The sequence below is a fragment of the Tachypleus tridentatus genome, chromosome 2, assembly GCF_004210375.1.
Source record: "Tachypleus tridentatus isolate NWPU-2018 chromosome 2, ASM421037v1, whole genome shotgun sequence".
Taxonomy (NCBI): domain Eukaryota; kingdom Metazoa; phylum Arthropoda; class Merostomata; order Xiphosura; family Limulidae; genus Tachypleus; species Tachypleus tridentatus.
Window position 1 is genome coordinate 83,119,908 of NC_134826.1, and position 72,089 is coordinate 83,191,996.

At 34.7% G+C, this 72,089-nt stretch overlaps 1 protein-coding gene across 5 annotated transcripts; it reads left to right on the forward strand.

The window, feature by feature from the left end:
• The first annotated feature begins 3,061 nt into the window (after positions 1-3,061).
• On the forward strand, positions 3,062-36,752 carry LOC143244388 (RING finger protein 150-like). 5 transcript variants are annotated; one of them, XM_076488959.1, is made up of 8 exons: positions 3,062-3,530; positions 3,885-4,334; positions 15,192-15,263; positions 26,703-26,956; positions 30,915-30,986; positions 31,531-31,613; positions 32,477-32,573; positions 33,318-36,752. In XM_076488959.1, the coding sequence occupies exons 1-8, from the start codon at positions 3,512-3,514 to the stop codon at positions 33,624-33,626; spliced, it is 1,356 nt and encodes a 451-aa protein (XP_076345074.1). In that variant the 5' UTR covers positions 3,062-3,511; the 3' UTR covers positions 33,627-36,752. The 5 variants fall into 5 exon arrangements, with proteins under 5 accessions (XP_076345074.1, XP_076345076.1, XP_076345075.1 ...); XM_076488961.1 differs by having other exon boundaries at positions 3,063-3,509; XM_076488960.1 differs by having other exon boundaries at positions 3,075-3,543.
• Positions 36,753-72,089: the final 35,337 nt, after the last annotated feature.

The window sequence follows — 72,089 nt, forward strand, 5'->3', positions numbered from 1 at the left end:
GGCTTCACACAGAAATATTTTTGTACAGTTTCCACTCGCTAATTTATGCCTACACACACACGCATATTGCTGCTGTTGAAAATATATTAATATTGATACTGAAATATCACACTTTTCTTAAACCGTCCTTTATTTAAGTTTTTTTTAGCAACATTTTTGTGCTTTTACGTTCTACATTATTATGTATTATCGTATTTATACAGAAAGAAGAAAATTTCTCAGAGAAATGGCATCATGACATCAACTATATCACATAAATTTTCTGCTACTATAATAATATACTTTACAAGTTAGTTTACAATGCGGGCCTGGCATGACCAAGCGCGTAAGGCGTGCGACTCCTAATCCGAGGGTCGCGGGTTCGCGCCTGCGTCGCGCTGAAACATGCTCGCCTTTTCAGCCATGGGGTCGTTATAACGTTTCGGTCAATCCCACTATTCGTTGATAAAAGAATAGCCCAAGAGTTGGCGGTGAGTGGTGATGACTAGCTGCCTTCCCTCTAGTCTTATACTACTAAATTAGGGACGGCTAACGCAGATAACCCTCGAGTAGCTTTGCGCGAAATTCAAAAACAAACAAATACTTTATCATCTCTTCCCTGGGATTTGACCTGGCACGTCCCAACCTTTGCTCTGGCACTGACATACACAAGCTATGTCCTAGATCAATTTATATCTGTACAATATTAACGATATTCTGACATAAATGTACACAAATCTGAGAGGAAATGGTGTTAAGCTTGAAAATAAAGTAGAAATTTGAAGTAAACACTGTCAAATTATTCGTTGTGCGTTTTCCAAAACAGCTATAGCACACTCGTATTTACGTATGAAAGTCTTTCTGTTACTAAAAGTTATGTGAAAATATAATGTAATCTTGTTGACAACACTTTCCTATTATTTTTTTATTTGTTGACCAGATGATTGTAGAGACGAAACATTAACATTTTTAATAAAATATCAAAGAATCATAGCGGTGAAAACTGAATACAACAGTTACTTGTTTCTTTGTTTTGAATTTCGCGCAAAGCTACTTGAAGGCTATCTGCGCTAGTCGTCCCTAATTTGGCAGTATAAGAGTAGCGGAAAGGCAGCTAGTCATCGCCACCCACCGCCATATCTTGGGCTACTCTTTTATCAACGAATAGTGAGGTTGACCGTCACATTATAACGCTCCTAAAGCTGAAAGGGCGAAAATGTTTGGTGTGACAGGGTTTCGAACCCGCGACCTCCAGATTACGAGTCAAACGCCTTAACTCATCTGGCCATGCTGGGCCAAGGAAAATAAAGTAATCACAATCGCAAATGGAGCTTAATTAATTTTTACACCGAAATGGATAAAATATTATAAATTGATAAAATAATTTATTTTTTTGTTTTTATTAAGCGCAAAAGTACAAAATAGGTTATACTTACTTCAGAAACTACAGATACCGAAACTGGGGTTTTCAATGCTGTAAGTTTCCACACTGGTCTATTAGAATAAATAAACTGGTCACACCAATCTAAGCGTTCACATATAGAGCAGATATCACACTACCACTGACTTAAGTGGTTATATATGGGATAGGTAACTCTATGCCATCAATTTTATTGCTCATATATAGGGTAGGCAACAAAGTGTTTGGAATTTATGATTACACTTGAAAGATTTAATGAGGCCCCATTCGCCTATGGTGTTACATATTGGATTTATAATGGTATACTGCTTATGCACATAATGATATACAGCAGAAGTACCAATTCCACTAGTCTAAATGGTCATACAAAGAGGATAAGATTCATAGTTTCATCGTCTTAAATGCCACATATGAGGTAGATAATTATATGCTACTCATTTAAATGGTCATATAAATTTTATGCATATATATATCTAAATATGGAATAGCTATCCCATGCAACCAGGTCAAATGGTGTTTATTTAAAACTGATATATCCACGCCATCCACCAGTATATCCCCCACTCCATTAAACTTTTACATGCGGCCTTCTCACCCACATTAATCCTTACCTACAACCTATCTTCTCCTCTGACATTCCAATCCACACACAAAAACACTAGTAATTTTAGTTAATTAATTAAAAAATAAAATTGTTGTTGTTTTTGTAATTAAGCACAAAGCTACACAATAGGCTATCTGTGCTCTGCCCACTACGGGTATCGAAAACCGGTTTTTAGTGTTGTAAGTCCGCAGACATGCCTCTAAGCCACTGGAGGGCACAAAATAAAATAGGTAATTGTTATAGTTATTTGATTAATGGAAATGGAATGATAACCAGGTTCCACAACAACTCAAACTAGATAATAGGATTATGCCACTGCATTCCATTGAAGAAGGACACTTGTGACATTTTCACGTATGTAATAAATTTGCTTAATAGAAATGGGATCGAACAGCAAATTTGAGGAATAACTGTGATTGAAAACTTGATTGAGTTTTTAGCTTATGTAGTAAAGTGAGGAGACTGTATACATGTGATAGAAAAATGAACAGTCTTTATGCACAAACAAAAACAAAACCTGTGCATAATTACATAGACACTGGTACACGATCGCTTTTATTAAGTTAGGTTATAAATCTACTACTTTATCTTTCTTAGGATTAACATCTGTAAAATCTATACTCAAACAGCTATCAGTTAGAACTGAGCAAGAGTAGATATTTATACCAAGCAAAAATGCTCGTACCCTCTCTTTTGCGATGATAATGGCCAACCGTGTTAAGGCGTTCGATTCGTAATCCGAGGGTCGCTGGTTCGAATCCAGATCGCACCAAACATGTCGCCCTTTCAGCCGTGGGAGCATTATAATGTGACGGTCAGTCTCACTATTCGTTGGTAAAAGAGAACACCGAGAGTTGGGGTGGGTGGTGATGACTAGCTGCCTTCCCTCTAGTCTTTCCTCTACACTGCTGAATTAGGGACGGCTAGCGCAGATAACCCACTACATTTCAAGTTTTGTTTTTACAATAATTTAATACGTACTGGTGAATATAAATATAAGCTAAATCTTTCATCATGATTAAAATATGTTATTAAATGCAATGATCCCACTCTGGCGCTAGTGTCGTTATTTCTTGCTACGATTGGATCGATAATATTTTTGTACGGAAGTAAAGGATTTATCTTCCTGAATGTTTATAAATTACAACAGTTGCACAGATAGTTTTAGAAGTACGAAGCAGGGAATATCATAGTACCTGAAAATAGTATCAAGCTTAATTGTTCAATATTATATAGATATGTGATACCTTAGTTTTGCTATTAAGTTAAACAGCCTCCATTTTAAAACGATCGATGAAGATAACAGAACGTTCGTGTCATCGTAACTGTTTTCGAGTGTTTCGATGTCATAATATGCTACTGTATTAGCATTACAAGTACTATAAATATTAGTACGCTAAACAGTGTTTTGTAGAGTAAATAGTAGTGTGTTTCAGGATTACGGTGACGTTGCAACTTTCAACAAGTGATGAATTGTTATTTGTAGTAATAACTAGTAGTTGTATGGTATGAAAATTACATGTTATCGTAAGTTGTCAAGGTAATTTAGTGTAAATGATTAAATCTGTATAAACGTGTTACTTTTTATAGAGACAAAATATAATAGCCTTATAGTTGTACTTCTTGTGATAGTGTTATTGTTATTAGTGTTTAGCAGTACTAATAACATTATAGTCTTAAGAGAATCTGATATGTGTTTGAGGTATCACAGTATATGGCTAATTTAAGTTAGAATTTTCAGTAGAGTGTAGTATAGACTATAGGTGTAGAAGAGCTTTAAGTCTCTTGTCATCTTTTAGCTTCCTTTTGTTTACCAAACTCTTATATTATTGTTTGTTAATTTTGGAGTTCAGTTTATTTCAGGCTTTTATTATTTTACAGATTTCAAGATGTATGGGTGTTACACTTGTTGGTTTTATTTCATTCCTTTACTAGTATTTGTCGATTACTTTGGATTCTTTGGTAATTGTGAGTTCACTTATGGATATGGACCTCAAGAGTATGCATTTGCTTTGATTAACATTACATACACGCATCCTCTAACTGGAAAAATTTATTATGATAAGAGTAAAATAGGAAAGTTTAATATAGGTAAGATAGAACCAGCAAGTGGGGTTGTGATACATGTGTCGAGTAATAACCACACTACTCATGATGGTTGTGAGCGTTTTGATTCTGATATTATTCCTCGTGAACCATGGATTGCTCTTATTGCTCATGGACATTGTAAAGACACCATTAAGTTGCAACATGCTATGGTGAGCAATGCAACAGCTGTAGTTATTTACAGTAGTGAGTACAACTCGTTTGGACTCAAGTTACAGCACCAAGGTGAGCATTTGTGTGTTTTGTCTCAGTTTAAACTCTTTCCCTTTGTTTTTTTTATTATTATATGTAATACCTAATTTGATGTTTAAATATTTCAATTTAACTTGTGAATGGTAACTGGTATTTATATTAACAATGTTTTATATTTTGTACAGGTTTTGAGATGATTTTTAAAAGAAGACATTTCTCTCAAAGCTAACTTAAGATATTTTTATCTTGCAGTGATTTGTGATATTGATTTAATAATGCACAATGCCTGATATAACCTTGGCAGTAAAGTTTGTTTGTATTTTATTGGTGTGACAATTTGGAAATAAATCATCTTGTGAGGAAAAAGAAAGAGCAGTGTTTTTAAGGTCAAATAGAAAGATATATGGGTGATAAGAGAGAAAGTTTGAGATTGATACTGGAGAGTTTAGGTGTGGTGACAAAATTTAGAATATGTTTGAAATTAATCACCAGCATGCTTATATAAAACTTGTGGGACTTTACATTGGATGTGGATGTATGAGTCTATTAGAGAAATGGATATTGTTGTTGTATTGAAAGGAAAGACTATAATATTTAGTTTTAAAGTTTTTTAGTTTTTTTTAATGTTTAAGTTATGATTTAAATTTGTTGTCATTGGAGTTAGAATAAATTACAGAGACCTTTATTTCAGGCTAGTGATATTACAATTTTTTAAAATTGAATTTTATGTTGATATTGGCAGTAATTTGTACTTATTTTACTCGTAACATTCTGTGACTTCAGGAAGATCACATTAAAAGTGAACTTCAGAGACAGAGAAATAATTAATAATGTCTGCAAAATAATTGTGCTAATTTTTTGCTTAATTTTTACTAAAATTATGAACTTCTTAATTCAAGGTAGAAGCTTGAGATGTTTTATTTATTCAAAGTATAAATGGGTTAAAAACTTGCTGAATATTATCCAACAACTTTTTTTAATTACCAATAATCACAATTTTCTTTACTTTTAAGCAAAATTAAACACATTTGATGTTTTGGTATGGTTTCCTAAGCTGTCTTGGAGAATGTAAGTTTAAATTTGTGATTTATGGTTTGGTTCTTCTTCATGTACTGCATTCTCATCTGTCTCCTTAAACTTGTCTTCAATGTTTTTATGATTAAGACTTACTCATCAAGAGTTTCAGAATCACTTTGGGTGTGAATAACTGCAGAGGAAAAACAAGGGACCTTTTAGTCAATTTGGGCTGTCCCATCCACTTAACTATAGTTTAAAAACACAAACTCAAAAGCCAATTCTTTTCATCCAAATATATCTTAAGCCTTCTCTTTGTTTCTTAAAATTTAATGCAGCAAGCACATCTGAAGTGAACATTTTAAAAGGCCAACCTTCCCATAGGAAAGTAAAGCTATCATAGCTGAAGAAGGCTCCTACCGTACTAACATTTATTTTTGTGTCCCCTTGTGTTATCTTTTGCAGCATTAAGTATAGAAAAAAATAAATGATTAAGATTGTCATTTTCTCAGTAATCCTGAATACTTAAATCATGTACTTTTATACTCTTCTTTCAAGAGATATACAAATTTCAGATATCTTAATTTGTTTTTCTCTGACAACTTGTCTATCCCAGATGTTGCTGTCATAGCTGTCTTCTGAACCCTTCCCAATTTTGTGTCCTTTCTGAAGTAGAGATTAATACTAAACACAGTATTGCAAATGAGGCCTAATCATTGACCTGTACAATGACATTATAACCCATTTAGGTTTTTATTCAATATTTTTGTAGACACAACCTAAAATCCTATTTGCCCTGGCACTAACAACAGCACATTGTTTAGATGGTTTAAGAGACTGATCAACCAAAACACCAAGCTTCTTTCTTTTCATTAAAACCATGACATTGTTAAAGTTATATAATCAAAGCTCCACTTGTAAATTATAACAACACATATGAATTACCTTGCAGTTATTGTAATTAAAAGCCCTCTGACACTTATTTGACCAAGTTGCTAAGTATTCCAAATCCTTTTGTGAAGCATCCTCTTCTTCACAGCCAATGGTGCACATGACAGTCGTATTGCTAATTTCATTAAAGCCCCTTTAGGAAAACAATCTAAGAAAAGCCAGTTGACCTTGAGATTAGATGTCTGTAAATATACTGAAGGTGTGTAATAAAAGACTTTGTTCCAAATGTCTGACCTTCAAGCAGTTAACCTATCTAGCATTTAGAATAATGTTTATAAAAATTCAGTTCATAAATAAAACATTGTATGGAATGCAGAAGTTTTGAACTAAAATTTTGTTTTTCTAACTCTTTTTTTTTTTACCTGTGGTTTATTAAAGCAAAGTGAACAAAACCAGCATCAAAAACCTTAATATCACCAGTGAATTTATTTAGCATTCCTTCATTTGTCATTGATGTAAACAAAAAGGAACAAAGGTCATAACCTCGAGTCCTGAGGTATTCCACATGTGATATTAACCAGTACGATAGAATTTGGAAACTTTAATTTCCTCTTCACAGAACTGAGAACTGTTACCTTGTACCAAGAAAGATTTTTTACTTTTGTACCATTCCTTGAATAAATCTGCCATCTTCACACATTAATTTACACTTTGCCAATAGAAGTGGGGGCATATCCCCTTTGAGCACATTATGTATACCAAAGACTTATTCTTGACAAGGCAAAAGACACTCCAGGAAGGGTGAAGAGGTGAGTCTATCTGAAATAAAACACCTTTTCAGGTAAGGAAAGTCTTAACTTCATTAACATTATTCACTTCTCTGAAGAACTGAGATGTAGAATTCACACACAAATAATGGATTTTAGGCTTGTGTAATTATCAACCTGTAACATTCTGTAGCAGCAGAATGTAGAAGTTAGACCTTCTGTTAACTGGAGATTCTTAGACCTCAGACTTCAGTGTATGCTTTCCCTCAAGTAACAACAGCGAGATCACAGAGAAAGATTTAAGACATACTTTTTGCAAATCATGGATATTTAAGAGTGGCCTCACTAGTTACAAACATACTTGATACACTGAAGTTCAAGGGCAAGTTATTAGTGTGTGTATTTCTGAAATAGATGAGGGTTAATTGAACACTTTGTTGAATGAACTCTTATTGTGTTCTTTTGTAACATAAACTAGACTGTTGGTTAAAAATAAAAGCAAAGCATCCAGGGAAGGCAGTTGGCTGGTGGCACCCACTGTCAGCTCTGGCTACTGAAGTGTAAAAGTAAGTATAAGCTTGCTATTTGTATTACATTTTACATTTCTAACATACAATGAGACCCTACTCTCTAATGTTGTGTGAATAGATTAATATATATATATATATATATATATAATATATTTTTTTTCACATGTTGTTAAAGAAACAGCCAGATACAGTTAAACTATGATACATTGTCAAAACCAAACATTTGTTGTCAATATTTCTATTTTATTTGGCTGTTAATTCCTGTAATAACTTGTTTGTTTTTTAAGCTAATACAGTGTTATGAATGTAAATTAAGTAAAGGTTTTTTCTAGACGCTCACATTATGTCTAATACGAGATTTGTTTACATCAAAATTTGTAACAGTTAGTAAACCTCTAGGTGTTATAACATGGTCTTGTTATGGAATTGATTTTTTGTAGTTTCAAAGCTACAACTTTGTTGTTGTTTGCTAACTTAATGGTATAGTATTAACTGACTACACTTTCCAGTGTTAATGTAATGATATAGTATTAACTGACTACACTTTCCAGTGTTAACGTAATGATATAGTACTAACTGACTACACTTTCCAGTGTTAACGTAATGATATAGTACTAACTGACTAGACTTTCCAGTGTTAACGTAATGATATAGTACTAACTGACTAGACTTTCCAGTGTTAACGTGACTGATATAGTATTAACTGACTACACTTTCCAGTGTTAGCGCATGATATAGATATAGTATTAACTGACTACACTTTCCAGTGTTAACGTACTGATATAGTATTAACTGACTACACTTTCCAGTGTTAACGTGATGATATAGTATTAACTGACTACACTTTCCAGTGTTAACGCGTGATGATATAGTATTAACTTACACTGACTACACTTTCCAGTGTTAGCGTGATGATATAGTATTAACTGACTACACTTTCCAGTGTTAGCGTGATGATATAGTATTAACTGACTACACTTTCCAGTGTTAACGTGATGATATAGTATTAACTGACTACACTTTCCAGTGTTAACGTGATGATATAGTATTAACTGACTACACTTTCCAGTGTTAACGTGATGATATAGTATTAACTGACTACACTTTCCAGTGTTAACGTGATGATATAGTATTAACTGACTACACTTTCCAGTGTTAACGTGATGATATAGTATTAACTGACTACACTTTCCAGTGTTAACGTGATGATATAGTACTAACTGACTAGACTTTCCAGTGTTAACGTAATGATATAGTACTAACTGACTACACTTTCCAGTGTTAACGTACTGATATAGTACTAACTGACTAGACTTTCCAGTGTTAGCGTGATGATATAGTACTAACTGACTACACTTTCCAGTGTTAACGTGATGATATAGTATTAACTGACTACACTTTCCAGTGTTAACGTGATGATATAGTATTAACTGACTACACTTTCCAGTGTTAACGTGATGATATAGTATTAACTGACTACACTTTCCAGTGTTAACGTGATGATATAGTATTAACTGACTACACTTTCCAGTGTTAGCGGATGATATAGTATTAACTGACTACACTTTCCAGTGTTAACGTGATGATATAGTATTAACTGACTACACTTTCCAGTGTTAACGTGATGATATAGTATTAACTGACTACACTTTCCAGTGTTAACGTGATGATATAGTACTAACTGACTACACTTTCCAGTGTTAGCGTGATGATATAGTACTAACTGACTACACTTTCCAGTGTTAGCGTGATGATATAGTACTAACTGACTACACTTTCCAGTGTTAGCGTGATGATATAGTACTAACTGACTACACTTTCCAGTGTTAACGTGATGATATAGTACTAACTGACTACACTTTCCAGTGTTAACGTGATGATATAGTACTAACTGACTACACTTTCCAGTGTTAACGTGATGATATAGTACTAACTGACTACACTTTCCAGTGTTAACGTGGTGATATAGTACTAACTGACTACACTTTCCAGTGTTAACGTGGTGATATAGTACTAACTGACTACACTTTCCAGTGTTAACGTGGTGATATAGTACTAACTGACTACACTTTCCAGTGTTAACGTGGTGATATAGTACTAACTGACTACACTTTCCAGTGTTAACGTGGTGATATAGTACTAACTGACTACACTTTCCAGTGTTAACGTAGTGATATAGTACTAACTGACTACACTTTCCAGTGTTAACGTGATGATATAGTACTAACTGACTACACTTTCCAGTGTTAGCGTGATGATATAGTACTAACTGACTACACTTTCCAGTGTTAACGTGGTGATATAGTACTAACTGACTACACTTTCCAGTGTTAGCGTGATGATATAGTACTAACTGACTACACTTTCCAGTGTTAGCGTGATGATATAGTACTAACTGACTACACTTTCCAGTGTTAACGTGATGATATAGTACTAACTGACTACACTTTCCAGTGTTAACGTGATGATATAGTACTAACTGACTACACTTTCCAGTGTTAACGTGATGATATAGTACTAACTGACTACACTTTCCAGTGTTAACGTGATGATATAGTACTAACTGACTACACTTTCCAGTGTTAACGTGATGATATAGTACTAACTGACTACACTTTCCAGTGTTAGCGTGATGATATAGTACTAACTGACTACACTTTCCAGTGTTAACGTGATGATATAGTACTAACTGACTACACTTTCCAGTGTTAGCGTGATGATATAGTACTAACTGACTACACTTTCCAGTGTTAGCGTGATGATATAGTACTAACTGACTACACTTTCCAGTGTTAGCGATGATATAGTACTGATGATATATAGTACTAACTGACTACACTTTCCAGTGTTAGCGTGATGATATAGTACTAACTGACTACACTTTCCAGTGTTAACGTGATGAAATACTACTACCTGACTACACTTTCCAGTGTTAACGTGATGATATAGTACTAACAGACTAGACTTTCCAGTGTTAACGTAATGATATAGTACTAACTGACTACACTTTCCAGTGTTAACGTAGTGATATAGTACTAACTGACTACACTTTCCAGTGTTAACGTAGTGATATAGTACTAACTGACTACACTTTCCAGTGTTAGCGTGATGATATAGTACTAACTGACTAGACTTTCCAGTGTTAACGTGTGATATAGTATTAACTGACTACACTTTCCAGTGTTAACGTCATGATATAGTATTAACTGACTACACTTTCCAGTGTTAACGTAGTGATATAGTACTAACTGACTACACTTTCCAGTGTTAACGTAGTGATATAGTACTAACTGACTAGACTTTCCAGTGTTAACGTAATGATATAGTATTAACTGACTACACTTTCCAGTGTTAACGTCATGATATAGTATTAACTGACTACACTTTCCAGTGTTAACGTGATGATATACTATTAACTGACTACACTTTCCAGTGTTAACGTGATGATATAGTATTAACTGACTACACTTTCCAGTGTTAATGTGATGATATAGTATTAACTGACTACACTTTCCAGTGTTAACGTGATGATATAGTATTAACTGACTACACTTTCCAGTGTTAACGTGATGATATAGTATTAACTGACTACACTTTCCAGTGTTAACGTGATGATATAGTACTAACTGACTACACTTTCCAGTGTTAACGTAGTGATATAGTACTAACTGACTAGACTTTCCAGTGTTAACGTAGTGATATAGTACTAACTGACTAGACTTTCCAGTGTTAACGTAATGATATAGTACTAACTGACTACACTTTCCAGTGTTAACGTAATGATATAGTATTAACTGACTAGACTTTCCAGTGTTATTCTCATTCCACAATGGTTTTCAAATTTTCTAAGATAAATGTTTTAACTATCAAAAGTTTTATTTTACAGATTAAACTGATGTTATTTTAATTTTAAGCTACTTCAACACTATAAACAATTTTAAGATTTTACATTGCCTATGTATTTCTTTACTTTATAAATGCATGGGTTCAATTCCCCTCGGTGGACTCAGCAGATAACTCAAAGTGGCTTTGCTATAAGAAACGCGCACACACACACACACACACACACACACACACACACACACACACACACACACACACTTAATAAATGAAACTTATTATGATTATTCAATTCCCTTGTTTGGTTATAACACATTTGAGTAACTGTTGCAGCATATAGGGCTTGAACATCAATAGATAGATAAATCTGTTATTGATTCAAAATGCCAAGCAATGCATTTGTGTTGCTTAAGTAATCAATTTCCATGTACAAAGTTTAGAATTAAAAAAATAACTTCATTCTAAATTACTTTGCTTGAAGTCTGAAATCAGGCATCTTGTCACATTTTTTGTTTTTACCACTTGATGACATTTTTAAAACAATTTTTAAAGCCAGTTTTATATATTAATTCTGACAATTTCAACCATAATAAAAAAAAAAGAAAGAATTAATACTATATTTTCTGACATTTATTAAATGCAATTGATGAAGAAACAAAATGTCTGTATGTGAATGTTTGCACAGCTGGGTAGAGTTTGCCTCCAAACAGAACACCTTTTTTTTTTTTTTTTGAGATTTCTTCCATCCCTCCCAAAAAATAACTTGATTCTTTTAAGAAATTATTACCCCTTGAAATCAATATTTATTTTGATTTTCAAATATTCCCTTTAGTTTTTTTGCAGTTTTTGGTTGAAACATTGTTATGGTGCCTACTCGATCACTTTCTAATGAAACACAACCTTAAAAACAACTATAAATAAAGGTTAAATATGAGTGGGTGGAGCAAGGATTTGATTATCACATAAAAGTAGAATAAATGTATAGGTTTAAATGTTGTTGTTTTTTCTATGGTGTGTGTAAATATTTCTTTTGGTTCCACTTGTTTGTGAACTTTGAAAGTAAGTATATGTTAACTGATATCTGTTTTGAAAGCTACTGAGATTTTCTTTGGTGATAAGACACAAGATAACTTGAGATAAGGTAAGTAGAGGGTTAAATGAATGATGGATAAACCTATACATTTAATACAGCAACATATATAATGTTTGGATAAGTAGATTACCTAGAAGTAGGAATATATAAAATATGTTGATATTTGGTTCTTTGTTCAAAATTTTGATGTATCTATTTAATAAATATCTATAATTTGACTGAGCTGCAATGTTTGTAAACATGTGTTTGTGCTCAAAATGATGAGCCTTATTTAATTTGGTGAACAAGCTTACTGTTTAGGAAGTATGGCAGAAAGGTGCAAAATGTTCTGTTAACTCGGGTATTTATTGAATATTATTTTTATGTTCATCCTGTTCAGACAACATACATAAATATGTTGGCTAGTTGGCTACTTAATTATTTTTAATTGCAATCATGATGCAGTTTAAATAAAACTGTTATACTTGCATGTGATAGTAAAGCATGTTTCTGAAGTGATTGTACCTCTACTCACTCATAGATTTCTTGACCTTCATTTGCCCTCTAGGCATTAATAAGTCTCATGAACAGTGCACTAGTCTTTTATACCCATATATTTTTGTCATTGCAGCAACATGTGCTGATCATGTGACCAACTTTCACCAATCCAACTGCATCTTCTATACTAGCACAGGTAACTCCCTCTAGCATCAACATTAGCATCTAGGTACTTAGAAATGTGTTTTCAGTTGTTTTTAAATTGCATATTGCTAATTTTTTGTATTTTCCTGCTAGTTTTCTAGTTTGCACTTCTAGTTGGAATTACTTGTTGGTTTAGTAGTTCCTTTTATTATTTTTTAAACATCCATGTGTAATTAGGAATTTAAATTTTCATATGGCAGAAGTGGTAGTTTTTGGTAATATTGATGAAACATCTTCCCTGTAGCCTTTGACCAAATTCGATGTGACAGATGCCTGCTTTCATGTCCCCATTTTCCAGGAATTGTATTATTTTTGGTTCATCTGTGGGGAGGATGTGTTCCAGTGTTATGTTCAAGTGTTTGGTTTTGCTTTGGCTCCTTTTGTGTTCTGTCTGGGTGTCCATGCTTTTGTATGTAATTTTTGTTCATTGGGTCTTTGAACTTATCACTACATGGACAACTGGCTTCTGCTCACCTGGCACAGATTGCCTAGTTATTTTGTGCCAATAAATGCCAAACAACCAACCAATCCTACTCGCCTCTTCCTAAGCCCAATCTGCCAATCACACTCGCTTCATTGGGAATCTGCTGGAGTTTAGTTTTTCTAAAGGGGGAGAAGTATTTTCTTATTCCCACTCAGTACCTCTTTCCTTTGGGGGTCTTCTTCAGTTCCCATTTTGATGGGACCCAGCCTTTTCCATGTTGGCTCATGGATACAAACAAGCTGCCACTCAGGCTCTGTCTTCACCTTCTCTTCCTGCTCAAGAGGTTCTCTTTCTCTTGGGGACATTGGCCTCCCTGGAAGCTCTCATTCCTTTGGGTATAACACACTTGCATTACCTTCAGAGGTTGGTTCTTGATCAGTGGAACTTCTTCCACAATCCATTGCATCATTGTATTATCTTTTTCATAGGGGGTTAAGGCCATCCATATTTGCTGGTGTGAAAAATCCCTCACCATTGTGGGAGTTTTTCTTCCTTGTTCTGAATTGCATCTGTTCACAGATGCTTTTTTAGTGGGTTAGGAGGGCTTCCATAAACTCTCAGAAGATCTTGGAATCTTTTTTTTTTTTCATAGCAGTCTCTCTTTATTTGCTTGAATTTTTGTTTTTGCACTTCCACTGGCTCCATCACCTTTGCAATGTGGGATTCTAGTTATGGAGGAGCAGTGGTAGTACAATTTTGGACATTAACATTTTCTAACACTGAAAATATATTTCTGGTAGGTACTTGCATCCTCTTACCTACTTTCCACCCTTCCTCCTCATTGATTTGCAGGTGTTTTTGGCTTTGTATGTGCCAATTCTCGAAAGTAAAGATTGTGGTCCATTGCTAGAGGGATCTACCTGTGCTAGTATAGAGGATGCAATGGGATTGATGGAAAGTGGTCACATGATAAGCACATGTTGCTGCAATGATGCAAAAAATAGAGATATAAAAGAATGAAGCACCTATCATGAGTAAAACACTGTGGCAAAAGGTTTTAGACAAAAAACATATACTCAAATGATGACCTGCAGAAGAGGTCTTTGATATGATCATGGCTCTGCATGGGTGCAATTCTGCTAATACTCATTGGTACTGGGACTTGTATAAATGTCTTTCAGTTGACAACATGAGGAATACTATGCTTAGGATTTGTGTTTATTGTATATTAGTAGTAAAAATTGCATATTGTATTTATTTTGTTCCTTGGCTTTAATCCACGTAATTCAATGTTCATGTTCTGTTCTTTATGTTTTTTCTGTTGAATGAAGTAGCAATGCCCTTTTACTTAATTGTAGAATCTTCTAGTGATTGTTCCAATATATATATTTCACATTGTATCTTTTGGCTGATATTTACATGGTTAGTGTTTGTAAATTGAAGTGACCTTATTGGAAAGAGGTAATTTTTGTCACCATGCTTGCTTTTATTTTAAGAATTAATGCACTTGACTGAAGAAGTTACATATCCAATAGTAAAAGAATATTATACATGGCTCGGTGGATAAGCAAATAAGCAAAACTGTGTAAGTATTTAAGTGTACTAATCAAGGTGGTTCAGGAATAATGGACTTCAACAATTTCTTTGTAGATGGACCCTCTATGAAACCAAGTGAAATGGGGTATATTAGACATCTTCTTCATGAAATGCTGTATATACCTGGTATGTAACAACAATAATAGAGACCACCTGGTTTTGAGAATATGGATGATTGAACTGTTATTAATTATTCTTCCTGACATCCTGTTTATTAATTAAATGAGTGTAGTTGTGGTGTTATGTGAAATTGTTAAAATCCATGCACAATATAGTTTAGAAAAATGATTTTTATTGCATTTAAATTGGTTAGTTTAGTATTATGTTTTTATTACACATTATATGGTTTTCTTATCCATTTCATACTTTTTTCTCTTTCCGAATATTGTTTTTCTTTTGCTATCTAGTTACTATTTGTACTCTTATTGTAGTAGTTAATTTTCCCAGTTTACAGTGGCTTTAAAGTTACACTATCAGAACTGTTTAATAGGATTTCTTTGGTCACTAGACATTGTTAGAGTGGATTACATGAAATTTTGTTTAGATTTGTCATACTTGTGGTTGCTATAGGAATTATATAACCAGTTGCATTTTGTAAGCTCTATTCTTTCTTTAGTGTTAGTGTCATTAAAGGCATTGATTAAGTTGTTTAATATTATTTTTATTATTTGATGTTTTTATTATGTGAATTAATTTGTATTGCAAGCTTAATATATTAACTTAGAATTAACCTAGACTTTTAAGCTGGCTAAACCTTGTGACATGTCATTGTGGTTGTGTCCAGAAATATTGCTTCCAGCAAGGGTTCCTAAGTAATAATTCAGTGCATTTTAATCATTATATGTAAGAACTATAAATTAGCTGCATTCATTAATGGAGGCATATTATAGTTCTAATTTATGTTGGCAGGTTGCTTTGATTAGATATTACCAGTAATTAAAATATTTGCTTATAATAACTGTTGTGAATCATAAAACAAAACAAAAAGCTTTGTAAAAGGTTATAGAAGAATATGTCAAAGGTCTATGGTTTGTCTTGAGATTTTCAAATATGACACCTTTTTCTACCACTGCTTTACTTTTCAATGTACGTTTTACAGCTAAGAAGTATAAACTTGTATTCCCATTCTGACCCTTTTTACTCCTTCCTTCACATTCTTTAAAAATAATTTTCCAGTTATATATACAGCAATGTTATTCTGAAAGGTCTCTTATTTCTCCTGATTTCGTATCTCTTCCAAGTTATGTACATCTTATCCTGAGATTTATCGTGTGATGGTTTTTCTTCTTTAACCCATTTGTATAAATCTTTCCTTAATGTTATTTATTACATGTTACTTATTCCCCTCTTTTCCCAGTTATGTTTATGTACATTTTATCAATGGAGTTATTACTTGGTATTTCTGTCCTGCCACATTCTTATCATTTCAGTTATTTTTATATTATATGAATGTTATCATGGGAGTTATTATGTTTTATTTCAAGAATAATGCTTTCTCTTATTAACAACTATAGACCAGTCATAGAGAATGACTTGCCATACTTATCTAATATCCATATATTAATTACATCTACAGCTTTGTGTGATCACACATGTTCTTTTGCTGCTTGTAGGATTAAAAAATGGTCCTTGGTTAAAGTCTCTATGAGAGCAGATTTTACATTAGTTTAACTTTAGAACATTTTTCTCTGTGCAGGGATGAACTTTGAACCCTCAACCCAGACATTACTCTTTTTAACCGAACGCTTTACAAGATCTATTCCGTGTCACATAGAATCATCTTATTACTATTTACAGAAAATTTTAACTGGTTTTATCCAAGTCCAGCATATGCTACCTGAATACTTTGTTATCAGATGTGTGTGGTTATCCTTGTTGTTATTAATGTTTCCAAAGTTTGCTTAGTTACTTGGTTTAATGTTGAAGATGCTTCCATCACACCATGTTTGTATTACCTGGTGAATTGCCATAGGGTGTGTAGAGTCTGGCAGTAAATGTAAATCTGATTTATTTGGTTTGTCTTTAATTACTCCTTGAGGGTTATAGTATCAGATTTGAGAGTAATATTCTAGTAGTAAAATGTAGTTCAAAGAGTTTTTTTTTTTTTTTACACCTTATACCCCTTTCACCATCTCTGTCTTATGAATTGTGAAAGGGATACGACTAAAGATTTTAGAAGTGGCACATGGATGTTAAGTGAACTTAACACTAAAGTTTAATAATTGGCTTTGATTGAAATTGAAAGGAGTTCCTTTGTATGCCTGTATTAAATCCTAATAAAAGATATTTATTAATAGAAAGCTCCATTTATGATATCAGATTAAGCTACTATTTGTTTTTGTTGTGTCAAGAATTTGAAACCTTTTACTTTTCTTCTGTTTTGATTTAACCTCCAATTTGTCCAATGGAAATTATGGCATCAGTGGTAGTGGCTAAGATTGGTCGTCAGGTTGTTGGTGATATATGTCATTATAAGATTAACAGTGTGATTGAAATACAATTAATGGCGATCAATGAAGAATTAATTTATTTGTTTAAATAATTTTTATAAATTTATCAAAAATGTGCTGTAAGCATATAACTGTACTCACTTTTAAATATCGGTATATAGTTTAAACTAGGAGGAAATGCGTATGACTAATAAGAAAATGTGACACTTGGCATGTGAGAATGCTCATTAAAGTTTACTTTGCATTATTTGTTTGTAAGAATTCAGTAAGTTGTGTATCATTATAATTTGGGGAAGCTCCATAATTCAGTACATTTGTTACAGGAGAAGTGGATATTTGTTATTCTTTCTATATCAGGTGAAAATCTTTACAAAATACTAAGTGGTGCTTTGAGCAAGACTTGGCATGTGGACCATGTAGCCTCTGGTGAACTGCAGAAGCAACATAAGTTGAAGTATGTGTTTGTTCAAGAAAGTAAAGTGATTTTGTATTCTTTTCTAAAATAAAAACATAACATTCACATTGTTTGTCAAGCTTGAGTAGTAGGAATTGTCTTCAAACTTTACAGGTAAGATTATTAATAATGAGAGTTTGTTCTGGAAAGACAGTAACACAACTAGATGAAATAAGTCGTCATTAATCCTCGCTTGAGGATGTATTTTGATTTGTCTCACAGACGTCAGTACGTAGAATGAATCTGTATTATCTTGTGCAGAGCTATTTTCCGTGGTGTTTGACTCTGTCAGCTCTGATTATAAACCAGTGAATTGACTTGCTATTTAAAACCTACTGTTTTCAGTTAGAACTTGTCCCCGGCTGTTACAGCGGTAAGTCTACGGATTTACAACGCTACAATCAGGGGTTCTGTTCCCCTCGGTGGACTCAGCAGATAGCCCGATGCGGCTTTGCTATAAGAAAACACACACACACACACACACACACACACACACACACGCAGTTAGAATTCCAACTGTTATAAAGATATTCGTAGGTGGAGTACTGAAACATTTATTCTAGTTCTGATCAATAGATTTTTTTTCTCATTAACTTTGTGTTCTTTCACGTGCAATGTGTATTTATAGGTAGTAATTTCAGTCTTAGTTCCTCAATTTAAAAACCTACGCCTTTGTCTTCACTCACTGTTGCATTTTGTAAAATAGCAACAGTTTGGCGTTAATTACTTTTTCTCCGTGCTGATTGGTTGGCGATAAATTAGCAGCTAGTCTCCTTTGTCATTAAGCTTGTTTCTCTTGAGCGTGTGATTAATAAACATGCGCAGTACGTTTACGTTAATATAGGAGTTGTTTTTATCCTCGTAGGAGGGCTCAGAACTATAAAAGGTGATTAACAATAGTATTTCGAGTTTGTATTGTTCGTTGAAACTAGCTACTCTTATAACAATGATTTATTCTGGAGATTTGTCAATGGTTATCGGGAAGCTGAGAACAAGTAAGTATTCTGGTAGTTCATTACTTGCAGTTACATATTAAATGTAAGAAAAAACAAAATTTCCGTTAACTAAAAAACAACAACTACATAGGGCTGGCGACTGAACTTGAAGAAAAAGATCCAAGCTACAGAGGGATAAAAGTGGACATATCATTTGATTGGCCAATAATCTCTTAATAGGCTTAACCGTCTCGGCTTTACGTTGAGAATAAAATTTCTACATTACTGGCTTCCCCAGTTTGTCTATCGAAAACTTGATGTTTGAACAGAATTTCAGCCTTCATCGTTAAAAATTCCTTTAGTTAACTTTAGAATAATACTTTTCTGACGTGTTTTTTTTATAATAGAGTAACCTTAACGATTGGAAATTCTGGTTCTACATGTTTCATCGGTAAGGAAGTCAATCATGTCGATATAATTCTCCATGTAAAGCGAGACAGCTAAGCTTACTGTGTGATCATTAGCTGGATTAAGTGATATGTCAATTTCCATCCCTATCTTGATTGGTTTCTTTTTTTCAAGTTCCGTAGCCAACCCTACGTAGCTTTATGTAACGATAATTTGTCCTTTTATTTGTTTTCTCTTTTTATGTAAGATGGAGTATGTGGATCACTAGGTTATAGATTTTATTTTAAAGCTTTATAAATTTTGCATAGAATAATGATGGAATATGTAGTCAAAGATCGCCAATACATTTTGTATATCAAATGATGATAAAATTATAATTATTGCTAGAACTGTGCATGCGCTAGGTCTACTGAAAAAAAAAAAATGTTGATAAACGAAAATAAGAAGCAAACTCTGTTTTGGCTATCCGTTGGTTTTCGAATTTGAGACGTTCTGCATAGCTGAAAAGCGACATATCCACTAGAGATAGAGCGACTATTGCGCCAGCTAGTTTCTTACCTAGTTTCTAATGGCCTGTAAAGAAGAAAATACTGATGCTTTTTGTATTGATTTAATAAATAAAAAAGCCCGATGTTTTTCAGGTGTAGTTAACAAATAAGCATTTATGAGATTTTTTAAAATTGCTTTTATTATATGTACGAGACGCATAGCATTTTTTCAACACTAAATACAACAAACTTGGTGCCCCTGTGAAAAGCTGTCATAATATTTATAACTGACACCTTTAAAGTAATTGGGGTGAGTTTTTCTTCATTGTACGTTATAGATGAGGTTCTAGATCCTGTCGGATTTTTAAATACAGTTTTTTTATTCATCACTATCTTACGCATGCGTTTCTTTGTTAACAAATTCTCTATAAATTATCCACAGAATGTTTGAAAGAAGCAATTTTCAGTTATTTTTCTTCATCAACGATACATTTTACCCACGGGGCCCGGCATGACCAGGTGGTTAAGGCACTCGACTCGTAATCTCAGGATTGTGGGTTCGAATCTCCGTCACACTAAACATGCCCGCCATTTCAGTGTTGGAGTCGTTATAAAGTGATGGTCAAATTCGTTAGTAAAAGAGTAAGTAGCCCAAGATTTGGCAGTGGGTGGTGATGACTAGCTGCCTTCCCTCTAGTCTCACACTGCTAAAGTAGAGACGGTTAACGCAGATAGCCCCCGTGTAGCTTTGCGCGAAATTCAAACCAAACCCTCTAGTGAATCTAGTCTTGCACTGCAAAATTAGAACGGCTAACGCAGATAGCCCTCATGTAGCTTTGCGTGTAGCAAACCAAACTCACTTTGATTTGCTTTACGTATTTGCTGTCACGTGCAATGTTTTTTTTTGTTTTTTTTTGTATGTTCTTAGTGAAATTATCGTGGAATCGCTAAGAACTTGTCGCTACACACGGTATGGAAATCTCTGTTGTAATGAACAAGTACTAATTATTACCATGGTCTAATTATTTTCCATAGGAATTTATTCAATTGTTTCACTTAGTGTTGTAATAAATATAAAATTATTAAAGATGGTATTAGTAGACTCGGTGGTAGTAAACAGTTTAAAAACGAAGCAAGTAATTTGTCGGTTAACTCTATCATTTCTTGTGCGTGTTTTCATCATCTTTAGCTGAACATGATGATGGATATTAAAGTTCTAGTACGTTGGTGAGAATTTTCCGTAATCGCGTGTTTCCCAGGAGCAAATTTAAATTCTACATTTATGGGAACCTAACTTTTATTGTTAGATTCTTTTCTATGACACTGACATTTTCAGCTGCACATGTCGTTTGTAGATTGAAACATAACGAGGAATAAAAAATGAACTTGACTTAAAGCGATCAATATTACGTCCTTATGGTGAGCTACTTTTATTACAGTCAGGCTTGGGACGGTAAAAACAACGGTGGTAGCAAGCAAGGTTATCTCTCAAATTTTACTTTAATATGATATACATATTTATAAGTATGGAAGTATATAATATTATCTTGGTGCACGTGACAGTCATATTGCTAACTTCATTGAAGACACTTTGAGGCAAACAGTCTAAGAAAAGCCAGATTTATAAGAAAAAACTTGTATGGCAAATATCTGACCTTCAAACAGTTAATCTATTTAGTGTATAAAGAGTTTTTATAAAGATTCGATTAACTAATAAAACATTGTATGGAATGTAGAAGTTTATTCTTTTTACCAATTTTTTTTTGCCTATGGTTTATTAAAGCAAACTGGACAAAAACTGGCTTTTCTTACCTTACTTTCACTGTCGCTCTGCCGGTGGCTAAGTGGTAAGTGGTAAGCGATGAGATGACGAATCACATCCTGTGGAATGGCTGTCTACTCAGCCTGCAAAGCTGCTGCAATCTGAGGTAGAGTCTGCGGTTGAGGTTGTCGCCGTTGCAGACGTCGGTCCAACTCGTCCCAAAGATGATCGATGGGGTTTAAATCTGATCTGGAGGGCCAGGGAAGAAGGTTGATGTTGTGGTGTCTCAAGAAGACAGTGGTGAGTCGGGCTGTGTGAGGACGGGCGTTGTCATGTTGAAAAACGTCGTTGACGTTCACCATGATGGGTTGCACATGGGGCCTAAGAATCTCGTCGACGATTGCGTACGGTCTGATCGGAAATCCTACGCAGCCCTGGTATGGTTGAGGCAGTAGACGTCGAAGGTCCTATCCCGAAGGTGACGTAACCGGATGTAGCGATCTTGTGCGGTCGTGGTCACACGAGGTCTGCCAGATCGTGGACGTTCACAAGTTGATCCATGTTGTTGGTGACGATTCCATAGCCTTGTGATGATGCTTGGGTGGACATTCACAGCTCTGGCAACATCTGATCGAGATTCGCCTGCTTCCAAGCGACCAATGGCGTTCTTGCGTTGTGCTTCAGTCAGTCTTGGCGTAACTGTATTGCGTGTTGGTGGCTTAACACTGAGCTACGGAAACCGAGAACCCGTCACTTTTATAGGGATTTTGCACTTGCAGAACATACAGATCTCTCAAACAAATTTATTGGACACGAATGCGTTTTGGCGAAATATCCGATGTTTTCCTCCGTTTTCAAAGTGCACAACTTTTATTGTCATTTTGGTCTGACAATCAGTGCCTTAACACGTGTAACATCACATACTCTGAGCTTGTAACGTTATTACATATATTTCTCTTTAAAATAACAAAAATATTCTTTTTGCGTTTCTTTTTTTGAAGAGTATATTTATGGCTTGTTTAAAAAAGGAAAAACATTAGGCTTGGCTTTCAAACAAACAAACCATCCTCTAACGTAACCACTTTTCAGCATCCCTACTCAAGATCTCAATATTTCGCAGGTTCAAATAGAAATGTTACGATAAAATAAAACTCCAGTAATCCAAGCGCTTTTAGAAAGTGGTTAATTAACCCGAATGAGGAAAGTCCACTTTCCGAAAGCATTCGGGTTATAAGATTTTATTTCGGATCCTTTTGAACACGTGTGCAAGTTTGACCCGCCTTTAACTCCATAAAATTTGTCAGTAAAATCTCCAAGTATATTGTTTATTCAGTAAGTAAGAATTAGAAAAATATGATATTCTTCTATAGACCTCCAGGAAGCAGAATTATGAGGCTTAATAGCAAAAACATCAGCCTAACGTTTTGAGCGAAATCTTAAAAAGGAATACCCTTAATACCCAAAATTCCTTTAGTATGCATAAAAGGTTTCAGTTTTTTCTGGATGGTGATAGCTAGTTTTTTTCTTCTCGCCTTTCACTACTAAATTAGGGACGGCTAGCTCAGATAGTCCTCATGTAGCGTTGCGCGAAATTCGTTACAAATCAAACAGAAGCTAAAGTTGTGAACCAACTTACCAACTTCTTGAAACATGACTAGCCATTGAAAATAGAAGGGAGAGGTTGAAATATAGCCAGTCGTAATAAATATATGAAAATATTTTTATTTCAAACATTTTTTTTACTTCATAATTATCAAATCATCATCAAAACTATTTTTGTTTGAATGATTATGTAATTTACTTACAAAAAACAAATAACAAAGCAAATTATGATTATTTTTCCTGAAAATCGGGGTAAACCATTTAAGCAATGTTGCTTGTGTTATATACTTAAGTTATTTTAATGCCATTCTCCATATCCCGGTAGAAATGACATTGATATCTGATTTATTCAATGATTAGGTGATTTCGGACTTGATAGTTCTAGTCGTGCTTATAGTAACTAAAGGAATGAAACCAGAAATAATTTATACAGTTTAAATTAAATAACATTTTCAGTGTAACTTATTTCCTACTAGGTGGTACATTTCACTGGTGCTCTTTTCTTTTTCTGTTGTTGCTTTATTCAAGTTTTGTCAGAAGCGATAGATGAACAGCAGTTGTTCGTGACTAAAGTTTTCTTTTATATATTTTATGAAGTGTGATCCACTTATGATATTCACGTAGCCACCCATAGATTAGCTTACCTTTTTCTTTTTTTAGAAACAACAAATCTGATAGAAAATATTTACTTGGTTGTCTTTGTTTTTAAAAAGGACTACATCGGAATGGCCTTGTCTTCCGCGTTGAACTAAGTATAACATATATAGTACTGACGTCAATCGACTAGGCTGTTGTTATTACATTTTTGGCGCGGATAAATTAGTTCCTTTTCTGTGTAAAAGAAAAAAGGTGTCTACAGTTTCTGATCACACCAGTCTTACCTTGTTATTTAGTGTAGGATAGTGGTAAGAACCACAAAGGTTGCAAACTCGCTTGTTTTTAAAGTTTGGATCAAATAGGCATTCATCATTTGTTTACAAAACTGTCTTTTAGAAGAAGAAAAGTTTTTCCTTTTGGCAAAATAAAATATGTAATCATTTGTACAGATGTTTATTATTGTTATAATGTGTTCTATTGTTGTGTGGATATTTTTTGGATTACTTGGTAAAAAATGTCAAATGCGACCCATATAACGCTAACAAATTACCTTATTTTCAATAATTTCTGCTTCCGGTTACGTTCATTCTTAGGCCTAATTTCACAAATTATGTTTCAACAGAATGCCCAACACCTTTTTGTATTCCTAATTCATAAATGAACATATTTCAGGATGTCCTCTCTAACTGATGGAAAATGTATACATTTTGACTAAGTAACTGAATGACTTTGCAGAATGGACGGCAACTGCCTGTTGTGGAGATACTGACCTGAAGACGGAAGACTTTCGAAACGTTGTCATCTACACTTGTGTCTCCACGACAGGCAGTTGCTACCCGTTCTACAAATTTTCTTCATGAATACTCTGCCTAAACAGTCTATCAAAGAACAACTGAATAATTTTCAATGTCCAATTTACTAAGTTACACTGATTTAAATCTTTCAGAGATTACATGGTATCTGAGTAGTTCTCTGGTAGTTACGTTGTAGTCTTATTTCTGTGCTCTACCTAGAGTTTACAAAATGTGTAGAGTGTGAAATAATGTATTTATGCCATTTTAATTTTTCATTCTTAGAGAAAAACCAGACTTCTGGTTCATAATTTAAAACATTAAAAAAAGGTAACTTTCATGATGGTAACATGGTCATTAGTGAAATGGGATATTATAAAAGAAAATTGATTTTTGTATTTCTTGATAGGTTATTTCAGACACATATGTTTTTCAGACATTTTGTGGTTATTGATTCTTGGACCATTTCTAGTTATAAATAAAATCTTAGTGTTTATGTGGAAATTAACAAATGTCTTGCAGATGGACTATTAGAAATTGCTTTAATGTTCATCGGATTTGAAAGCATTTTTACTGAAAATTTAAAGGATATTCACTGTATTTGTCACAGATAATGAATGTCAGTAAGAATGCAATATATATTACCTCCAGTTGGTACAGACGATGAGTGTAAGTAAGAATGCTATGGGTCACCTCCAGTTGGTACAGACGATGAGTGTAAGTAAGAATGCTATGGGTCACCTCCAGTTGGTACAGACGATGAGTGTAAGTAAGAATGCTATGGGTCACCTCCAGTTGGTACAGACGATGAGTGTAAGTAAGAATGCTATGGGTCACCTCCAGTTGGTACAGGCGATGAGTGTAAGTAAGAATGCTATGGGTCACCTCCAGTTGGTACAGGCGATGAGTGTAAGTAAGAATGCTATGGGTCACCTCCAGTTGGTACAGGCGATGAGTGTAAGTAAGAATGCTATGGGTCACCTCCAGTTGGTACAGGCGATGAGTGTAAGTAAGAATGCTATGGGTCACCTCCAGTTGGTACAGACGATGAGTGTAAGTAAGAATGCTATGTGTCACCCAGTTGGTACAGACGATGAGTGTAAGTAAGAATGCTATGTGTCACCCCCACTTGGCACAGACGATGAGTGTAAGTAAGAATGCTATGGGTCACCTCAGTTGGTACAGACGATGAGTGTAAGTAAGAATGCTATGGGTCACCTCCAGTTGGTACAGACGATGAGTGTAAGTAAGAATGCTATGGGTCACCTCCAGTTGGTACAGACGATGAGTGTAAGTAAGAATGCTATGGGTCACCTCCAGTTGGTACAGACGATGAGTGTAAGTAAGAATGCTATGTGTCACCCCCACTTGGCACAGACGATGAGTGTAAGTAAGAATGCTATGTGTCACCCCCACTTGGCACAGACGATGAGTGTAAGTAAGAATGCTATGTGTCACCCCCACTTGGCACAGACGATGAGTGTAAGTAAGAATATTGCACATAACCTCCAGTTGATACAGGTAATTGAGTGTAAGCAAGAATGTGTAGAAAGTTTCAATAATTTCTGTGTAAATATGAGAACCAGTTTTTCTGGAATATATTTATATTCTTTATTTCTTTTACTTTTATGCTACTTAATTCATTTGTCCTTGTCTTATCTCTAGGAAGCATTAGTTGTAGTTAGTACTGATGTTAAGAAATGTAACACCTATATGTAATTACTTATTCTTGCAGATATAGAAGTAAACCATTGTTTGTTTGTTTTTTCATTTGTATCTTTTATACACTAACTCTTCAAAAATTTCAAAGTTATTAATAACTGGTTCATTTATTCCATAAAATGTGTATTTATTGTGAGTGTTTAATGAAATGATTGAATATTTGACCTGGATGGTACGTCATGTTGCTTACATACAGTAGCATACAGAATTTTCTAAACTGGAAAGTAGAACTTGTTTGGAATTTTCTTGATACAGTTTATTTGTGAGACTTTTTGTTTTGATACAGTTTGTTCACATTATAGATGTCTAAGAAAAGGTGTACTATTTTTAGATTTATGTGTTTTCTGAATTTACAGTGTTTGACATGGTGTCAGTTTTGATCAATAAGGAAGATGGCGAGAAAATTGCTCGCATAGCTGACAACGGTACACGTGTTGAGATGCACATCACGGTGGGAACTCCTTACACGTACCATTATGCCAACATTAACCGCACGTCTGTCCTCTTTGTATCAATATCGTTTATCATTTTGATGATCATATCATTGGCGTGGCTGGTATTCTACTACATTCAGCGATTCCGTTACATGCATGCCAAAGAGATTTTAGCTGTAAGTGTCATATGTTCTTCTGTTGATGTTTTGGCATGTTTGTTGTAGGTTCAGACTTGCGTTTGATACTAATTAACTTTCTGTTATGGCTTAGGCTGAGAAAAGTGTATATCGGAAAGTTAATGTAAAAAAAACTAAGGATACACACACAGACGTGTTGGATATGATATGCACGAGTGTATTTTTCATTGGAAAGGTGAGCTGTACTATTGTTATTTATACATGTTGGCTTTACAAGCTGAAAGTTTGAAGTTGAGATTTTTTCATATAAAGATCCCATTAAACTTCTCCTAAAATAAATAATTTTCTATATTATAGTTACTTTTGTGTAAATATGTTTGTTTCTTACAGTTTTAATTATAATTATTTCATAGGGTTTCTAATTGCTTTTATATTGCAAAATCATACAAGATTACTTAACACAGGGGTGTGCAACATTTTTCGTCGGTGGGCCATATAACCAACTTCATCAATCAAGCGGGGCCACTTAAAAAACAAGCTTATTCGTGTACATGCACAATAAATTAAAAAAATTCTCAAAATGCAAGCAATAATATTTTATATTTTTGCATGAGTGATCATTTTAGTGCGACACTTGAAATTTAGAGTCCTTGCAGAGCTTGTCAATATCAGCTTTGACAGAAGTGGTTGCCACTCTTAACTGACTGGTCAAATGTTCATCAGTCAGCTGACTTCTACATTTGGTTTTGATGAGCTTCATTTTGGAGAAAAATTGCTCACAGCAGTAGGTGCTACCAAAAGGGAGGCAATTCTTTGTGCATGACGGGACAAATTGGGAAACTTTTCACGTACACAGAGTTTGTAAAAGTCTAGCAAACTGTTTTCAGAGAATTTCCTTTTAGTGTCCATGTCAGCCTGCAGTTCAATGAGTTCCATTTGGCAATAATCAGGACTGTCTTCCACTGCCAAATCAAAAGGTTGAGCGAACAATTTCAATCTAATTTCAGTTTGTCTGAAATCTGGAAATCTGTTTGCAAACTCATCACGCAGCTTTTGTACACTGGTTCCATATTTGGTGCAATCCAGATTAGGAAATTCCAGTTTCCTGGTTTCAAGACATGTAAAATGGGTCAATATGGCTTCTCAAATGAACCTGGAAAAGTTCCAATTTCTTCTCAAAAGCACAAATATGCTCAAACAACTTATTCACAAGTTGACTTTTCCCTTGTAGTTTTAAGTTTAAATCAGACAGATGCTGTGTAATGTCTGTGAGGAATGCTAAGTCATTCAGCCAGTTCTCATTGCTCAAGAAGTCCACATTCTGACGTTTGCTCTCCATGAAGAACTTAATCTCCTCTCGCAGATTCCAGAATCTCTTCAAAGTAGCAGCTCTACTAAGCCAGCGTTACAGCAGAGAAGTACAAAACATCTGAATACTCACTGTCCAGCTCATCTAAAAAAGTTTTAAATTGTCGATGATTTAATCCTCGTGTTCGAATATAATTTACGCATTGGACGACATTTTTCATGACTTCTGCAAAATCCAGAACTTTGGTGCACAAGCTCTCTTGGTGAATAATGCAATGGCTTACAACTTCGTCTTGTGCTCCAATTGCAGTTAGAAATTTCTTGGTGAATCCATTTGTCCTACCTGTCATGGAAGGAGCACCATCTGTTGTAACACCACATAATTTATAAGGATTCAGTTCAAACTTTTCTACAACCTTAAGCACTTGTTCACAAATATCCTGTCCTGTGGTTGTGAAGGAAAGGCTTGCCATATCTAAAACTCTTGAAAACATCAAAGCCTGCAGTAACAGCTCTGATGAAAATGACAAGTTGGGATGTGTCATTGATATCAGTGCTTTCATCAAAAGCCAGACTGAAAGCTTCACACGAATTCAATCTCTCTTTCAAAGTTTCTTTGATGTCCTCTGAAAGATCTTTTGTCCTGCGTGAGACAGTAAAGCGGGAAAGGCTAGTTTGCTCCACCAAATATTTTTTCTCTGGACATGCATATTCTGTGAATATTGTTAAACAATTTTAATAAATTCTCCATCACTGAAAGGCTTTCCTTTTCTGCCATACATTCACAAAGCTTGAAACTCAGTTTTGTCACCAGTTCGAATTTTTCTTGAAAGTGGTAAAACACCTTGTTGCTTTTCAATGGATGTTTTTAAATGTTCAATTTTGTCCTTTCGTGCCTGACCAACAATTTCATCAAACTGGGAGGAGTGCTTGGTTGCGTAATGTCGCTTAATATTGTACTCTTTCATGACTGCAATTGTAGTTTGACAGACGAGGCAGACAACACCTTGATTATGTGGGACAACAAGATATTTTGTGCACCATTCACTGTTGAATAACCTTCCTCATCATCAATTTTTCGTTTCTTAACTGCTGACATTTTACTAGCCCTGAAATCAAAACAAAATTATTCTCACGAAAATAGCAAAGTAGAAAAAAACATAGAATTTATTTACACATGGAACCTCTTATGGACAGAAACACATGTTTCTAAATTGGCATCCCGATCATAGCCTTCTGGTACTTAAATTAATTGAGAATAGCAAAATACAGTGTGACCTCGCCTATTCGCAGTTCGCCATTCGCGGCCCCGCATATTCGCGGGTTATGCGCGAACTGCGTTTTGTAGGTCACAGAGACTGAAAGGGCTTTTCGAGGAGATTTCTGTTGTATTTACTCAATCAAGCCGTTTTATCAATTGTCGTCTTCACCAAACAAGATTGGACTGCTATTGGCTGACTGCCTCAGCTTCCCCAACAACGCAAACGGCAAAGCACAGCCCGGTAACGCACGGTACAATTTAGTGAAATACATAACAGTATGCAATATTGCTACATTATTACTGCATCAATGAGTATAAGTATCATTAGTGTTTGGGAAGCATTTCATATAGTATATAATCGCATACATATACGTTTTAAAACTGCATCCAATATTCGCGGTTTTCGCTATTCGCGGGAGGGTAAAGAACGTAACCCCGCGAATAACGAGGTCACACTGTACATAGAATCAGATGCATCTGAAAGCAAAAATTTTAATAAATTCAGTAAAGTCACAACAATATGCTAAATAATAATCAATTTACCTTCAATCTCTTGTAGTAACTGTAAAAGGTAATAAAATTTTCACCAATAATGAATGACGGACAGCAGAGGTTAGGAAAAATTGTCGCCAGCGGGCGAAGGCGAGGTTCAGGACATGACGTTGAGTCGTAGACAATAGTGCTAGTGCACGTCACCTATTCATGCCCTAAGGAGGCCGACCAATCGAATTCGGCCTGCTCCTCTCTAGCAAAGATAATTTTAGAAGTTTGTCGAGTCGAAGCCTGGGAATCCCGTAGGATCGATGCTTTTAAAAATATTCCATTTGCGTTGGATTACAAATCAGGCCACATGGTTAGATTACAACAACTAGGGCCACACTAAATGGCTTGGCGGGCCGGGTTGTGGCCCGCGGGCCGCCTGTTGCACACCCCTGACTTAACAGCTATGATCACAGAAGAAATTGTGTCAAAAATTCAAATATGGTACAAGAGTTTTGTTGGTATGTTGCTTTGAAAGATATATTTTAAGAATACATAGTACAGTTCTTGTAGAGTTAAAACATGCAATTCTTTTTTAAAATTTACCAAGAAATTTCCTTACATTGATTTCATTGGATAATGTATAATGCATACTTTACAGAAACTTCCTTGCTTTGATTTTATTGGACTATATATATATATATATATAATGCATATTTAACAGAAACTACCCTATTTTGATCTTATTGGACCACATATATAATACATACCATACTGAAATTTCCTTACTTTTGTCAGAGTAGACTATTTAATATGTACATTCATAATTTTTAGCTACTGATTTTTTTTTTTGTGATATCTTGACTTTGTTTTGAATCTTTACTAATAAACCTGTTTTTATGACAGATTCCAATTGTCTGTAGAAAAGATATTTTTGTTGTTTTACAGAAACGTCTCTGTAATGCAGCAAAGAAAGCTTTGGACAAGATTCCTGTGAAAACCTTGAAATCAGGAGATCTGGTGAGTTTAGAGGGAAAATTTTTGTTTTATGTGTGATAAAAAAATATCTTGATAAATTTGTTTAGCTAAAATCAAATGGTTTTAGGAAACTTTTATTGCCAACAGTTATTAAACAGATTTGATATGAACACAGATATGTCAAAATTATTCTAGCTTGTTTTTTGCTTTATAAGAAAAGTTTCTTGATTCAACATTTGGGTAAACAATTTACAAATTTTTAAAGAAATGAAACTTAGTTTCTACAAATAATGTGTCTTACCTTTGCTCTTGGGTTACCACATCATAGTTGATGTCAGAAAGTATGCATGTATTTCATGTTATACAAATCTCTCTCTTTCTTGCTGTACTTAATTTTGTTTATTTTGAAATAAAATGTGATTTGTTTGTTTTTAATTTATATTTCCATTGATTTATTACTTTAAATTACTATTTATTTATTATTTTTCTTCAGATTGGTTTCTCTGAAATAATGGGAAATTGTTTAAAAAATGAACTTGTTGTGCTACTAATAGTAATTGCTAAATATTTTTAAATGTCTTTCCAGGAAGCAGGTGGGGAACTGGAATGCTGTGCTGTTTGTATTGAGATGTTCAAAGTTGGAGAAGTTGTTAGAACTCTACCCTGCAAGTAAGTACTTAAAGCCTCGGACTCGGGAAGAAGGAAATACGAGAACGTTGACTTCCATTTTAGATTACAAATTGAGAACCCTAAATGTTTAACTTTATTAAATCCAGTTTTACTTTGCTAGTTTATTACCAAGAATTAACACAGAAAATTCTGCAGCATATTTGAGAAACTTTTTCTCTTAATACAAACAATTTTGAGCAACCAAAAAAGTGACTCAGTAAAAAAGATAGTGACTTTAGTGGACATTAAGAGTATAAAAACAACAACTCGGGAATCAACAAGTTTGAATGCTGTAAGCTAATGTATCTTTCTTTATCAGAGACAAAAGCTACTCCTGATTTAAAAGACACAAATGTTTTCAGTTGATGTAGGTTTCATTACCAAGAGCAATAGATACACAATTGATCCAAACTGTGAAATGCTTTCATTGGATGTCTCTTTTATTATCCAATTAGGAGAAACTACTATTATTGAGTGAAGAGGCTTGGGTTCTTTCAGATACTAGCTCTCTCTTTATACAAAACTAAATGTAGTCCCTGAACCCCAGATGTTGAGTACTTAGAGTGCTCTTTTCCCCTTTGCTTTGAACTTCAGGAACTGAAAAGAAACAGCTTGAGACTGCTAGAAACTGTGTTGAGTTTTCTTTGATTTTTCCATTTGTTACATATAAGAAGTTATATTATTAAAGAAATAAAACTTTTCTGGTTTACAGCGTACCTTCATTAACTTAGGGGTGAATCATATTAGTTACTAAAAATTAAAAATGTTTGTCACAACCTGTTTGTTTGTATGAAACATTTTAAGAAAAAAATAGAAGTTTATGATATTAATTGTTTTCTTCTATTTTGTTTTATAATACTTAGGCATACATTTCATAAATCATGTGTGGATCCTTGGCTTATAGATCAAAGATCTTGTCCCATGTGTAAGATGGATATTCTTGAACACTATGGACTTACGGTTAGTGGATAATAACAAGTACCATGATAATGTTGTACTGTATATCTTAACTTTAAAAACACTTATAAAATTAGATTATAAAATGAGTGTTTCACCATCCTTTCACACTCAACTGAATGTTTTTAATGAAGTTTGTGTTAGAATTTTGTAAATAAAATAAAGTTTTGGAGAAAGTGTGAACAGGTGTGTGTAAACAAAAGCATGATAAGTACTGATTGCCTTTTGTTTTTTCCTGTGATTAATGTTTTTTGAAATTGGTTTTCATTTAACAGGAGTATTATATTACAGAGAATAAGTCTTAATTCAGTATTTGCTTGTGAAACAATCTGTTATTTCTCAAATCAGTCTAATCAACATTTATATAATGTTTATATATAATGTTTATTGCCCTTTTGTGAACTCAAGGTTCTTAATTTTAATATCTGTGCTTTGGTATTGTTTAAACTGTTATGTTTCTTATTTTGTACAGCTTTAGTAAGAAGTGTTTAGGAGATTTATCATTGTTTGTCTCTCCTTATGTTTTTAATTCTTGTTTAGTGTGAAATTTGCTTCCAGTTGTATAACTAAGTTTGAAGGATTACAACACCAAAAGCTAAGAAAAAACAAAATTATTCAACATTAATGGTATATTAAGTGTTTGTGGTATATCATTTTATTTTTATTTTTTGTGTTGTTATTAACTGCTGTTTACTTAATTTCACTGAGGTAATCCTGAGAAATAAAACATATAACATTTTGAAATAGTTTAAAGGAAGCTGTGACAATGTGCTCAACATGGATGAGGTAGACTTGACTAGTTTGCAACACGTAGAAGATTTAGAAGTTGTCCATCTTCCAATACATCATCAGCCAGTTGCTTGCCAAGGGCAAGGGGAGGTAGGGTCACCAATTCACTCTACAAACCTGGACGTTGAACTTGCACTTGACAATTGTTCGCACTTCAGTCCTTTACAGAGCCCTACATTGACTGTGACAAGTGACCATAGTCCTTCACTTTTTCATAACAATCAGGTTGTAAAAAGTGATAATGGATTATCATCGTCCCCTAAGTAAGAGGTTGTATCTATTGTACAATTTGAAAACATTTACTTCAGTTAATATCATTTAGAAGTGTACCAGAGTAAAACTAAAATTGGGAACTCGGAAGTAATGTGATTTTTGTTATTTAATTGAATATTTCTGAGAAATTTTGAGTTTTTAAAATATGAAAATATACTTCTTGTCTAGACACTTTATGGTGCAAACAAGAAGAGTTTTCACCAGGATACAGGGGGTGTTATTAATTGGTACAATGCTGAATAGTGAAGTACATGGATAAATGAAATGTAATGTATAGATTGTAATATTGTTAGTTCTTGAATGACTGTTTTATATGTTACCTTTAAGGAAGCATGTTAATCTTATTGTTGCAAGTGGTTAAATCTATGTTACAGAATTTTATAAGCAACACATAGCTCTTTGAATAGTATTTGCTTACTTTAATATTAGTTAAGAATAGTTTAAGTAATGGAATGATTTTAACATGATAGTGACTATCAAATATTACTGCATGTTTTAAACTTTATTATTAGTGTACCTAACCCTGAATTAAAGGGTGACATTGATGCTTGTAAGCCATTACTAAATACATACACATTGCTATTTATGAAGTACCGTTTCATATGATTTCTGTTTTTCCTACTAAAGTAAGATAACTTTATCTTTCATTCTAATCAATATGTTTATATTAAAAACTATTGGAACTCATGGAAACCTCGATCAGGTTAAGTTTTTTGTAAGTTTTTATTGTAGAAAGTTGTGTGATATTATATTATTGATATGTCATGGAAAATAATACTTACTAATGATTACAGTTTATGATAATTAGGCATTTTAATGGGTTAGTTTCAATTAATTTTACTTTCAAATATGTCTGTGTTTTGAGTTTATTATCATACCATGTCGATCGAAAGACAGTTAGTGATCTTGATGTGTGTGTGTGTGTGTGTGAGTTTTGGGCTGGCTAGATTTAGCCTTGAAATATGGAGTTGTTATTGATTATTTGAAGATAAATTGTAGTTTTTTTTTTTAATTAATTAACTTTGTCTAATATGGGGAAAATTGTATTTCTAATATTTTCAAGAATACTGTTGAATAAATGGCTGTTTATTCAGGTAGTTATGTAATATCTACTTTCTATCGACACTTAAGATATTAAAACCTTGTAATGGGTAAATCTAGAAAGAACTCTTAACAACTCTGGAATCTATGAATATAAATGTATTGCTATGAAGAATGTCTTTGTAATATATTGCTAGAAAGAAAGGCAGATGCAGTGTTTCAGCGTTAAGACACGAAATGTATAAAATATTGTAAGACGTTAGAATACTGTTTAGAACATAAACACTAAATTTTTGGGTCTTTGTAAAAACTAAACATAGTGTACCAAAGGAGAAACATAAGCAAGAAATTATACTGATAGTTTTAGCTGTATTAGTTAAGTTTTTCTTATAAAAATTGGAGGCTGTACAGTTAGCTATTTTGATGTAAGTATTTAGATGGTGGGTAAAATTTTATTTTAGAAAACTAAAGGTATTTGTATCAAGTTATTTTACCTGTTTGTCAAGAGAGAAAATTTAAAGTTTTATTTTTGAAAAGGTTAATGTGTGTAAGTAAATAGTAAAATCAACTGTTGGTTTTTTTAAACATTTATTCACAGCAATATTATAATACATTGGTCTGAGTATAGGGTGATTTTGAATTTAAGACAACACCCATTTTCAAAAAACATGGAAAAATGAACAAACAGTTCATATTCTCCTATCTTAGGCATGTAAAACCTATCATATAACTGAATGGTCTGCATGTAGATTGATTACAAGAATTAACCATGACCTTGAGTGAACATCTGGTGCACATGTATAGACAGGTGATATCTGGACGTCCAGGAATGTGACAAGCCAGAGAGGGAAGAAAGGACTTATGGTTGGCCAGGAGCTGTAAGGAAACTACAAATTTTATAGCCTAATTATGAATTAAAAAACATCACCTTATAATCTGACCAATACAGTGTAACATTTATACTTCTGAGCTGCTGACATATCTAAAGGGTTGATTTACATTTTAAAAATATGTGTCATAAATATGTCTTCCAAAACTGGATCCTTTGTAATAGTAAGTTGTAGGGCTTTAGGGTTGGGTAAAATATTAAACTGTAATTTTCTCCTAGTCAGTAATGATTGCTTATTTATATTAAGATTGTACTAACAAAAGTTTGACAAGTTTATTAAAAAACTCGTAGACGATTTTCTTGAAAATACAAAAGTAGCAACCATGTGGGTGAAACAGGTGGTTTGAAGAGGTTTTAGATTTCTATTTTGGTGTAAGTATTTGGATATTGTATTTTGTAAAGAAACCTGACAAGAATCTAAATCAAGTCGGGTATAGTTATGAGACATTTCACCATTAAAACCTTATTTCAAACATCTGAGCTAATTCCATGACAATAAACAAATTTATAACACTTATAAAACTTCACAATATCAGTGTTATTGTTAATGTGTAGTGTAATGTTTAGGTACAACTTGATTTACCCATTCAATACTTGAATATTGTACTGAAAATCAACCATACAGTTTACATTTGAAACTCTGGGGCACAGTAACTATAATGGGTTTAATTATGTCACCATCATAGAGACTTTTTTATTAAATATCTAATATTTGAATTATTTTTATTTTAAAATTTGTACAGAATATTTTTGTTTTTGCTTGTTAAAATGTGGTGTTTTTGATAAATGTTTTAGTGAAAGTGTATTAAGAATTAATATTGTATGATATTGATAGACATCCACATTTGACGTTTTCCTAGGCATTTCTTTTTCTGGAGTTATAATTTCATTTTAAATATTAAAGCTGCTTAGATGCTAGAAATAGTCAGTATTTTTTTTTTTTAATAACTTTCATCAGAAAGCATAAAAACTAATTCACTGTACAATATTGACTAAGCTTTCCTTTCATATTATTTGTTGTCAGTATAATTGCATTTCTATCGTCATTTATAATGAGGTTTATATTACTATGTGATTTTGTTGCTGAATGAGTTTTGTTATCAAATCTTTTGTAAATTAGTGTATTTATTATCAACCTGCTTAATTGTTTTACAGAGATTTAAAATAAAGTGAAATATTTTTATGTACTACATGCTCAGTGTCTAGAACTAACGAAGCATCATCCTTACACTGACATAAGGCACGTTTTTGTGTCAGTCTTGGCGTTATATGTTTTGTAATATAAATGTATTTCATGTAAACATAACTACACGACATTGGCAAATTGATAAATTGATGATTTTGTACATAGAAATGAAGAATTCACTTTGCCAGAACAATTATTTTTATTGTATATTCATTTAACAGTCACTTTGTTGTAACACTTTATTGACATATAAGTTATTAGGACATTTTGCTAGAATAATATTTAATAGCATATTAATTAGTAACATGTTTTTTCAGGATATGTTAGATACATAAGTTAATAATCTATTTAACCAGAATTGCTCATAAACACAAATTAATAAATTGTAAGCCAAGCATGGCCCAGTGGTAAATGTGCTAGACTGTAGAATTGATGTTCAGTGTTTCGTGTCCTGTTACTCCCAAAACCTAAGTTATGCTTCACGCTTTGGGTCTGTGTATGCATTCAAAAAATAATAGTAAAATTCCACTTTTCAGTCTGACAGAGTTGTTGCCTTCCTTTTTAGTCTGTCACTTCAGGACTAGAGATTGCTAGTGTAAGTTAGCCCTCAAGTCGGCTTGTGTAAAATCTAACAAAAAAGTAGCTTGTTTTGCCAAAATATCTTATAGCCACAGTTAATGTCATATTTTGCTATAATAATTTACAGGCATGTAGATTAATAACTCACTTTGTTAAAATACTCGGGTTTTGAGACAAGTGACAGTTCAAACTGCAATGAATCAATAGTGGGTAAACAGTGAGACTAAAATAACATGTTTTTTGTGCTTAAAATCTTGGGAGCAGAAAAACAAGTAGGTCTGATATATTTGTAAATCATAAAGCTATATAAGGGCTGTATGCACCAACTGTTTAATTGAACAACAGAATAAAAGGAAAGACAGGCTGTTGTTAGCACTCAGTGCTACTTTTGAGCTACTCTAATGAAATGATATTTTACAGTCACTCTTGTAGCGATTAGATTTTGAGACAGTGGGACTCAAACCATGGCTCCTCAGATAGTCTAAATTTATAACCATTAGGCCTAACTCGGCCTATAGAGTTCTTATGTTTTTTTTTTTTTTAATGTGACACAGTAAAATAAAGTGGCAAAGCTTCCATCAAAATGCATCTGGAAACAACTGATGAAATAGTGAAAAGACATATGCTACAAAGTTCTAGATTGAGCGGTGTGTCTGTGGACTTGTAACGCTAAAAATCGGACAGAGCACAGATAGTTCATTGTGTAGCTTTGTGCTTAATTCCAAAACAACAGAAAACGTCTTGACTGAGCAAAGTTCACTGGTTAGCGTGCTGGATTGTGTAAGTAAGGTTACTTAGATTGGGATCTTGGTAGCGTCATAAGGAGGATGGCCAAATCTCATTAGACCATTCAATATTGGTTCAAGTTTATTCATCATTAGACTCTCCCATATACGTATATCCTATTCTCTGTTTGACTTTACTCTGGGGTGTGAATTAGTAAATGCAGTTCAATACATTTATTCTCCACATGCTTTTTAGTACTTGAAAATGACGTGGATCTTGGCTTTGCATGTTCTTGTCTGCGAACTGTTTACCACCTAGTGGTGAATGTAATGAAACTGGAACTGTATGATAAAGGAAAGTTTAAATCAGTAGAGTTAAAGGTTTGTTTATTGTTCAATCTATTGGTATTAGCACTGTGTTAACAAACTCCATTATACAGCTTCACAAGATTTGGGAGCATGTCAGTCGACCAGTTGCGTTCCATTTACTGCTTCAAAATTAGGACTGGTTGGCACAGATAGATAGTTCCTGTGTAGCTTTGTGTTAATTCTAAAAAAACGAAGGAACACTATTCTGTTGAGGTGTATCGGCAAAATAATAAAAGAAAGCTTTCGAAGACTATTCTAAACAAGAAATGTGGACAACGAAAATGGCTGTGTATTTGACTCGGGTGATCCAATTAAATGGTTAAAAACTGATTCAAAAGTGTAACAGTCGGTTAAAATGATTCGCATATAACGAAAGGAAATTCCCACGCTTTGACCCACACCAATTTCACTGTTCATTATTTTACTTCTTATTTTTGTAACATTTTTTTGACACACTTAACTCTTCACTTGTTAAAGGCAACAAAATACTTTCAACATGAAGAGTTATCTTAGATAAGGAAAATAGAACTTAGAATGAACACTCCAGATCAAACGAGAAACTAAGCATTGCTAAGTTGCTCAGATGATCCCCTGCCCTGATAAATGTTTATGGAACTCAAAATATTACTCTTCGTGGGACTGAATAACTTTCTTGGTGCCCAAAATATTTAGGTACGGGCTATGGCTTATACAAGGTGCCCAAAAAGTATGGAACCAGAGATGATATGCAACTTTTTAAACGTTAAAGCTTGGTTGAATAACATCTTCCCAAGATATTGAATTGGGAAATGTTCTCAAAAATGGGCCTTAAGATCTCCGGACTTGACACTCATGGATTATTTTTTCTGGAATATGCTTCACCGTGTTTAAAGACAATGGAAATACCATATCCAAAATTATATCTCGTACCCGTTCAAACGTTCGTTTATAAGAAAGGTCAGTTATAAATTCTTTGTTAACCTGAAGATGACTTAAGAAGGTTGAAACGCTGTTTTGTGGTGTATTTTAATTAGTTTTAGTATCCATACCAGCCATCTTTAAAATACGTGGAACACATGCTGTAATTTTCGTTGAAGTGCCTATGGCTTCAGTTTCTTTGGACACCATATATATATATATATATATATATATATATATATATATATATATAAAGAGATTTGGACCACTACGAATTAACCTGCCCCTGCGGCTGTTCTAGCTTCAACAGTGTTGAAGGAATTTGTGGAAAGAAAAATTCATAAACACAATGTGGATTAATATAAATTTCATTTTGTAAATGATACTAGTTTTCGGTGGTTAGGACACTCAACTCGTGATCTGAGAGTCGTGGGTTCGAATCTCCGTTACACCAAACATGGTCGCCCTTTTCAGACATGGGGGCATTATAAGGTGACAACCAATTCTGCTATTTGGTGGTAAAAGAGTAACTCAAGAATTGGCGAGTGGTCGTGATGACCAGGTTATCTTGTGTAAGCTTTGCTCGAAATAAAATAAAAATATCGTTATGTGGAATGTGATAAAAGGAGACTGGTAAATTCTTGTTTCACTGCATGTTTAATGAAATTAAGATTTCAAGCTGTTATTTTACAAAAATGTTTGTGTGGCCACTGTTAGTTGGGAAGACATGTCAATGGCAAAAACTGTATAATGTGTGGTGTGTTCTAGCATATGGAGTTCACGCAGAGCAGTAATGTGGGGCCAAGTAACTGGAGGTTCCGAGGATGCCAATTAATAGAGAGTGTTTATGTTTTTATACGAATTCTGTGAGATATACATTGAGAAGTAGAACAATAATCTTTATCAATAATTGATAATCAAATTACAAGTTAAAAGAAAGGTGTGTTGACCTAATAAAGTTACAAATATAAGAAAAAAGAAGGGTGTTTATAGAAGGCGTGTTGACTTAATATTCAAAGTTACCCGAAGGCGGATGCCTCTCAAGCACGAGAACTTGACCCCACACTTTTTATCGTGTATGTCAGCGAGATGCATCTTAAAGATCCAAATCAGAGTTTTTTTGTTCACAATTTGCAGATGATGTAAACTGGAGGAGTGCCACAAATGCAACAACAGCAATATAAAACCACTACTTATATAAATGGACTGTAATAAGTGGAAAATTAAAACAACTCTTTATCTAGTGCACAGCAGTATGTCTGCAGACAACGCTATAAACCGGGTTTCGATACACGTGGTGAGTAGAGTAGAGATAGCCTCATGTGTAGCTTTGTGCTTCATTACAAACAAACATAAATTAGAAAGCACAAAACACAATCCATATTATTTATGAAATCGTATAAAAACAAATTTATACCACAGTTATATCTATACAGGACTCTCTTACAGGTAACAACATCAGTAAATTTCTTAGGTATTACATTTAATTTAAAATTAAACTGGGTACCACACAATAATAATATGAAAAACACTTTTGAAAAAAGCGAGTTACCATAAAAATCTAACTGGTAACAACCAAGTAGCTTCATCAGAAAACATGTTGGCAGTTTACAAAAAAACATACATAAGACCGGTCGTAGACTATGTCTGTGTAGCGTGAATAAATAAATGTATCAACAAACTATAGCAAATACAAAACTATATTTTAACAAAAATGTACAGAGCCCCACGGTCAACAAACTCAGTATTTCTACACAACTATTAAACCTACCAACTCTATTAGAGAGACTCCAGGATAACTAGCTTTAATATTATAAGAAAAATATTAATAAAAATAACTGATGAACGAACTAAAGAGTTTCACAATACATGATAAATCAAGTCCTAAGTAGCTTTTCTGTCTGTACATTAACAAATAAGAAACTTACAGGCCAAACAATGATGGGGTAACTGAATCCTTGACACAAACGTAGCTCTATATTTAAAGGGATTTGTATGCAAAAATAGGGTTATGTATGTCGTTGTATACAACTGCTAACCGGAACTGTATTGTGAACACGGACTAATAGAGAACTCATACATAAGTGAAGCTAGTGTAAATACCCGAGTTAATATTATCCCCAAAATAGGACGTAACACAAAGAGGGTATGTTAATTAAAACCGCGGACAATGGACAAAATTCAACATAGCGTGAGAAATACTACAACAACGTAACAAAGGTTGTTTTTTAGGGTTCAGTAACAGTGTAACAAAATAACGATTCCAGACAGAGAGGAAGAGTTCAACGGTGAACCTGACCTTTTACTGGTCCAAAACAGGAACCGAATTCCAGTGAAGAAAATCAAGAATATTATTTATAAATGATGAAAATATTCTCACCGGATGGCGCTACATATCAAAAGTACCATAAACAAACTAGTTCCGACAATCGGATGGCACCACAGACTAAATACCTTTGAATGGTCTGATTCCATTTAAAAAAAAAAAAGGACAGACTTACTTTTGGAGACGTAAAACTGTTGAAAATATATTAAAGTTCTTTCTTTTTATTGCTTATAACTGGTTGAGCTAAATCATGCTGAGTATTCCACAATTAGTGTCTTTATAACAGAATAAAAAGCAAAAAAAAAAAAAATCAAAGTATACTGTTTTCACCACATTTGTCTAATATGGCAAAATGAGCTACTTAAATTAATCATAAAATTCGTATAAAGACGACGGTGCCTCTTTACGAGTTACTGTTATTGTATTGGATAATAATAAATACATTTATTTACTATTGATCCTCTTGGATATATTTTCATTGTGCGATGGATTGCACGTTCATAAGAACAAATAAATATTTCAAGGGGGATGGAAGTAAATAAACTCATTGTTACGATTATTTACTAGTCCGCGGATATGTTACTGTGTTGTCAGCTGTGAAACTAACATTTGTTATAGATATGAAGACTGTGTAATAATGAAATTATTTCTAAGTGGCACAACAAGAAATTGGATACCAGTTGTGGGCAGAGCACAAATAGTCCATTGTGTAGCTTTGTGCTTAACTTCATAAAGAAACAATAACGAAGTCATAGGTCATTTGTAAAACCGGCTTCATGAATCATACTATAATGGAACTCTTGCTTATATGATACCGGAAAATCATTTTTATTACGCGATGTGCAACTCCTACCTTCGCGAAATGTTTATCCTGTGTGCACGTAGATTTGGAATAGGGGTCATGATTTTCCCTTTGGCCTCCGTTTCCTGTCATGGAGAACTTTATTTGTTTTTCTCCATTCTCAGGGTACAGATGTGACGTTATGAATACGTCACACGCGGGTCTAATGCACTGGTGCCATGTGAAACTGCCTAGTTCAACTAATTCTTGTTTTTTTGTTTGTTGTTAAGCACATAACCACATAATAGGCTTATCTGCATCCACTATGAGTAGCGAGCCCGATTTTAGGTGTTTTATGCCTCCAGATGTAACGGGTCCAGTGAGAAGCTGAAATAAAGGCTGGTCGTTTCAATTTGTAATCTCAGTCGTACTCATAACTAGTTGGGGTACCACGTCCCCTGAACGAAAGTTATATTGGTTCATTGTTTTTGAAAGGTTATCTTAGGGTAGAAAAAGTTGCTTCCCTTATATGTAATTGTAAAAAAAAAAACGATGATACAAACTATAAAACACAAAATGATGAAACTGCAAAATTTAATGTATTTCTGCATATATGTAACAAACTTCATAATAAGTTCAGTGAAGATCCATTAACATGGTGCAAAGTACTGACGAAAAACGTAAGAAAAAACTTCCATAAGACACCTGCAAAACTGACACTTTGCACGTGTCTTTTCATGAGCCAAATGAACTTCCATACAAAAACTGCAAAACTGTAAAGTGTATGTATTCCAGCCTCCAATACACACACATGTACATAACTAACTTCCATACTAATTTTAATGAAGGTCCATCCACACCATGTGAAGTAGTTACATGGACAACATTTGCTTATTTTAAAATATTTGCGAAAAGCTACGCAAGGGCAATTTCGAACTCAAAAATTAGATGAAAGGCAACTAGTCCACAGAACCCACCGCCAAATCTTGACTACTATCGTCTAAACAAACAGGGAAATTTGACTGACACTTTTACAAAGCACTGATATATAATCCCGATAATTTGTGTGAGATACGAAATTTGATCCTCTTAACATCTACAATCCAGACATTCTTGTTTCTCGACCTCACGTGGCGCACAAGAAATAGAATGATGTGGTATAAAAAGCTGTAGAATATGATAATTAATGAGAGCTTTTGGAAATTAAAACTTTGTACACCCTTGTGCAAATTAATTGAAACAAATGGTCATTTTACAATATTTTCAGCATGGCGGCCGGTGTAGGCTCGCTGGACCCGCTGATTTCCTTTAATAGTCATTTTTTCATACAGACGGCGTCATTAGCTGTGTTTTGGAGTACGGTCGATCTATTTTGAGGATGTATGACGAAATTTTGAGGAATATTACGTCATTTAAAATTGCGTTAGAAGGACAAGGAGACCAGTCAAAAAATTTCTTACCAACTCAATGAAGAAAAAACGGTATCAATGGGGTCTGAAATACAAGAACTGGATGCAAGAACAATGGAGGAAGGTGTTATTCAGTAACGAGACTCATTTCTTCGTACAGGGTCAAAGAAATCTCCATGTTCGCAGATCTCCAGGTGAGAAACTTCGAGAATCTCACATCAATCAGTTCGTAAAACATCCCTTGAAGAAGATGTTTTGGAGCTTTTTCAGCTACTATGGTGTTGGAGATTTACATGTAGAAGGTATGACGCGAGGACCACAGTACATCGAAGTTTTGCAGAGAAGAGTCGTTCCAGAATTGAAAAAGAGATTTCCAGATGGATCTGGCATTTTTCATCAAAATCTGGCTCCGTTCCACACATCGAAACTTGTAAAGAATTTTATGACTAGCGAATAAAGGTGCTGGACTGGCCTGGAAAATCTCCGGACTTAAATCCTATTGAAAATCTTTGGCCGATTTGTAAAGAAAGACTTCGGGGAAAAGACTGTACTACTAAAGATAAGCTAATTGAGGTCATAATTGAGGTTTGGTACCGCGATACAAAAATGAGTAAAGATTGCAGTCAACTCGGAGACTCGATGCCAAAGCGGATTAATGATCTTCTGAAAAATAAAGGCGGTCATATCATGTATTAATTTGTGAGTAATTTTTGGATTCTCAGAAATCAAACGCAAAAAATTGAAAAAATCGTAATCTTCCGTCTTGTTTCAATTAATTTGCACAAGGATGTAGGATGTGATCAGGTTTTATTGAGTGTCACTGTATGCGTTTTTGGCCCCCATTCCCCAATTACAGAAACATAAGGATTATAAGCTCCAGAGTTACACAATGAAAAATCCTAAATGTTCTGTCACTGTGCTACTAGCTATGAAGCAAAAATCCTAAATGTTTTGTCACTGTGCTACTAGTTATGAAGCAAAAATTCTAAGTGTTCTGTCACTGTGACACTAGCTATGAAGCAAAAATTTTAAGTGTTCTGTCACTGTGGTACTAGCTATGAAGCAAAAATCCTAAATGTTTTGTCACTGTGCTACTAGCTATGAAGCAAAAATCCTAAATGTTTTGTCACTGTGCTACTAGTTATGAAGCAAAAATTCTAAGTGTTCTGTCACTGTGACACTAGCTATGAAGCAAAAATTCTAAGTGTTCTGTCACTGTGGTACTAGTTATGAAGCAAAAATTCTAAATGTTTTGTTACTGTGGTACTAGCTATGAAGCAAAAATTCTAAATTTTCTGTCACTGTGCTACTGGCCCGGCATGGCCAAGCGTGTTAAGGCGTGCGACTCGTAATCTGAGGGTCGCGGGTTCGAATCCCCGTCCCGCCAAACATGCTCGCCCTTTCAGCCGTGGGGGCGTTATAATGTGACGGTCAATCCCACTATTCGTTGATAAAAGAGTAGCCTAACATTGGCGGTGGGTGGTGATGACTAGCTGCCTTCCCTCTAGTCTTACACTGCTAAATTAGGGACGGCTAGCACAGATAGCCCTCGAGTATCTTTGTGCGAAATTCAAAAAAACAAACAAAGCAAAACAAACACTGTGCTATTAGCTATGAAGCTAATTGAAAGATTCTCTGTTGCCACTGTGGTGCTTAGTTACCAACTTACTTGAAATGTTACGTTGAACCACTGTGACACTGAGTTACCAAGTTACTTGAAAGATTCTCTCTTGTCACTGTGGTCGTTAGTTACCAAGTTATTTGCTGTCGAATTCCGCTTAACAAAATGATTGGTGTAAAATATTAAATATTTCTTTCGACAGTAACGACTTTGTTATTTCCACACGAATCCTGAAAATGATACCCAATCTTAATATTTCATAATCTGTTCCTTATCTTCAGTAAGGGTCCAAATACAAGTAAAGTCAAAGTGTATGGTTTTATCCTGGTGACCTGGATTTTGGTTTGATACTGAGTAGCTTAGACACACAAAACGGGCAAATAACAGATTTGTAAACAATCACCTAAAATTTATATTTTGCATATTTAGGCTGAAAAGATGTTGTAAAAACACACATCTTTATGTGTTAGAGAAATCTACAGTTCATTGATTCAGGAGCAATTTTGTACAGTACTGGTACGGAATGTATCATTTCATACTTGTCTCTGAAGCTGTTCATCAAACATACACGAACCTGACAAAATTTTTATCCCCCTCCTTGTGCAGAAAGAAGTCAGCTGAAATCATTCGTCCGGCAGTACTAGTTTTATTTGTGCATTTTGTTCCATAATAACCTACTAGATGGCAGCAGTTTATTTAGGTTTTGTTTGTTGTGATGTGCAAATTGCAAATTAATACAAAGGGTTGTCTGTTTGTGCTGTGTCTACCACAGGTATCGAAATCAGATTTTTAGCGTTATAAATCCAAGGACGTACCGCTGAGTCAATGAGGGAGCTTAATAAGTTTTTCCAAATACTTTAATGTATATTAAATCATTTGATGTAAAGAGTGTGGCAGTAAACAAAGTATGCACTTTTTCAAATATCGAATGTGTTTAAGAATAAAAAAAGCCCCTATCCACCCCACCACCCAGTGGCACAGTGGTAAGTCTGAGAAATTAAAAAGAGCCCCTATCCATCCCACCACCCAATGGTACAGTGGTAAGTCTGAGAAATTATGACGCTATATATTGAGTTTTGGTTCCTATTTTGGACACACCATTGCTTTATGCTTAACGATAAACAAAATAATTTATAAAGATAGTTTCCAGAAATAGCATATTCATGTCGAAATTTATTATCGTGTCCAGATGTTTGTGCGTTTACTTAATATCGATTTATTTTTCTAAGTGATAAAACCAGGACTTGAACAATGATGGATTTGGTTAATATTGATTTAAGTGTAATTAAGAAAACCTTATATTATCGTACAGAGAAAAACATAAATGGATACTTTCGTTAGAGAGTGATATTTGTTTTGCAATAATAATAAAAACAATATATTTAAGTGCTACGGTAAATTACAATGTGTCTAAAAAAAACAACAAAAAACTCATAATATACTACTAAATGGAATACAGATTTTTGCATAATTGTGCATATACTTTTGCAACACATACATTATGTATATTTTGAACATATAAGTTCCAGAAACAATTATAATTACCTTAAATATATCTAAAGCATGAATTTCTTTTTCTCTCTAGGTATTTTCAAGGCTTCATATGCAAATAACTCATACCATGGTAGTTTGTAGACTTCTGTTCCTAGTATTTTTTGATAAACAGTTATACAAAACTATGAGAAGATAGAAGTTAACCCTTGATTCACGTCTGTTATTTTTTTTACAAGGGTGAGTGTGGAGAACAGAAATCGAAGTTATCGAGGTGTGCCACTGGCCTCTTTTTAGAGTTCCTGGTGATATATTGATGAGCAGAATAAATCGAATCGACAGTGGATGAAGTGGAAATGGAGATAAATGAAACGAGGAAATGATATATAGAGAAAAGTTTACTAAAGTGTAATTACTGGAAAAGCCTTCTGTAACCCATGAATGACCCCTCATTTATTATTAATTGCAATATTAATAAAAAATGTGACACTCATAATATCTACGAGGATGATAAATAAAAACAAACAAACCTTATAATCCCCACACTCAATGGCACAGCATACTTATGTGGACTTAAAATGTTAAAAATCGGACTCCGATATCCGTGGTGGGCACAACACAGAGAGCCTATTGTGTAGCTTTGTACTTAGGTTGGTTAAGGGTCACAAGTTCGAATCCCTGCCGCACTAAACATACTTACCCTTTCACCGTGGGGGCGTTATAATGTGACGGTCAATCCCACTATTCGTTGGTAAAAGAGTAGCCCAAGAGTTGGCGGTGGGTGGTGATGACTAGCTGTCTTCCCTCTAGTCTTACACTGTTAAATTAGGGACGGCTAGCGCAGATAGCCCTCGAGTAGTTTTGCGTGAAATCAAAAAACATCAAAATAAACAATCGAAGAACTGGTATAAGAACAAAGTCGCCTTCTAGTGGCTCAGTGGCAAATCTACGGACTTATAACGCTAAAAACCTATGGTGGGCACAACATTTGCGTTTATTTTTAAACAAAGAACGAATGAAAAAATATATTTACAAATGATTATTTGTAAATCCACCTTTCTTTGAACCTCTTTATAAAATGTAAAATTGTTCAATGCCATCTGTAGAGACTCAGTAGCCATCATATTATTGGCATTCACAAAAGCTAGGAATAGATCAGAGTCAATTTTAAAAATTCGATATCGACCGTACTGACTTTAATTAACTTGATTGGACAGTTCGTTAGGCATAAAACATCTAAGAAAAATCTTTCCTTGTATACTTTAATATTACGTGTTTCCACTGCAGGATTGTAGTTCATGGCAAAATATGTCAATAGATGATTCTGAAATAAGGTGTTTAAAATTTGTAATAAATAACGTTGAATGTATTCAAATAGAAATACATATTGTAATTTCGCACAACGTTCTCCATAGCTATAACCACCAAGTATTTCACTAAGTAAAGATGCAGTGAACCTCTTACAATCATTTGCTGAATATTCTAAAAATCACTACAACACAGTTATTTCGTGGAGATTCCTGACAAAGCTGGTGTCAGGAATAGACGAATGTCCAGAAGGCAGTTTTAGGCACAGCTATCATAAAGTTATTTTTCTCTTCGCCAATTACTGTGAGATTCCATCAACAATTTTTTGTGCCCTATTACAAACATCAAACAATCTAACCTAGTAGCTAGGGTCAGGAAGATAAAGGAATCTGATAAAACTGTTAGAAAAAGTCCATGTAGTCAATTCCCAGTAAATAAGAAGTATTTCTACTGTTCACGGAATGTTTGATATCCATCGAAAAACATGACGATCAAATAATTAACTAATTCGTTTCTTAAACGTTCTGAAAAATATAATTCCAAAGTAAGGGTTAGTAAACTTTTATGACATTTGTTTTTAATATTTTTTTAATAGACCAAAGCCATAAAGAAACGATTCGGAGTCTTTACTATTGTAAAAATATATTGCCCCTTTCTTTAACTTCTGGCCTAGGGTGACTAGGTGGTTAACGCATTCGACTCGTAATTTCAGGGTTGCGGGTTCGAATCCCTGTCACACCAAACCTGTGACGGTCAATCTCACTATTCGTTGATAAAAATAGTAGCCCAAGAGTTGGCAGTAGATGGTAATGACTAGCTACCTTCTCTCTAGTCTTACACTGCTAAATTAGGGACGGCTAGTGCAGATAGCCCTCGTGTAGCTTTGCGCGAAATTCAAAACAAACCAATCTTTAAGTTCTATGATTCAATATATTTTACCTCTTTTTTAAAGGGTTACTGTTCTAATTATCACTACAACACTTTTTCTTTTACGGAAAAATAAAGATTTGAATTGTTCTGTTTGTGTTAATAACTGCTTTACAAATAAGCAGATTAAGAATATTCTATGTAAATGATAAAGTGAGTATGGACAGAAAAAGACAGACTGTTGACACGGCTTTTAAAAGAAGAGAATAAAGTATAATGTACATAAATAGAGGTGATAATTTCTTTAAAGCACTAGAGTGCTGACAGGTCTTTTGCTACTGGTTGTTGAAGTGGAGAGGAATTGTAATTTGTTCACAAAACGAAGACATAACGGGATGTAATGGTACTGCACATGTAATTCAGACCAAACCAAGCTCCTAGTATGGTATTTCACATCCATCTAACATACCAAAGATCACTTCAAGCTATATATAAAGAACAAAAATCGGTGTTTGTCCGTTTGTCTGTAATCTAACTGCTTGTAGGTCGCTGGGTCAATCTCAACCGAACTTCGTGAAATGATAGTTCAGAAAAAGTGGCATATTATTGGGGATTCAAAAATCCCACCACCCCAAATTTTTGCTGTTATTGAGCATTTATTATATTAGACGTAAGGTACTTCTAACCACTTTCATAAATGGCGCCACGTCCTTGCTTTAGAAACTTGATTATATTTTTTTCAACACAGCATTTCACACAGTGTGGAGAAGGCCATACAAAAGTATTTTATATCTCAGGGAGTGCGTCAGCATTCTTTATGGAGGAATGCATTGAAAAAAAGTCCCTCATTGGTACAGTAGTATGTTTGCTTCATGACAGAAAAACAACAGTAAGGAAAAAGAAATGGCCGTCATTCTTGAAATCATACATGAAATCAGATTAATTTGATATTAATATGCCTTAACCTTGGATGGAAGATTTGTAGCATTCTTTTACAAATGTTCGGAGAGAGAGATAATGAGAAATTTGGCTTGCCCGCGAAAAATATTCAGTATCGTAAGATGAGAAAACTTTTGGATTGAAAACCACTGGTTTTTGTGACAAATATTCTAATTACCAGCTATCAGACGGAAATGGTCACTCAACGAAGCACCTTAATCCAATAGATTAGTCCTAACGTAGTTAAAATTGAGTCTTATCAGCACTTTTTATTATTACTATTTTTACGTAGTCACGTTTAAACTACAAAATGTATTTTCGAGCAGCTAAATATCCAGTTAAACACTTTTTATAATAAATAAGTTTTGAACAGAATCTAGTGTAACTTCTTAATTCGTTAAGGCTTTATCAAATGAAAAAGGCTTTTATTGGATTGCTGTTTCCGAAAGTATCATAAAGAATTGGGGGAGCACGCGCACATCTTGCATCCATCTGGTTAATGGAGGTCTTGATGTAAACAACACAGTTTCACCATCTGATACAGTGAAACACAGGAAGAGGAATTTCGCTCTTCTCAACTCATGCGGTCACAGAAGTAAGGTTTACCAGCAGTTGTTTATTGTTTTTAGAATGGCACACGTACAGCAGTATATTTAAAAGCCACTCAGTAAACACATAAATCGTTGAACAAGTTCACGTAGTGGTACCAGAGGAACGCTTGAAGACGCACACTGCCAGAATATCGAAGTATTCGTTGAAATACTCGTAAGTCGCGACTTTAAGAAATTTATGGGGTTGTCAGTTTATCGTTTGCAATAGTTTATCCGAGTCAGTCAAGTTGTTAACCCAAGTAAACGATTGTCAAGAATATAGGGAACACTGTGTTGCAGGCTGAGATTATAGCTAATTTCCTGGTCGAAAATAAAACAAACATTTATGACCTCAAATGACCGCGAGGAAAGCAAACCTCTTACAGCTGTAACGGAGCTAAACTTGAAAGGCAAATAGAACAAAGAGCACGAAACTTTGTAAATTTCCCCAAATTATGTTTCTTAAATTTTGTATAATCGTTTTTCTTTTTTTTTTACATGATAGAGTTTGTTTTTTCGCTTGTTTTTGAATCACACGAAGACTATTTGTGCTAGCCGTCACTAATTTAGCAGTATAAGACTAGAGGGAAAGGAGCTAGTCATCACCACCCTCCCCTGACTCTTAGGCTACTCTTTTACCCACCAATGGTGGGATTGACCGTCACATTATAATGCCCCCACCATTGAAAGGGCAAGCATGTTTGGTGTGACAGGGATTCGAACCCGCGACCCTCAGATTATGAGTCTGGTGCCTTAACCACCTGGCCTTACACTGTTTATTTTAATGTAAACACACACGTCATACTTGTTAATTGTTTTAATAAACAACGTAGAGAACTAGTGAACTTACTGTTGGTAAGACAGCTCAACGAGGCAACGACAGACACATGCGTCATCCTAACTCGTATATTAGACGCTTATATTTGTTCAAAATAAAACAAATATTTTCTGTAGTTTTAAATCAATATTTCCTCTGTTGATATGAAATATAAGCTGATGCCACGTTTTAGTATAAGAAGGTTTAGCTTACTGGTTCTCCAGTTCTTGTGGGTGATAGTAAAGTTAATTTAAATATAAGAAAAACAAATAAAGAGCGTAAAAACAAAATATATATAATAATAATAATAATAATAATATAGCATCTAAACTACTACTGTGTCGGTCGTATCCTAATCGGTCTGGTGAGTTTTAATAATAAGGAAAAACTTTGTTGTCACTGGATATAGCAGATGGTTGACATATTATAATATACTCTCCTTTGAGAGTATAACACCAATACGTGTTTCAAAGCTATTTGGGTCACAGCTTCTTAACAAAGGATTGCAATATGAGAGAAATAGGTTAAGTTTAAAAAATTATAGAGAAAGGACTGAAACAAAAATAATACCGAAAACACAAATAGTTGTAAAAGTTTGGGTATTAAAGGATACAGGTGGCGCCAGTAATGTTTTTATTAGATTAACTTTATTAATTATCATCCAGAAAATCGCCAAGAGAAATGGGGTAACAAAAACATAAATGACTGAGCTAGAAATCGAACTCTTTTCCCCGAAATGGCCTGGTGGTTAGGGCGCTTGACTCGAAATATGAGGGTCGCGGCTTCGAATTCCCGTCACACTAAACATGCTCGCCCTTTCAGTCGTGGGGGCGTTATAACGTTTCAGTCAATCCCACTGTTCGTTGGTAAAAGATTAGCAAAAGAGTAGGCAGTGGGTGGTGATGACTAGCTGCCTTCCCTCTAGTCTTACACTGCTAAATTAGGGAGAGATAGCACAGATAGGCCTCGTGTAGCTTTGCGCGAAATTCAAAACAAACCGAACAAAACAAGAAATCAAAGAAAATGTCAATCATTTATTATTCCTTTCTTGTTGTGATCAAACATTAGAAACCACATGTAAACCACATATAAACCCGACTTTTGGTCAGTTTTATTTTTATAAGGTATTGATTTAAGTTACGAGTGTCACATGATTGTTCTAATAAAACGTCCAGTTTATACTTTCCCTATAAAACTAGACTATGCGTGCTCCAAGAAAGGAAAAAAGGAAGAAATCAAAAAGAGTGAAGATCTCCAGAAGAAAAATGTGCTGCTAAACTCTGGTTACATTTGTGAGGATATGTTTAAAAAACCAAAATCAAAACATCCAAAGGTACGTGATTTTTATCACAAATGTTAAGCCTATTGGTTTCCAATCTTTTCAAGTTTTTCTGCATCTAAACCGCAACTTGTATTGTCTTACAAAGAAAACCTTCTTTTTCACATCATCTAGTCCAACTGAACAGTTCTAGTATTGAAGGAAAGATGTTGTTTTTTGTATTGATTTTTGGAAGAAGAAATATAGATTTAAAAATCGTTTTTTTCCCACATTACTGAATTTGAATCCGAGATGGACAAATTGAGAGGAATGTGAAAAAGTCTTCATTCTAGTTGAATTACATCACATATGTTAGGCCTATTTACCTTGGAATGCTTAACAATTGGAATTTTAGATAACACATTTAAATGATTTTCATTTTTAACCATTGGAAGTGGAATATATCAAAATTCGTAGGACGAGTTGTTAATGAAGGAGTATCTTAGGATTAGTAAAACGAGATGTCAAGTCCAATGCCCTGAATACGAAACAACTTTTAGAATCATACGAGGAGATATCAAGTCATAATTATTATTGGTTTGCTAACGGTTTGTTGGTTAGAAGTACATGATCAAATCGATCTTAGATAACCAATTTAAGGAATACTGACTTTTAAATTATTTTACTACGTGTTGAAAGTCAAACTGAAAAGTATTTGAAAATTGTAAAGATTCGTGAAACGTCCGAAATTACTAATGACAAAATCTTGCATGAAATCATTATGCAAAGATTTTATTAGCAGTAGAACATTGTGGTAGCAGATATAAAAGTTGTTAAACAGATTTTAAACTCGTTATTGTTCATAATGTCAACAGAGAAATAATAATAACACAAATATCAAAACAAAAACTTGATTTCTCACTTCATCTTGGGATAGTTATTATTTCTGCTACAGCTGGTGCATCACAAAAAAGAGAAAAATAAAGAGAAATATTGTTACGTATAACAATTAAATCAATGTTTAGTTTCTTGTTTTAAAATTGACTATTAATGACGGCTCGCAATTTGTGGGTTGGAATCCCCATCACCAAACATGTTCCCTCTTTCAGCCATGGGGGTATTAAAAATGCAACAGTCATTCCAATTATACGTTGGTAGAATAATAGCCAGGCCGAGAATGGCCAAGTGGCTAGAGCAGTCTACTCGTTATATAAAGGTCGCGGGTTCGAATCCCGTCACACCAACATGCTCGTCTATTTAGCCATGGGGGCGTTATAACGTCACGGTCAATCCCACTATTCGATGGTAAAAGGGCAGCCCAAAAGTTGATGGTTGGTGGTGATGACTAGTTGCCTTCCCTCTAGCCTTACAATGCTAAATTGGGGTCGACTAGCGCACATAACACTTGTGTAGCTTTGCGCGAAATTAAAAAATAAGCTATACTAAATTAGCGACCATTAGCGAGAATGGCTTTGGGCGAAATTCAATTTATTCGTTTCTAAATTCGGAAATAGAAAAAACAAAATGGTCCAAGTTTTGCATTATTACTGTGCTTTACCAAGGCTTTGAGAAAAACTTATTTTGCGGTTTACAGCTTAATGCAGCATGGAAGAAATAACGAGTTAAAAATACAGCAACAAAAACAAGCGATAACAACAGTAACAAAAAAACTCGACTTCTGATAAAAATTGTTGTCTCTATTCATTATTTTGACAAAGAGACGTTACGATGTTTACCCGGATGACGAATTGGAATACAACATATATATATATATTTCATCTGGCTGGTTTCGTGACAAAGTCTGGATAGTTGAAATAATGGTATTTTCTTTCTAGGTTTCGTATTTTTTTTCTTATTTAGCTGCATTTTCAAATATCTTTAGGCATGAATTTTTAAATTCAATAAATCAAGACTCTTAGATCATCATCTTTTGTATATTTTTTTATACAAAATTATTATTACAACATATACTGTGTATTTATATTTGATAAGTTACATACTAAAAATATAAATATTTTAATGGATTTTCTCAGATACTTTCTCGTAATTTTCATTTAATTTGCATAGTAAATATCATTTGGATGATACAATAAGTTTTATTCGCTTTTCTCTGATAGGGGTATTGTATTACTAGTTGAGGAAGTTTATTTAATAGTGTTGCTAATGCAGAACAGACCGTACTTATTTATTCTTACTTCTTATCTGCATCATTTATTTGTTGTTTGTTTTTGTAACCTACAATTTTATATTGTAACACGCGACATTAGGTTTTTTATTTGAGCGTAGAGTACTACTGATGTGATATTATTTGTGCTTAGGTATCCGGCTTATAAAGTGAACGCAGGTATATCACCAGTGTAATTATAAAATAATTGTAGGGGTAAGTAATCAAGTCATTTTTGATCAGTGGAGTGTGTGGGTTTCTTATAGCAAACTCACATCAGGCTATCTGCTGAGCCTACCAAGGGGAATCGAACCCCTGATTTTAGCGTTGTGTTTGGTTTGTTTTAAATTTCGCACTAAGCTACACGAGGGCTATCTGCGCTAGCCGTCCCTAATTTAGCAGTGTAAGGCAAGAGGGAAAGCATCTAGTCAACACCACCCACCATCAACTCTTGGGCAACTCTTACTAACGAATAGTAAGAATAGTAACGAATAGTAAGCCTACGGCTGAAAGGGCGAGCATGTTTGGTGTAACGGGGATTCGAACCCGCGACTCTCGAATTACGAGTCGAGTGCCTTAACCACCTGGCCACCCCGGGCTTTAGCGTTGTAAATCCGTACATTTACTAACGGGAGGGATTGATGAGTAGATAAAATAATTCAGTTAAAGGTTGAGTTTGGGTTATGTTGATAAAACAAACAAACAACAAAGAGAAGCGTAAAATGGAGAGTTAATAATAAGCACATATTTGCCAGATTTCGATACACAGCAACAAACAGGCGGTGTTTTACACGAATTATTGGTTTCCGATACACAGCAACAAACAGGCGGTCTTTTACACGAATTATTGGTTTCCGATACACAGCAACAAACAGGCGGTCTTTTACACGAATTATTGGTTTCCGATACACAGCAACAAACAGGCGGTCTTTTACACGAATTATTGGTTTCCGATACACAGCAACAAACAGGCGGTCTTTTACACGAATTATTGGTTTCCGATACACTTACTGCCAGCAACAAACAGGCGGTCTTTTACACGAATTATTGGTTTCCGATACACAGCAACAAACAGGCGGTCTTTTACACGAATTATTGGTTTCCGATACACAGCAACAAACAGGCGGTCTTTTACACGAATTATTGGTTTCCGATACACAGCAACAAACAGGCGGTCTTTTACACGAATTATTGGTTTCCGATACACAGCAACAAACAGGCGGTCTTTTACACGAATTATTGGTTTCCGATACACAGCAACAAACAGGCGGTCTTTTACACGAATTATTGGTTTCCGATACACAGCAACAAACAGGCGGTCTTTTACACGAATTATTGGTTTCCGATACACAGCAACAAACAGGCGGTCTTTTACACGAATTATTGGTTTCCGATACACTTACTGCCAGCAACAAACAGGCGGTCTTTTACACGAATTATTAGTTTCCGATACACTTACTGCCAGTAACAAACAGGCGGTGTTTTACACGAATTATTGGTTTCCGATACACTTACTGCCAGCAACAAACAGGCGGTGTTTTACACGAATTATTGGTTTCCGATACACAGCAACAAACAGGCGGTCTTTTACACGAATTATTGGTTTCCGATACACTTACTGCCAGCAACAAACAGGCGGTCTTTTACACGAATTATTGGTTTCCGATACACGTACTGCCAGCAACAAACAGGCGGTCTTTTACACGAATTATTGGTTTCCGATACACAGCAACAAACAGGCGGTCTTTTACACGAATTATTGGTTTCCGATACACAGCAACAAACAGGCGGTCTTTTTTGCACGAATTATTGGTTTCCGATACACTTACTGCCAGCAACAAACAGGCGGTCTTTTACATGAATTATTGGTTTCCGATACACTTACTGCCAGCAACAAACAGGCGGTCTTTTACACGAATTATTAGTTTCCGATACACTTACTGCCAGTAACAAACAGGCGGTGTTTTACACGAATTATTGGTTTCCGATACACAGCAACAAACAGGCGGTCTTTTACACGAATTATTGGTTTCCGATACACAGCAACAAACAGGCGGTCTTTTACACGAATTATTGGTTTCCGATACACTTACTGCCAGCAACAAACAGGCGGTCTTTTACACGAATTATTGGTTTCCGATACACTTACTGCCAGCAACAAACAGGCGGTCTTTTACACGAATTATTGGTTTCCGATACACAGCAACAAACAGGCGGTCTTTACACGAATTATTGGTTTCCGATACACTTACTGCCAGCAACAAACAGGCGGTCTTTTACACGAATTATTGGTTTCCGATACACTTACTGCCAGCAACAAACAGGCGGTCTTTTACACGAATTATTGGTTTCCGATACACTTACTGCCAGCAACAAACAGGCGGTCTTTTACACGAATTATTGGTTTCCGATACACTTACTGCCAGCAACAAACAGGCGGTCTTTTACACGAATTATTGGTTTCCGATACACTTACTGCCAGCAACAAACAGGAGGTCTTTTACACGAATTATTGGTTTCCGATACACTTACTGCCAGCAACAAACAGGCGGTCTTTACACGAATTATTGGTTTCCGATACACTTACTGCCAGCAACAAACAGGCGGTCTTTTACACGAATTATTGGTTTCCGATACACTTACTGCCAGCAACAAACAGGCGGTCTTTTACACGAATTATTGGTTTCCGATACACTTACTGCCAGCAACAAACAGGCGGTCTTTTACACGAATTATTGGTTTCCGATACACTTACTGCCAGCAACAAACAGGCGGTCTTTTACACGAATTATTGGTTTCCGATACACTTACTGCCAGCAACAAACAGGCGGTCTTTTACACGAATTATTGGTTTCCGATACACTTACTGCCAGCAACAAACAGGCGGTCTTTTACACGAATTATTGGACTCACTTTGCTATGGTCTCTCTGTTTATCCGAATGAAAGGCGTCTCGAGAAGATTGAAGCTCGGCAACTGTATCGTTTGAAAGGAACAAAACTGTTGTGGAACCCATATGCTCTTACTGGTCTCCACCATTCAGATAAAAGTTATTGCTAATTGACCACCTTGTATTCTTACGTGGCAGGCGAGCTAGTAATCTAAGATGGTCAAAGTAGAAGTTGTTAGAGACAAATAAGCTGCAGTGACAGCTTCAAACTGGCTGTCATCGTTTTCTTAATATACTAGTTCAAGGCGGTTAAGACCAATTTTCTTTGACAAACAACATATCGGTATATAATGGAATTTTGTAAGTTTTTGAAATAAAATTACAGAAGGATAAGTCTGTTGTTAAAGAATACCAAGCTATAAATAGATGACATCATACCTAAGTTTCAAGTAAGAAATAAACTTGTTTTTAAGTCTTGTTTTAGCTAAAGGTTAAACCTCAGAAATTCGAATTAAGCAATATACAGTGCAGTAAGTGTGCTCCCATAATTGTGGGATGAGGGATAGTCGGGGAGTTGGCAAACTTAAGAACTGCCGATAAGGTTTATCTTTATTTTTGTTTTATTTTGAATTTAGCGCTAAGCTACACGTCCCTAATTTAACAGTGTAAGACTAGAGGGTAGGCAGCTAGTCATCACCGCCCACCACCTACGTTTGGGCTATTCTTTTACCAAAGAATAATGGGATTGACCGTCACATCATAATGACCGCACGGCTGAAAAGGCGAGCATGTTTAGTGTGACGGTGATTCGAACCCGCAACCCTCGAGTGCCATAACCACCTGGCCATGCTGGGGCCAAGGGGAGAGACATACAGTTTAATACGTTTGAATTAAACAGAATCGTAACTACAATTATATGGAAATTAATGTAGGGGGTCAATTACTTTTTATGTGGGGAAGGCCCATCTTTTGTAGTTAAGCCAATAGTAATACAGGAACGTCTGTTTAATTATACAACCGTGCAATTTATTTATATATAATATAGAACTTACAAAGTAAGTTTTTCGCAACAATCCAAATTATGTAAAATCCAGAGGGTCCGGCATGGTCAAGGGCTAGGGCACTCGACTCGTAATCTGAGGGTCGCAGATTTGAATCCCCATCACACCAAACATGCATCCCCTTTTAGCCGTGGGGGCGTTATAATGTGACGGTCAATCCCACTATTCGTTGATAAAATAATGGCCCAAACGTTGTCGGTTGGCGGTGACGACTAGTTGCCTTCTCTCTAGTCTTACACTGCTAAATTAGGGACAGATAGCACAGATAGCCCTCGTGTAGCTTTCGGCAAAATTCAGAAACAAACAAACACTTTATTTCTTGAAATAGGAGGAGTCATTAAAACCAAAATGCATAACTTTCTGCTCATTACAGTTTTAGTGATGAGAGTGCAAACAGGCCGTAAAGAAGAAGGGATGCTGTGGACACTTGTAAGTGTAGTGAATGTTAATATAATAAGCCTAAAGTAAAGATCTAGTATGGGACCGTCAAACTTGGAGCCAACTGCATAAAATTTATCTTGAAATTAAAAGTATCGATTTAATTGTAAATTTAAATAGTTTTGGAATTAAACTGTGTTTATTTAAAAACGTTGACGACATAAGATAAAATAAACTTATTTAATCAATTGAGATCCTAAATTTACAAAAATCAACAAATGTTTTTCCAGTTTCGAACTTCCTTGGCCATCTTCAGGTTAACTTGCCGTTCTGAGATACAATATTAAGTTATCCCTTTGTTGCTAAGCAAAACAACATAGAAACCACTGTTGGAAACTTCTGGCTTTTCTATATATAAGACGTTATTAACCTAACTGATTTTTATCAATAAATATTTTATGAACACACCACGATTTTATTTAATGAATGATCTTAATTTTGATTGGCTCACAAAGAAATTTAGTGACGTTTACTACACTTTTCAGCCTTTTTATTTCAGTCAGCTGTGAAATGTGAGGTTATAGTATGCTATGGGGTGAGAGGTAGTAGTTCTTGACCCGTCGTTTTTGATAGGATATAAAGTTATATAATATAAAGACGAAAATGTGTATTCTCTCTAAAAGAAAGTATCTGATTTTTGAATTACATCATCTTTAATGCATTCATAATTGAGTATTTTGTTATATGTGTATATACATTTGCCGCGGCAAAACGGCTCATAGCATGGCTCTGAGTTTTCGAGTACAAACATTTAGCTCATAGCGCCGTCAACTATTTACTGATTTGAGATCTAATTATAGTTTGGGACTCAGAAGGTCAAGCACTTTCGATTGTTGTATTTGTTCAAGCCCATGGCCTCTAATCCCGCTTAAAAGAATGTCAATGTGAAGGTAGGTTGGTAGAGGTACTGATGAGTAATAAAATCGAATCATGTGTTCACGCGCCCCACGCTTAGTAATCCTGGTGCACAAAAATATAGCTAATAAAAAATAAAAATAAAAGGGCTCATAGATTTATTTACTCTTGTCCTGGCTAAAAGAAGTTTGTTTGTTTATTTTGAATTTCGTGCAAAGCGACACGAGGGCTGTCTACACTAGCCGTCCATAATTTAGCAGTGTCAGACTAGAAGGAAGGCAGCTAGTCATCACCACCAACCGCCAACTCTTGGGTTAGTTATTTACCAACAAATAGTAGAATTGACCATCACATTATAACGCCCCCATGGCTGAAATGTCGAGCATGTTTGGTATGACGGGGGTTCGAAGCTGCGACCCTCAGATTACGAGTCGATTGCCCTAAATACCTGACCATGCCGGGCATCCAAAATGAAGTTCAAGTGCCGTGGCTGTTGAGAATTCCCTATTATTTCACAACACACGGATTAAAAGATTTGAAAACAATTAAAAGATTCGTAGTAGAAAGCTCTGATATTCTTCATTTTCATCTTGTTGTGAGTATAATCCGTAGTGCCTCCTAGTGATACAGTGGTATGTTTGCCGACTTGCAATGGTAGAATCCAGGTTTCGATATCCGTTGTATCATTGGTCCATTGAATAGCTGTATGCTGAATTACAAATAAACAATGATCAATAAAATTAAATTTGTATTAGAGGAAATGTACATTGAAGTATACATTGAAGTGTACATTGAGGAATACATTTAGTGTACATTGAAGTATAGATTGAACTATACATTGAAGTGTACATTGAGGTATACATTGATGTATTCTTTGGAGTATCGAAAAAATGTAGTGTTTTTGTTTTCTTTCTTCTGAGCACCTGCAGATGAGATATTTGAAATCAAACGGTTCACTTTCTCTCTTTTGTACAAAACATTTCAGCCCTAAAATAAGCCCCCCTCTGGGACAGTAGTAAGTTTTCGGATTTACGACGTTAAAATCAGGGGTTCGATTCCTCTCGGTGGACACAGCATATAGTGCTATAAAAAACACACACGCACGCACCTAAAATAAACATTTCAACATTTCGATTTGAAGTTGACAAAGCATTAGAATCAAAATAGGCCCGGCATGGCCAGGTGGTTAAGGCACTCGACTTATAGTCCGAGGGTCGCGGGTTCGAATCTCCGTCACACCAGACATGCTCGCCCTTTCAGCCGTGGGGGCGTTATAAGTTACAGTCAATCTCATTATTCATTGGTAAAAGAGTATCCCAAGAATTGACGGTGGGTGGTGATGACTAGTTACCTCCTTCTGGCCTTACATTGCTGAATTAGGGACGGCTAGCGCAAATAGGTCTCGAGTAGCTTTGTGCGAAATTCAAAACAAACAATAATCCAGATGGGCATAATACTTTGTAACATTTGAAACAAAGCCTATATTTCACTCACTTCTGATTTGAAATCCGAGTGTGAAAACAAACAGTCATCTGCAATTTAAGTGATATTTTATCACGAATATGAAGTTTATTGAACTCTTCCAAAGCTTCGTATTGTCTGATGTTTGGATGCACAGTTCAAAAATTTTAGACCACGAAAGATTAACCAGTAAAAATAAAATGACATAAAATTAACCAAAAACATGTTGTATTTGAGCAATTAGTCACTCCACTGTTTGGGGTCGAGAATTTTACTGTGTGGTAAATGTCTGAATTTCGGAATTAGCAAACGGGATTCGATTCCGAGCGAAATCAAAAATATGTCACGTACTTTAAGCTATAATTGCGTTATAAGAGTGGCAGTTAATTCCATATGGTAACGAGAGTGATGCTGACTGGATGCCTTTACTATTTCTAATTGTTTAAAAGCAAGGATGGCTTCAGATATATCGTTTAGCTACAGATAAAAGTCAACGTTAATTTTATTTAGAGCCTTATGTCAAGATTAATTAACACATAGAAAGGTAAAAATTTTACGTGTAAACCACAAAATTCACTCACAGCAATTATAATATTTATAAAGATAAACAATCAGGCTCTGTTTTTTAGAATTATGTCATTATAAGAAGATGTTATGTAAATTTACGATTTCAACGATTATTAAAACAGATTAAGATGTGTTTGTTTCATAGTTTTGTGTTCGAAGGTTATGTGAAGACAAAGGGATGTGATTCAGGAAAACCCAATTGATTACATAGGGTGGGCCAGAAACTATACACTTGGAGAAAGCTTTATTTTCTATTGATTATAAAAGTTACAAGGAAACGCTAGCTTTGCTATAGTATCAATAGTACAATATTAGAAACAAATTTTTTTTGTCTAACGTTGATTGATACAACATGATTTCCTCTCTATTCTAAATGTGAGAGAAAAACAAAACACAAATAATTTTTCAAGTGTAACTTTTTGTACCGCCCTGTAATTAAATAACGACCCCGATACTATTTAATCTACTAGCTAATCACGTTAAGTTGTCAAAAAGAGGAGGTAGATAATGAAAACTGGAGTAGCTTTAAGGTGGAAGTATCACAAACAATTATTTACAAGTGGAAGTATTATAAGCAATTATTTACAAGTAGAAGTATCACACACAATTATTTGCAAATGGAAATATCACACACAATTATTTGCAAATGGAAGTATCACACACAATTACTTTCAAGTGAAAGTATCACAATCAATTATTTACAAGTGGAAGTATCACAAATAATTATTTGCAAATGGAAGTATCACACACAATTACTATCAAGTGGAAGTATCACAAACAATTATTTGCAAGTGAAAGTATCACAAGCAATTATTTACAAGTGGAAGTATCACAGACAATTATCTACAAGTGAAAGTATCCCACACAATTATTTGCAAATGGAAGTATCACACACAATTACTTTCAAGTGGAAGTATCACAAGCAATTATTTACAAGTGGAAGTATCACAAACAATTATTTGCAAATGGAAGTATCACACACAATTACTATCAAGTGGAAGTATCACAAACAATTATTTGCAAGTGAAAGTTTCACAAGCAATTATTTACAAGTGGAAGTATCACACACAATTACTCTCAAGTGGAAGTATCACACACAATTATTTGCAAATGGAAATATCACACACAATTATTTGCAAATGGAAATATCACACACAATTATTTGCAAATGGAAATATCACACACAATTACTTTCAAGTGGAAGTATCACACACAATTAATTAAGACACAAGTTAAAAAGATAGTTGTTGCTATTATTTGCAAGTGAAGTATCACACACAATTATTTACTAGTGGAAGTATCACAGACAATTATCTACAAGTGAAAGTATCACACACAATTATTTTCAAATGGAAGTGTCACACACAATTAATTTAAAGTGGAAGTAGCACAAGCAATTATTTACAAGTGGAAGTATCGCAAACAATTATTCACAAGTGGAAGTTTCATACACAATTACTTAGAAGTGGAAGTATCGCAAACAATTACTTTCAAGTGGAAGTATCACACACAATTATTTACAAGTGGAAGTATCACACACAATTATTTAGAAGTTGAAGTATCGTAAGCAATTACTACATAAACAAATAATGGTCTGACATAGCATAGTGGTGGTTAGAACGCTTCACGAGCTTCCCCTTTCAGCTGTGGGGCCTTTATAATGTTATGGTCAAACCCGCTATTAGTTGCTAAGAGTAGACAAATATTTGACTGTGGATGGTGTTGGTTGTCTGCCTTCCCTCTAGTTCAGTGGTTCCCTAAACCGTTTTACTACCACGGACCTCGAGTATATTTATTTTTCCCCACAGACCCCATGTTTTTGAAAGATTCCGTCTATCTTAAACAAAATCTGTTTTTATTAACTATTAAACATTAACTCCTTTCCCATTTTTTCACTACAAATAAAAGACACATAAAACTGAGTGTGAACTATAAAAAACAGCAATATTAAAATCTTACCTCCTTATTGAGATAGTGTTACCTTCGCGAAACCGTCGGTTTGGAGATGTTGGCTTAGGTTACCAGTGCTAAATTAGGGACGACTGTTAGCCCTCCATTCTACTTTGTGCGAAATTCAAAAAAAAATAAACGTGTAAAGTAAAAATTATTCTAAACTATTCAGAACTCTGAATTTTTTGTTTATTTGTTTCTTTCGAAGATAAGTGCAAAGCTACACAATGAACTATCTGTGCTCGTCTGCCAACCACGGTTATCGAAAACCAGGTTTCCAGCGTTGTAAGTCCGCAGACATATCGCTGAGTTTTGTATTTGTTAATTGATACACTAATGGTGCTGACTACAAAATGATCGTGTTTTTGTTTTTTCACGCTTCCTTTGCCCTGTAAGTGACCCATCTTTTGAGTCCTACAAAAATCTTCTTGAAAATGCAGAAACGGAATCAACTTCAGTTGATTCATTTTAAATTTACTTTCCTTTTTTTCGTATAACTTTAATATGTCTTTGTAATTCTATTTCTAAATATCTTTTTGTGTGTGCGTGTGTCTTAAATATCTATCATTCTCAGCCATTCGAAATCATTAGCACTCGGTTTCCGCCAGAGTGTGTGAGAATTACGACTGTCATTAGATCGTGATTGGTTGTTTTTTAAAACCTTTTAGAAAACCATCTATCTCACTTAACGTGATTAGGTGGATAATAAATGCATATCAGTGAAAGAGATCTTAGCTTAGGTATATTTAGCAGTAGTTTAAATCGAACATTGTGCTATTGAGAAGTAGCTTTAAAGGTTAAAAAACACTTCAAGTTATATAAGTTCAGATCGTTCATCGATTTACTACAGTTTCTTGTTTTATTTACCTTCTTACCCCCCCAAAAATGACCATTTTCTATTTGTCCGCCACTGCTCGAACATTTCTTCGCTATACTAACAACATTTAGCGTCCCCGCTAAATTTTAGAAAACAGACAATCGACAATACCCCCGACCATTATTTTATTACCATTTTCTTAACTTGAAACTAAACACTAAATTGTATCTCTACAAATCTGATTACCATATTTTTTTAAAATTTATTTTAACAGTTTATTAGAATTATCAAAAGAGCAACAGTGAAAGTAGAGTTTTATCTTAACATTCAGTACATAATCAACGTTAAGGCATATGAGCTGTTAATTTTTCCCTAATGTCATTTGGTTTGACACATTACACTTGCTACTGAGTTATGAGTATATATATATATTTAATTATGAATTTTGGATTTTATAGCCTTCCTCCTTTGGTATATCTTAAGGAAGACTTTTAGAAAGTTTGAAAGTTATTTTTTTTTACCGAGGTAAGCGCAGAGTAACAAAACGAATAATATGAACTCTCACCAGCGAATTACAGGATATTCGGAATACAGTAAATAATCAATACATCATATTTTGTATTTCATAGATGTCGCCAGCAATCAAGAGGCTTAACATACTATAATGGAACTCCTACTTGAATGGGCCTGGCATGGCCAAGCGCGTAAGGCGTGCGACTCGTAATCTGAGGGTCGTGGGTTCACGCCCGCGTCGCGCTAAACATGCTCGCCCTCCCAGCCGTGGGGGCGTATAATGTGACAGTCAATCCCACTATTCATTGGTAAAAGAGTAGCCCAAGAGTTGACGGTGGGTGGTGATGACTAGCTGCCTTTCCTCTAGTCTTACACTGCAAAATTAGGGACGGCTAGCACAGATAGCCCTCGAGTAGCTTTGTGCGAAATTCCACAACAAACAAACAAACTGCTTGAATGATACTGGAATTTTTTTATTATGCTTTGTGCAACTCCGAACTTTGCGAAATTTGTATCCTGTGTGTATGTAGATTTGCAATAGGGGTCACGATTTTACTGTTTCGTCTCCGTGTCATGTCACGGATAACTTTATTTTTCTCCATTCTCAGGGTGCAGATATGACATCATGATTAGAAAACACCGAGATCTAATGCACTGGCGCCACCTATAGAAATATAGTTATTGTTTTTTTTTTAATTATGTATAAAGGAAAGAACTTTTAATGATCTAAGATAACCTTCATTAATTATGAATTTACATAACGTCCATCTAAGGCACGGACACCCCAGCTAGTGTATATAAATATAATGGTATTGTCTACAACATGTCCACGCAACTACCTTGCAGAGTGTGGATGGATCTTCACCAGATTTGGTAGGAAGAGGTCCATTAGGACCTTGCAGGATCTACATACAAAAGTCCGGTTTTGGATTTGGCGATTTATATAGGCGTTTATGATTTTTGTAGCACTACTTCGCCCACTGTTGATGGATCTTCACCAAATTTGCCACAAAGATTTTTTTGGGGTGAATTCGAAGATATATGCAAATTTGCGGTTTTACATTTTGAAATTTGCAGTTTTTATGGGTCTCTTTTTATACCAATGCACAAAAGGGAAGCAACTTTTCTTGTCCTAAGATAACCTTTCGTTAATCATGAACTTACATAACTTCCGTTCAGAGAACGGGTGCTCCAGTTAATATATAAGTATTTCGACTAGTTTCCACGTATTTCTGATAGTTATTAATTTAAATATATGCGTTCTGAAACACTGGACGTGAGAAGTTTACTCTGAGTAAACAGATAAGCTACAGTCTGACATTAGATTCATGTACAGTGTACTGGTTTATTTTGATCACGTAAAAAGCCTGATTGGACAGTACTATGATACCTAATATTTCAGGATTAAAATTAAAATGACAAAGTTGAAAGTCTGGCCAACTGTGGCATATAAATTTGTGAACATTTAAAACTACTCGCAATAGCAATAGTTGTCCCTAATTCTGAGGTGGTAGACTGGTAGGAAAGCATCTAGTCAACACCATCCGTCGCCAAGTACTGGGTACTTTTAATAACAAATAGTGAAACTGACCGTCATATTATAATGTCACAAAAGCTGAAGGGAGCGTATTCTCGGTAACAGGATTTGAACTCGCAACCTTCAAAGTGCTTGTAGAATTCCCAAACCACCAAGTCATACCAGGTCCAGGATTTGAAAGTATAAAATGCAGTTAAATTAATATAATAAAATTATATTACAAATAACTGTCTCGGTGCAGGAGTTGGTATAAAGATAAAATATTTCCACCACATTCCTTGGGAAACTCGGGGACTTTCCCAAAACTGCTTCTCCTAAACTACAAGCCTCTCCAATTTCCAAATGCTGCTCAATAAAACTTCTGTTTCGAGGTTTGCACAAAGATAGAACTTTTCATCCAACCCCAAAGAGAACCAGAATATTTCGCGAAAACATTTATAAGGGGATTACCTGAAAGTGGACCCCAAATTTGGCATTGACTTACATTAGAATACGTAAATAAGTGGGCCTACTAATTACCGTTCGTAATTTGGTTAAAGAAATTCAATTTCCGTTATAGCGGTAATGATAATTAGACTGAAAAAGTGCAATATAGTAGTTCAGTTATTACATTTGTATTGTAGTGGTCTTGTAAATGTGGACCATAGGCCCACAGGTTCGCTAGTTAACAAAGATGCTATATAGTTAACAAAGTTGTAATGGTTTATACAAGGATTAGGTATAATTAAAATGGACTCTATGTGGTTAAAAAAGATTCCATATCGTTAATAAGGGGACCATGTAGTTAACCAAGATGTCATGTTGTGGCAGAGATGCTATGTTGTTAACAACAATACTGTATAGTTAAAAAAGATGCTATGTACTTAACAAAGATTATATTTATTTAATAAAGATGCTATATACGTAACAAAGATGAGATGTAGCTAACAAAGATACTGTGTATTTAACAAAGATCATATTTAGTTAATAAAGACGTTTGTGGTTGATTAGAAGAAAGCCAGCAGTTTTTAGAAACAAAAATACGCGCGTATATGTGTATAGAAATCAGCGGCGAACTGCAAAAAATTGTAATTATGTAGCCGTAAATAAAACTATAGTATAAATTTGAGTTTTATATTCTTATCTTTGTTTTTAATAATTTATGTTCCTGAAAGGAACAAAAAGATTTCTTGTCTCCAATAGAAGAGTTAATTAAGTTAGATGTTTTTTAAGGCTTAGCATTATGCTTTATTGTAATATTATGAATAAAAGTAACAATGAAAATAGTAATTTGAACGTTCGTTCTGAACATATATGATCTGAGGATCATTATATTATATCAATTATAAAGATATAATTGTCTATAGTTTTTTTTTGTTCTTCGCCAGGGACCGAACCTCGGATTTTTGCGTTTAAAGGTCGTAAACTAAGTGCTAATACATCTGTATAGAAAACACTCAGAGAAGATTTGTCATTTTCACGATAGTTTCTTAACTTGGGTTCTTAGTTGTACGGGTTTTACCACACTAAAATCCAGGGTTCGATTCCCCGCGATAGACACAGCGCAAAGCTACACGAGGGCTATCTGCCCTAGCTGTTCATAATTTAGCAGTGTAAGACGAGGGAAGGCAGCTAGTCATCACCACCCACCGCCAACTTTTGGGCTATTCCTTTACTAACGAATAGTGAGATTAACAGTTACATTATAACGCCCCCACGGCTGAAAGGGCAAATATGTTTGGTGCGACGGGGATTCGAACTCGCGACCCTCAAATTACGAGACGAATGTCTTAACCCACCTGGCCATGCCGGGCAGAAGCTAACAGCAACCTATTAAAATGTATGATACAATATAAATTTTCCTATTAGTATGCGATTGGAAAAGAAATCCAAATAAAATTGAAATTAAACTAAATTTTAAAAAATACATGCATCAATAAGGACAAAGTAATTAGCTCAGAGATTTTGTTTGTTGTTGCGTTCTGCTCATCACAGGTATCGAAACCTGAGTTTTTGCGTTATAAGCTGAAACAGCTGCTTTATTTGTTTGTTTTGAATTTCACACAAAGCCAGTTGTCCCTAATGCAGCAGTGTAAGACTAGAAGGAAACGCAGCTAATCATTGCTATCCACCTCCAACTCTTGGGCTACTTTTTTACCAAACATGGGGTTGACCTTCTCATAATAATGCCTTAACTTAACGGCTAAAAGAGCGATTGTATTTGGTGGTGGGGGGATTCGAACCCGCGATCTTCAGATTTTGCGTCGAGCGCCTTAACCACCTGGCTAAGCTTAGACCCTTTTAATCTTTAACATCCTATATAAATGGTGTAATTTTTTTATCCACCAATCGCATTCGTGGTAGTGGGTTTGAGCCGTACTGTCGTTATAATGTCATGGCTAATCCCACTGGTGAAGAATAACCCAAGAGTGATGACTAGCTGCCTTCTTTCTGCTCTATTATTTGTAAATTAGTGACGGCTCACTCTATCAGCTCTCGAGTAGCTTTTCGCAAAAATAAATAAACCAAACCAAATGTAAAAACCATTGGACGACACGAATGTCGCTTTGGATTGTTATTTATTAATACATCATTTCTTTGTTTAAACCGCAACAGGATTTTTATCAAAGAGTTTTTTTAATGTTTGCAACTTATGATTTCAAAAATCCGACTGAAATAGAAAAGTGAGTTTTAAAACTTTGTACCAAACAGTGTGAAGTTTGGTAAAACAGTATAGTTTGCACTACCTCATCACTAACGAATTTTTGTCTTTGTTGTTTTAGATTTTCCTTTGACTTTAATCGCTGTTTCTTTTCGGTGTGACGCGTAAAGATTTATAGTTGGCTATCTTCAAATATACACGATTCTCTTTCTAACTCAAATATAAACATATACTTTATCAGACTGGTTTAGCAATATGACCTTCATTTATCAAAATAACATGAAAATATATCGATTTATGTTATATATTTTACTATTATGCGAAAATTAAATTACATTCATCCTTATGTTTGGTGATATACCTTGAATGGCTCTAACTTCACATGAGTAAGATCTGTCTGTTTATGATCTGAAACGGTGTGTCTTGAGGAATGTAAAATTCACAGACTCGGATAAGCTTTCTCCCTGTCCTCTGCGGCTCAGAAGTAAGTCTGGGGAATTAAGATGGTAAAATTATGGTCACGAAACTTGTGCAGGGCAGAGTATAATTAGCCCTTATTTAGCTTTGTATTTAATGACAATCAAACAACTCGTTTGGGTTGAGAATTTTTTTTTTTATGTAGAGGAGCGAACAACGTTTCGATCTTCTTCAGTCATCGTCGTTGTTTTCTTATAGCAAAGCCACATATGGTTTTCTGCTGTGTCCACAGAGAGGAATTGAATCCCTAATTTTAACGTTGTAAATTCGAGACTTACCGTTTTCCTATCAAGAGACATGGCGGGTTTATAAAGGTAGCTTAGATACCCATGTGTTTGGAAATGATGTGCTTAAAATAATATTGTTAGTTGATTATCCTTGGTTAAGACAGACTTCGTTATCGAATGGTGAAAAATTACAGATACTTGAAGTGAAAATAATGAGAGAGCATGGTTATTGGATAACGCTCGACTTATAATAATCTAACATCTTTATTGCGTTATATACATTCCGTAGATATTTTTAAAAGTCTGAAAAGTTAATGCAAGTTTAATTAGATAAAATATTAGAAAACTGCGTTACTGACACCAAGAAAAGGCTAGGGGTATCCAAATAGCATGTTCACAAATCGTCTACATTATTAGCATGTTCATTTTTATTGGTAGCATGTGTATTGTAAACGTTTTTGGTGGCATTTATTCTTTACGGAGAATTCCATGAAAAGGGCATATCATATCAAGTCTATTTGTGTTAGTCTATGACCCCACTCCAAGATTCAGCGAATTTGCGCTATTCGTTTAACTGTTTATATTAGTTTCTTTCTTAGGGTTTCGTGTAAACTTCCGCTTAGAAACTTATAAGGGTAGATTTTAGGTTCTTCTGAATATAAGATGCTGTCTCTTACTACACAGCAATTCCATTAGTTTCAATTCTTCGTTTTGACTATTCAGTCATTTGATACAGCACTATTATCTGCTATTATTCTTACTCGGTCACCCCTAAATAATACCAGAGTTGGCCACCATGAGCGAGACACACTACGCTACTACTCTACTGCACTTCTTTTTTGGTCTTAAGAGTTCAGGTTTGGGTATAGTCCACTAGTTAGTGTGTCGTTTTACCAATTTCAAGATGGAGGGTTCCAATCGTTATATGTTGGTCAAAACATTCCGCATCTTAAAATGTGGGGAAGTTATAAATGTGACAACCAATTCAATTATACGTTTAGAAGCAGTTATGCTATTAAAAACAAACAAAAAACAGTTTGTTTGTTGTAGAACGAAATCACATCGAGCTATCTACTGTGTCCGTTGCAGGGAATCGAGACCCGGATGTTGATTCTGTAAGTCCATAAACCTACCACTGTCCTATCGAGGGACAACAGTCTTCTAAACACGAACTTATATTTTAGATGTCTTAAGCTTAAGGCACACGAACACACATACACACACACACAGAAAATATATCGAAGTTTACAAGATATATGAACAAGTGACTATAATCGGAAATAATAAAAAAAAAATTCACTAAGGTTTTCAAATCATTTTCAAGTGAAAACAAATTCCAGGAAGTTGGTTATCCTGAATTTATAGTTAGCATATAGAAGTATAATAATTATAAATTATGTTCACATGAGTTCGATGTCTTGTTGGCCTGGCATGGCCTAGCGCGTTAAGGCGTGCGCTTCGTAATCTGAGGGTCGCGGGTTCGCGCCCGAATCGCGCCAAACATGCTCGCCCTCCCAGCCGTGGGGGCGTTATAATGTGACGGTCACTATTCCTTGGTAAAAGAGTAGCCCAAGAGTTGGCGGTGGGTGGTGATGACTATCTGCCTTTCCTCTAGTCTTACACTGCTAAATTAGGGACGGCTAGCACAGATAACCCTCGAGTAGCTTTGTGCGAAATTCCAAAACAAACAAACATGTCTTGTTTATTTTGAAATGTAAATGTATTATTTTATACAGACATCATTAAATGACGATTTGGTTATTTTAT

Bases quoted from the DNA above. Each gene is read 5' to 3' on its own strand.
- LOC143244388 (XM_076488959.1), top strand. The intron at 26,957-30,914 runs GTAAGTGTCATA...GTTGTTTTACAG, and splicing joins ATGCCAAAGAGATTTTAGCT to AAACGTCTCTGTAATGCAGC. The intron at 31,614-32,476 runs GTAAGTACTTAA...TATAATACTTAG, and splicing joins GTTAGAACTCTACCCTGCAA to GCATACATTTCATAAATCAT.